General features: G+C 41.9%; 1 long non-coding RNA gene across 1 annotated transcript; it reads left to right on the forward strand.

Annotated features, from left to right (window-relative positions):
• Positions 1–26,708: 26,708 nt before the first annotated feature.
• On the forward strand, positions 26,709–36,591 carry LOC115304049. Its single transcript, XR_003914306.1, has 4 exons — positions 26,709–26,790; positions 36,185–36,267; positions 36,368–36,442; positions 36,529–36,591. It is a non-coding gene; the product is annotated as an uncharacterized LOC115304049 (long non-coding RNA).
• The last annotated feature ends 35,498 nt before the right edge of the window (positions 36,592–72,089 follow it).

The following is a 72,089-nucleotide window of genomic DNA, read 5'->3' on the forward strand; positions in this document are numbered from 1 at the left end:
TGAGATCTGACCTGAGCCGAAGTCGGAGGCTTAACCAACAGAGCCACCCAGGCGCCCCGGTATTTTCAATTTATAGCATAATAGTTAGCCCTTAAAATGTCCTCAGTGGATGTTTGTTGGTTGAGTGAATATATCAACATGCAGGTTAGTGGTGGATACACTAAAATTTTTAGAGTTCTAAAATTTGAGACCATATTTATTGAGAATTTAGTCTCAATTTTTTGTAGGGCTTGCTATTCTGCTCTGGTGAAGTGGTGATTACCCTAACGATTACATGAAGTCACGGTACTGGGTAGAGCAAGACCTGAAGAAGACCTCACCAGGAAGCTAAAATAGTCCTCAAGAAAACCCACAGAGGTAGATCTGCACGTTTGGGTTGTCTATACAAGTTAGAAACTTTGTACAGGCACTAAACAAAACCACAATATTCAACATTATTGGATGGAGATAAATTCACTTTGCCACAAGTAAGCTAATCTATTTTAATAGATTCTATAAGACAGACTTATACTTAATTACAATACTTTTCAATCTCTCCTGTCCTTTCTTTATTAAGCCAAGAATATAAATTTTTAACAAGGATCCAACATCTAATAAATATTTTTAAATTCTCTTTTAAATTCTCGGTATAGTTTATACTTCTTATTTGGCACTTTTCACAATGATCACTCAGTGACATAAAAGGTGTGTGTGTGTGTGTGTCTTCACAAAAGGATGAAACTTGGATGGCAAAACCATCTTCTTATTAATATGATATCACCTTTATCTCCTACATTAATACATTTCTCATATAAGAAGCATAGCAATTTTAACTGAACCAAAATATTTTTTTACATTTATTTATTTTTGAGAGACAGAGTGAGACAGAGCACCAGCAGGGGAAGGGCATAGAGAGAAGGAGACACAGAATCTGAAGCAGGATCCAGGCTCTGAGCATGCATTTAACCCAGAGCCCGACCTCTGGCTTGAACCCATGAACTGTGAGATCATGACCTGAGCTGAAGTCAGATGCTTAACTGCCTGAGCCACCCAGGGGCCCCCAATAATTTTTTTTTTTTGCAGAAAATTACTGCATGATCACTCTAGAAAAGGCAATACTATGGGAATAAAAAACAGATGCCAGGATTTGGTGGAGGGAAGCAGTGATTGACTACACAGCGGATTCATGGGGGCATTTTTAGGGTGATAGAACTGTTCTAATATGATCCTCGGACGGACGATTAATGACTCTGAATTTGTCAAAATCCATAGAACTATACATCACAAAGAGTGAATCTTAATGAATACAATTTTTAAGAATCCACCAAAAATGCTGGGGTTCCCAAGATGGAATGCAGACTTTGACTTTGACAGTCACCTAAGTAAAGTTGGGAACCACTGTTCAGGCCTGGAATTGCAAGGCTAAAGGCAAATGATGCTAAATGCTGACATTGTTTCCCAGTTAGTAAATTTCTTCCTCATGGGGTCGTGAGTTAACAATTCTGAAACAGCTTTACATGTAAACTAAGTAATGATGGACAAACAAGTAAATGGATGGTGCATAGTGGGGGCAAAGTTTTTCCCCCTATTGGAGAGGGAGGCAATAGGGAAGCAACAGGGAAACAAGAGAAGAAATCTTATGGTACTAGATTAGAATCAGGGACACCAGTATAAACTCATATTTAACTTTAAATATACATATTCATATATATTCATATTTAAGCTATGAATATATATGGCATACATTAGTAAGAACTCATATTTAACTTTAAATACATATTTAAATATACATTCAATTTATAAATTTTAATTTATAAAATATGTGTTTAATTCAAATTTTAATATATTTAAAGTTAAATATAAGTTTATACTGTATATGATATATGTGGTATATATATTCACACAGACGGGTATAGAAATAATAATAATTATGTGTATAAACATGGATTAATATATTATATATATTATTTTTATATGATATACATTACATATTATAATAAATATAGTATACAATATACACTAGAAATAATAAATGTATCTCTATATATCCATGTTTTATATTATAAGAGATAAAAGATATAGAAATAATGTGTAGAAACATGAGGTAATATATTTTCATATATTATTTATATATTATATATTATGTATGTACTATAACATATATTTACATGTTATATCATAATTATATATTTTTTGTATATCTGTACATCCAGGCTCTGTTCCAGAGAGAGACTAGAAACAGTGACACCCAGTACAGGATTGCCAGAGAAAAGACGAGATGCCTAATTAATTTTGAATTTCAGATAAACTGAGTATACACACACACACACACACACACACACAAATCTACAACTGAGCAACATATCTGTGGAAGAGTGTGCAAGAAAATTGGAGCTGGATGGCTGGGGACTGAGGGAGGGGGAAGGTTGCTTTTCACCACATACCCTTTTACCATATGCATGTATTTCCTACTCACAAAATAAACAATTCAACAAAAATTCAAGAAGCAAAACCTTATAGGTGACTGAGTAAATAAAGACTTTCTAGAAGTTGGGGGGAAATAACATTTTGAGCTATCACTGCTTTTAGGGAAGCCACGGGAGACTTACACAATTAGTCTGTGAGCCACAGGGCCCTCTGTTCTCACCGCTCCATGAGCAGGTGTCCTCTGCGCTTCTGCAGACGGCAGGTGACCTCGGGCAGCGTGACCTCTCCTTCGCTACCTTCTTCCTGGCCTGGGGGATGGGAGACAGGCGAAGATCTGGATGGGGAAACAGGAGGAGGATGTGCTCCTGGGGATAATGGCCATTTCTCACTTTAATCAAAGTCTCCCCTTGCGTTGGGGAAGTCAGACTTACTTTCAGCTGTTGAAAATCCCTTAATTAAACTCAGCCTGGCTACCTGTGCCAAGCATCTCAGACTAGCGACAAGGCAGCGCCCTCTAAAGGATGTAGAGGAAACTTTTTAATGGAGGGAATAATTAGCCTGTGTAATTCACTGTCACAAAATCTCAGAGACAAGTTACCTTATTATAATTAAAAAAAAAAAAGAAAAGAAAAAGAAAAGGCTAGCTTTCAGCACTATCTGGACAGTGACACAGCAAGCCAGGGTGAAGCTTCCCAGGTCCCTAGAGGCGTATGGTAATTGTCAGAAAGGAATGCTGAGGTCAAGTGGGATTTCCTCTCACTGAGCAAGCACAAAAAAAAAAAAAGAAAGAAAAGAAAAGAAAGAAAGAATAACAAAAAAAACTAACAACAACAAAAACCCAACAATAAAACAGTAGATCAGAAACACTGGGAGGGCAGGGAGGAAGGAGTAGGGGGAGGTGGGAGGGGGATGTCTACTTTCTGCACTGACACATTGATCGTTCTGAGCCAGAGACACTATGAGAGAAAGTAAATAGTGCAACAAAACTTCCCTTTTGGCTCAGCCTTGCCAAAATAAAAGGACCTGCCAAGACTTGGTCAGCAGGCTGGGCTAACAGACCCGGCTTTCTCTGCTGCGCGTGGAGCTGACTGGGGCTGGACGTCCCTGAAAAGGGAAATGGAGAATAACAGCCCCACTGTCCTCCCTCCAGGTCAACAGACACGGAGCGTGGACCAAGCTTTCCCCTACTGCCCAGGACAGGCTTCTGTTCTGAGGGCGGTGCCCTCAGGGTGAGGTGAAAGTTACGGGGCTCACGGGCAGAACGCACAGCTCCTTTACTCCAGGCTTGTTTCCTGAACTGCAGTGAAGGAAGATGTCAGCTTTATCAAGCCATTGGGGGAAAAGTCTCCATAGTCGTTTCCACATCCATGCCCCTCTCCTTTGCTCTCTTAAGGGAGAGAGGAACTTCCTAACGAAGGGCTCAGCTCTCGCTGCCTCCATGCTGGAATGCATCTTGCACTAGTGTGTGGGCGAGAAGAACAACACTTAAAAACAACCCTCACCCCAGGTAGCCCAGGGGATGCACTGTCTGCACCAGCCCTTGAGAACAACAATCAGGTCTTTGATACTCTGGAGGAGGGCTTCAGCCCAAGTGCTGCAGACACCTTTCCTCTCTCTGGTTTGGGTTGGGGAGAATAGAGGTTACCCTTTAGCAATTGTATTGCCATTTGTCAAGGCTTGTACATGATTTTGGTTCTCATGTGCTGGTGACGGACAAGCCTAGGCAGCATCGCGCTATTGCTAAGAAGTGGCTGTGACTGCTACTGGGAAGTCTGAGATTCTTCCTTGCTGAGTGAAAAAGAATAGTGCTTGTGAAAAGGGGTAAGACAAAGAGAACAGCTTGAACAAGGATGGAGAAAACTGTTTCATTGCTTCATGGTGAGTCACCTGTGAGGTCTCTACCTTCCATGTTTTTTATTTTTATAATGTTTATTTATTTTTGAGAGGCAGAGCGACAGAGAGTGAGCAGGGGAGAGGCAGAGAGAGAGGGAGACAGAATCCAAAGCAGGCTTCAGGGCTCGAACCCATGAACTGTGAGATCATGACCTGAGCCAAAGTCGGACGCTTAACCGACTGAGCCACCCAGGTGCCCCACTACCTTTTATGTTAATACTTAGGTAATCAATCATCTTCCCCTTGGTGTATTGGAACTGGCTGGAAACCAAGAGACCTTGGTTTGAATTCTGACTTTGCTGCTTGTATTATTGGTACTGATGACTTCACATCCCTAAGATTTCACTTCATAATTTATAAAGTGTCATGTAAAATGGCTATTGACAAAGATGTGGGGAATAAATAAAGGAATTCAAATTCCTGTCAAACACCACTTTCTCATTAAGTGCTGTTGAATCTGAATGAGATGGTACCTCGGTCTTACCATTATCCTTTTCCAAGTATCTATATTTGCTCTTATCAAAGGCAGTTTCTGAGGTGCTCAGTCAGTTAAGTGACTGACTCTTGATCTCAGCTCAGATCTTGATCTTAGAGTCATGAGTTCAAGCCCCATGTTGGACACTGCGCTTGGCATGAAGCCTACTTAAAAACAAAAAAAGACAGTTTCCTTTTCTCAGTTTATTTATTCTGAGAGGGAGAAAGACAGCTTCTGACTGTTACAGGTTTGCAATGGAAGGGAATGTCCCACAGAGATGGTGAAGTCAGTTTACAAAGGGTTTTGAAATATTCAGCAGGAAAGGTCAGTGGGAGAAGAAAAGGATTATTCAGGGAGGGCGTAGCATGTCACTCCTTATATGGGTGACGTATAAACAGTAAGGAATCAGTTATAGGATAGCATTTGATACTTCTGTCTTCAACAAGTGCTAATAGTTAATTTATTAGCATACAAAAATGACACAAAATCAATCATTTTTCTACCTGCTTATAGCTTGATAGTTTTTAAATTTGTATCCATTTTAATTACTCTCATAGAGACTTTATTTTCAAATTCTAAAAATACTATTTTTCTCCAACATCCTTGAATACCTTTAACATACATGATTAACATCTCCCCTCTCTCAAGACTGTTCATTGTGAACATATGTGGCTAAAAACCTGAGGGACTCCTAAATAAGTTTTACTTCAGATAATACAGAAAATCATACAGGATTTGCAAGTTTTATGTTAAAGTCCCCTGGGATTTCGTAAAGAGGAGAAAAAAACATGTGTCTAGCTTTCACTTTGACCTGACTTCCTCTGATCCCTAGTTTCCTGGCCCAGATGTTAGAGACACAAGAACACCATTGTCTGCCGGGAAAACGTTTTTTCTGCATACTAGCCCTACGGCATGAAACACAGGATCATCTCTCCACCCAGGCTTTCTGGACTTCCTGCTGTGGCTCAACCCCCCATGCTATGGATAGCCCAAGTCCCCATGTGTGGGTTCATGGGTTCCACCTAGTGGTCACTACTCAAATCATCCAAGATGACAACCTTTTCTAGGTCGGTCATAAGTCTCTGATCCAACGTTTTGACATATGGGGAAATCTAGACGGAAAGAAGTGGAGCAAAGTGTTCTTGGCTCATAGCTGGCCGGTTGGGGAACTGGAGCTACATCTACAGCCCAATCCCTCAGCCACATTCACTGTGTTCCTTCTCCCTGTCCCCCTCTCCCCCCATTCTATCCACTGTGCAAAGCACTTCGCCAAGAGGTTGCTCTCCGGGAATATAACCATCTTGACATTCCATTCTGATGCACAAATAAGTATAGGACATATAGAAATGAACATACGAAATGATTATAAGTATAGCAACAGAAAAAATTATATACTTCCATTGTATATATTGTAAAGGATAGGATGCTTTCACATTCAACAGTAAGATTTGTTGAATTAATGAAGGACAGCAGATTTCAGTGTAGGAAGAGTCAATGGAGGGGATGGAAATCCATGATCTTCTCTAACATGAAGGAGAGGGTAAGATGGAGGAAATTCCTAGGATAGGGCATTTCAGGAGTATGGAAATGTGTGACAAAAAAGCATTCTTACAGATGAAGAGGTTGGTTGGAGCCCCTTGGCAGATATCAGGAATTTTCAAAATAATTTTTTCGATTATCTTACTTATTGATAGATTTGTAAAGTGTACAGTGTAAGTTTTTTGACATATATTTACACCAAGAAAGCCATGACCACAGCAGAGATCATGAACATGTCCATCAACCCCCTGAAGTCTCCCAATGCCTCTTTGTCAACCCAACTCTTGCCTCTGGCCCTTCCCTGCTCAATCAGTGATCTGCTTTCTGTCACTGTAGTTGAGTTGCATATTCTAGAATATTAATACATTTAAATTTTTTTATTTTGAAACCATTTCAAAGTCATAGAATAATTGTAAGAACTACACCAAAACCTCTATATATCCTTTATCTAGATTCCTCAGTTGGTAACATTTTACCACATTTGTCTTGTTTTATATACTTGTAGATATTATTGTTATTATTTTTCTGAACCAGTTGAGAGCAGTGCGGACATGATGCCCCATTACCTTTTATTGCTTCAGTGTGTATTTCCTTAAAACAAGGACACTTATATAACCAGAGGGAAACCATCAAAATCAGGAAATGACTATTGCTGTAATATTACCATCTGCCAATATACCCATGGACCCCTTTCAAATTTCAAAAAGCATTTCAATAACATTCTTTATACTTTCGGAACCCAACCCAGGATCACGTGTTGTGTTTAATCATTAAGTCTTTTTTAGTCTCCCTCAATCTGGAACGTTTCCTCATTCTTGCCTGGTGTTTCACACCGCTGACATTTTTTTTAGAGACTGCTGGCTAATTGCTCTGTAGTATGTTCCTCCCTTTGGGTTTGTCTGATAAAACATCATTATTAGATTTCAGTAATGCATTTTTGGCAGGAATTTCGTGGAAGCGATGCTGTGTTGTTTCAGTTGACCAGGAATGACTTAATGTGGGTTTGTTTTGTTACTGATAATGTTACATCTTATCATTTGATTATGATGGTGTTGGCTGTTTGTTCACTAATCAACTAGATTAGTAAGTATTTTGTACTCACTAATTAATAAGCAGGTAAATATTTTGGGAAGCTATTTTGAGACTATGTCCATATCCTCATTGAATGTTCACACACTAGTTTTGGCACCCAAGAATTCTATCTAAATTCGTTATTACTGTGATGGTTGCCAAGTAATGATTTCCTCATTCTATCATCCCTTCTAAATTTATTAACTGGCCTTTTACTATAAGGTAGAGCTTTCTCCATTTCCTCATATTTATTTACTCATGTCATTCATATCAGTATGAACTCATGAATTTTTATTTTTTCAATGGATTATCATCAGCGTCATTATTAATTTTGATGCTGAAACCATCCCAGATTGGGCCAGAAGGAGCCCCGTTGGGCGTGTCCTGTGCCCTTGGGGTATGTCCTCATAGTTCCCTGAGTGCCTTTTTACTTTCTGGCACATGATTTCCAACCTCACCCTGTTCTCTTCCGGTCTTAGCCTTGCAATCAGACATTTCTCCAAGAAGCCAGAAACTGAGATTTGGATGCCGGGATACTCATTGCAACTGGGACGTCTGTCATTGCTTCTAAGCCCTTCTAAGTGCACACAACTAGGAAATATGACACAACTATCCTTTGATATCTATTTCTGAATCATCTATCTCTCTCACCATCTACCTAGACATCATGTTATCTATCTTGAAAAACCATGACTTCCAATCAATACCTCCAATTCCAATCCAATCCTACAGTTTCTTTTTATTATTTATTATTTATTATTATTTATTTTTGAGAAAGGGAAAGGAGGGGAGAGGAGCAGAGAGAGAGAGAGGGAATCCCAAGCAGGCTCTCCTGATGCGGGGCTTGACCTCACAAACCACGAGATCATGCATGACCTGAGCAGAAATCAAGATTTGGTTGCCTCACAGACGGCGCCACCCAGATGCCCCCCAACCCTACAGCTTCTTACACGCGTGTGCCATCTTTCTCCGGCAGTGAGAAGCTGCTCTTTCCATCTACCTATCTGTTTACTTGCGTGAAAGAAGAAGCTGCTCTTTCCTCCATCTATCTACTTACTTGCATGAAACCGATCTCCCAGCTGTCCCAGCCTTGCCCTGCAACTCAACTCTGAAAAAGGGAAGGTGAAACAGGAAATCATTTCTCTCTTCTCCCCTATTCCTTACATGTACATTATGATATTCTCTTTTACATATTACCCCAGTCTGATCTCTCCCCTCAGCTCCACACCTACCGTCTGAGGTCAAGCCTTCGACAGGGGCTGCTGCTTCTGGTCTCACCCCCAGTAATATATCCTGCGGGGAGCAGCCCAGATGGTCTTTCAGAACACAGTGGCTATTCCTCTCCTTTAAACTCTCTAGTGACTCCTCATTGCCCCTGGAGGGGAGTGAAACTCTCCTAACCTGCCGCAACCCAGCCCCTCTCTGCATCTCCTGGTTACATTCGCCTCTCTATGAAACTTTTCTTGACACCTTTTTAAACGGTTAACTACTCCTTTCTGCTAGTTCTGTTCCCTGGATACACATTTCTGATTGCCAGTGTCAGTCTCTGTTTATTTGTTTACATGCCTGTCTCCCGTACCAGGTAACCAATCCGGAGAGCAGGAATAGACTTTGCCAGTGTAGTTCTAGGATCCAGCCTAGTTTCTGCCATGAGCTAGATGCCTAATAAATGATGTGGCAAAGAAGGATGTAGGGGTATGGTGCTGTCTTGGCTTATGGATGCATGACTCCAGTCTCTGCCTCCCTTGCCAAGAGGTAGTCTCCCTTTGGGTCTGTGTCTCTCTCTTTGGAAAAACATCAGTCATATTGGATTTCAGGCCCACCCTGATCCAGTATGACCTCATCATAACTTGAATATTTGTAAAGACCCCATTTCCAAATAAAGTTATAGTCCAGGCTCCAGGTGGACATGAAGTTTGGGAGATACTATTCAACCCAGTACACACACCCTTTAATGGGGAGGCGGCAGAGAGCACTCATTCGCTCAGGGTGCCTCTCCCTTTCACGTCACATGTCAGGTGGTCCCTGGGCCACTGGATCATCATGGCCTTAATCATCACTTCCTAGCTTCTCATACAGAAGGGAACAACTTGGAGCAACAGTTTTTGAGAATCATTTGTCAGTGATTTCATACTATCATAAGCTATGAAAATAATTTTCTTTCACATGAGCACTTAAAGGAGAATAGAAACCTGACTGACATCCAGCAAAGAATGTTTTAGGAGCAGTATAACATGGGGATTAGACGTGGCTTCAGAGAAGGTAGTAATGGTGCGCCCAGATGAGAAGCTCTTTAGGCAACTGGATAAATGAATATTCCTAAAGAATTTGTTTAGAGACCAGGATTGAATGTATTTATAAACTACTCCCCCAGCCAGCATTCTCCTGAGATCTGGAGTTGTAGAATAAATGATGACCTGAAATCAGCATGGATTCCCCCTTGCCCTTGCAGACAATCCAGTGACCAAAAGATGGGTCCAGCTGAGTCCTCTTAGGATGCTTTGTCTCCTGGGGACATTTATACCCCTAAATCCAAAGTCATAGCTTTCAGTAGCTCAAGGCTGCTGCACTCAGAGGCAGAAATCTGGGGTAGCGGGGGCAGGCCATGGGGGGCTCATCACTTAAGTGTCTGACTCTTGGTTTTGGCTCAGGTCATGATCTCATGGTTTGTGGGTTCCAGCTTTGCACTGAGCCCTGGGCTGACAGTGTGGGGCCTGCCTGGGATCCTCCTCCTCTTTCTCTGCCCCTTCCCTGCTCATGCTTGCTCTCGCTCGCTCTCTCTCTCTCTCTCTCTCTCTCTCTCCCCCTCCATCCTTCAAAATAAAGAAATACACTTAAAAAAAAAAAGGCAGAAATCTGTTACTGACTTGTAAGAAGGCTGTAAAGGACCAAGTGGGGGGAAAGTGAGGGGAGGGTAGTGGTCAAGATGTATCAAATTCTGCTGCCCCGTCTCTGCCCAGCCCCTCCCCTGCAACCCGGCAGCTTCCCAGAAGCCTACAGTTCTCTGCCACTTACTGCTACTATGAATACAGGAAATGGGGGTGGGCGCCTTCTGATTTCTGATTGAGAATGTGGAAAGTGATGGTGCATGGGTCAAAAGTAGAGAACTTCCTACACCACATAAGAAGCGGCATTCCCAAGGCATTTGCTGAATGGATTCCGGCGGCAGCAGTAGCTCCAGAGAAAGACAGACACCATATGTTGTCACTCACAGGTCTAACAGGAGAAACGTAACAAGGGACCATGGGAAGGGGAAAGGGGGGTGGAAGAGTTGGGGAGAGGGAGGGAGGCAAATCATGAGAGACCTTTGAATGCTGAGAACAAACTGAGGGCTGAAGAGGGAAGGGGGAAGGGGAAGGGGAGGGTGATGGACATGGAGGGGGGCACTTGTGGGGAAGAGCACTGGGTGTTATATGGAAACCAACTTGGTAATAAACCATTAATAAAAAAAAATAAAAATTGAGCACTTGGAAATAAAAAAAAATCCAAACAAGTGTTAGTCTGTGCAATGTTAACTCCATGGGCCCGTGAATACTTTTCCAAAGAAGGCTGGAGGCAGGTGGCTCCCGGCCAAGGGCACTGAGCTGTGGGGAGAGGAAGGGTAGGAAGCTGTGTTTTGTGTACTGCTTGCTTATCAAGAGTCGTGCTGTTTCCTGTGTTCAGAGAGTAGTGTGGTCTCTGTGGGGCCACTAGGAGGCCTCGGATGGGCTTCTTGCTCATCACTGAGTTCATGCTAGCTTTGTTGATCTCATTATACGTTTCTTATGTTCTGGGCTGTGTGTTTAATACTATGGGGCTCGTCAATAAGAATAGGCTGCCTTTGTCCTGAAAATGCTCACAGTCCCATGTGGTTGGGATCGAAGTGGACTAAGCACTCACTAGACACACTAAGCAGGCACTTGGGCAACTAGAAAAGCAGAAAAACAAAGTTTGGTTAGAAACAATGATACATTTCCTTCCCAAAGCAGAAAATCTTTAATTGTAGGAAGTGCAAATGTTATTGCTTGATTTTTATGAAGTTGGCTCTGTAGTGGGTGGGAAAAATATGTTCACAATTAACTCTCACGGATCTAACGTGATCAATAGCATGAGGGAATGCCAGAGTGCCAATGTACTGAGAGCATCATAAAAGGTCTTAATGGAGGAGATGCTCATTGAAGTGGACTTTGATGGACAGGTAGAAGGGTTGGAGCACGTCGTCTCTAAATACATTAAAACTCTTTATCACTAACCCACTGTGTGGTGGCGGATGGAATGGGGGAGATTGCTCCAGGCAAAGGGACTATTTTGGGAGCAGAGAGGCATGCGGGGACAATTGAGTTTTTCTTTGTGCACACAGCAGGTCAAGGATCTCCGCACCCAGGCGCGTCTCCTCTGGTTGTAGCAGGAAGAGTTTCTTGGACCTCTTTCCTCTTTTCAGTCTTGGGCACTGTTTCCAACAGGAAAGTCTGGAGGGACGGCTTTTCTCTCCAAAGGGCAGTCTGCCCAGGGGCTAAGGCTGGCTTGCCCATCTATCCTTGTCCCTGTTAGGGGAGACAGAAGTCACTGTATGGCTTTCCGGTTTGACGTGCCGCGTGCTCAGCTCGGCTCGGCTGTCCGTGTTCCTAGACTGTTTCTTGGACTTACAGCTGACCTTCAGAGGATGGCATTTGAGCTTGCGGAGTTGAGCTTCCTGTGCGAAGTACAATGAGTTCACGACTGTGTCCAGAGCTACAGACATTCCTATTTGTCTGTGAGCTGCATGACTACTGTTCGTGGCCTCGTTCAGAATGAAGTGGCCACATGAGAACATTTTCAAGGACGTCCACTGGGGCTGCTGGGACGGAGGAGAGCCACTAGTGAAAAGATCCCGTGGCTTCTTCCTGGTGCGGGGCGGACCCCGGCTGAAAGTACGCCCGTGTCCTCCGCACTGCGCCACTGCACCCGTCGTGGTGCAGACCCACACCCCCGACCCAGGTCCCCGTGGGGAGCTGCCCTCCTCTCTCCTGGGGAATCTGTCTCTCCCTCTGTGCTCTTCATGTGACTGAAGCTTTCACGTGCATCTTATTCACAAGGTTATGAATTCGTCTCCTCCTCCATCTCATTCCTTCTGCCTTGTTTCCATTATGGGAGAGAGCCGAGAGTATCCACCGAAGGAAATGTGTTGGAATTTGAAGGGCTCGGTTCTAGGAGCCGTGTGGCCTGCTGACGGCTGTACTGTGCAGTCGCAGAAAAAGAGGGAGGTATGTATAAACATCCTAACAAACTCAACAGAGCCTTTTAAAGGGGAAGATGAAGTGTTACTTTTTAAGGAGTTCAAAGATAGAACATTTGCAGATTTAAAACATATTTACACATGTATCCCTCTTGGGGACTTGGAAACATAGTTTTGCAAAACAACTCTAGCTGCCAGTTAGGACAGGAAGAAAAGTGTTAGATATTAAAAACTGTTAACTCTTCATGGAGCAACAGAAATCAAGTCGTGGGGAGAGGGCGTTTTTACATTTGCATTTACATGATACTGTTTATCTCCATCTCCCCCCCCCCTTTTTAATGTTTTTTTATTTATTTTTGAGAGACAGCACAGCGGGCAGGGGAGGGTGAGGAAGACACAGAATCCGAAGCAGGCTACAGGCTCTGAGTTAACTGTCAGCACAGAGCCCAACATGGGGTTCGAACCCACAAACCATGAGATCATGACCTGAGCCAAAGCCGAACGGTTAACTGACTGAGCCACCCAGGAGTATTAGCATTGATACTCACAGCTGTGTGAGCTGAATAAGGTAATTTCTTTTTTCTGGACCCCATGTCATCTGTGGAATTACAGGATTAACCTCTATATTCTTTGATGCCCCTTCTGCTCTATTGTTTTGTAATTTTCCTCAGTCAGTGGAGAAGGCATATCTTCCCTTTCTGTGGGTTCTACTCCCACATTGTGGGGAAAGGGGAGGGAGCTGAGAGAGGCCTGATATTAATTATCGTTAATTTTTCCTTTCATTTCATTAAGGTCTTTCTCTGTTTTGTCGTCTCTCTCCCATTTTTCCCCTCTCCCTCCCCTAATTTCTCTCCTACCATTCTTCCAGAAAACCAGGAAAGTTTCTACATAACTGACTTTGCAGACCCAGCTTTCCACAGCGAATCCTGAAACCTGGATGTGGGTGGGGAGAAGGGAGAGAAATCCCTAGATCTTTGCTTCGTTTGTTTTATAAGACAGTTTCCATAAGCTCTGTGACTTGTAGGCGATTCATCTCTTGAGGCTGTTGACACTGAGTCCTGTATTTTTTAGCATTAGGTTTGGCTGCGAGTGATACAGAAAACCTAAAGCAGTAGTGGCTTTAAGAACTAGAAGTTTATTTCTCCTTCAGGCAGTAGTTCAGGGTTTTCAGCCCACAGCTGGGGTGGCAGTCACAAGCCACTTAATATCCCAGTCTCCTTTGGCCCCATGACCCACCATCCCTGGATTGCCGCTCTTGACCTTTTGATCCAGGCCAGATAATGTGGATGGAAGGTGAAGGGGCCTGGAAACTGCCACCCTGCACTAATGCTTGCCTCCCCTTGGGTAGACATCAGCCAAATGACCGCACTCAGCTGCAAGGGAGGCTGGGAATTGAAGCTTCCTTTCCTGACGGCCATGTAGCCAGGCAAAAATTGAGGACTCCACCATTTTGGGAAGGGGGGAAATGGGGATTAGGGACAACTAGCCATTTCTGCTCCTAAGTCAATTTGGCTTGTATGTGTTCTCTCAATAGTTAGAAAGCAGAGGAGGAGGGGTGCATTCCAGGAAATCCAATCTCCAGCATCCTTTAATTTCTCTTCCTTCTTTCTTGTCCTAAAAGGCTCCTGGCCACTCCCTCTATAGGCAGTGCCATCACCCAGGAACTCTAAGCCATTCGTGTATTTACTCATCTACACACTCTGTGGAGTGCCTGCTTTGTGGCGGGCACTTGACTAGGTGAGGGGATGAGACAGACGAGGTCCTTTCCCTGAGACGTCTGCAGTCCAGCAGCAGAACGGACCTGTGGGTAACCGTTCTGAACTGTTATGGAAGCACTGATAGGCACCTGAACTGTATACAGGGGTGCAGAAAATACGAGGTATGGGTACAGAAAAGACATAGTTAATTCTACCTTTGAAAACAGATGGAGGAGGGGTAAGGAAATGCTTCAGAAAGAAAGTCTCCATTAAACTGAGAGTTTAAAGTTCAATTCCTTGGATGAAGGGCACAAGGCAGCATCTCTACCTTTTTTCTTGCCTTTTTACTTCCTTTTCCATGACTAATATGCTTCTCTTGTAACCATCTGTACAGAAATAGAACAACTTGGCTCTTGTCCTATTAAAAATATAGCGTCCTTGGCTAAGCTCAGATGACCAACTTGCATATTCAGACACGTGGCAATTCCTGTGACCCTGCCTCTTAAGAAGACTAGACCAAATAATTACCAAAAACCATCAGCTGCAAAAATACCCACACCTTCATCCTAGGTAAAGGTGATAGAACATGGCACAACATAAACCTTGGTGGTGGGGCTTCTACCTTGTAGAACAGGTAAAACAATTGCTTTCATGTGGAGAAATTACTGGACTCTATACAAATGTAGTTGTAAGCAAGATGATGGAATATGGCTTCACATTTACTCAATTGTTGAGTTATACACTGCTCAACTACTAACAATCAGTTTAAAGAGTTTTTTGCTCCTAGTTTTGTTAATGGGAGTAAAGACCAAAACTGAGACATTTATGTGCATAAAACTTAATAGTTAAGAGAATATAATTTATCATCCACAGTACAAAGTTTTGAAAGATCAAAAATATGTTCATTTCACCATAAACATTTAAGACTGCTTCAATTCTTTCAGTTAGACCAGCCAAGTTGAACTTTCCAAGTTCTTAGAAATTCTCCTTCCTCATGAATTTTTGTTGACTGACCAAGTCAACAGAAGATTCTCCATTTTTTTCTGAAGTTTTTAAATATGCATTTTTATATGCATATAAAATATATGTAATATATGAAACTTATCTTAAGCTTCCTTAAGTATTATTTTTACTTTACCATTTCAAATTCCTTGGAGAATTTTTTTCAAGTATAAAATTCCATTTTGTAAGTATGTATTCATTACCTTATCAATCAAGAGAAACTAAATGAAACAGAGGTCTATGCATTTTTCAGTGAAGCCCACACCATCTCTGTTGCCTATTCATCTTTGTTTATGGGTTTTTTTTAAACCACCATTAAAAATGTTAAAAAACTGGGGCTCCTGGGTGGCTCAGTGGGTTAAGTAGCTGACTATTGGTTTCGGCTCTCACGATTTCATGGTTTGTGGGTTCAAGCCTCATGTCAGGCTCAGCACTGCTTGGGATTCTTTCTTTTTTCTCTCTGCACCTCCCTTGCTTGCTTGCTCTCTCTCTCTCTCTCTCTCTCTCTCAGAGTAAATAAATAAAGATTTAAAAATGTAAAAAAAAACCATTCTTATCTTGCGGACCATACGAAAAGAGGCTTCATTTGACCTGTGGGCCTTTTTGCCAACCTCAGAAAAGCCTCGATTTGAACACCTTACATGTTTTCATGGGTGTCTGGTTAGCTCAGTTGGAGTGTGGAACTCTTGATCTTGGGATGGTGGGTTTGAGCCCCATGTTGGGTATGAAGATTACTTAAAAAAATCTTAAAAAGAAAAAAAAGAGAAAATCTTACATACCTACAAATAACTGTAACACAATGCTATTTAAGAGATGTCCAAAGATGTGTGGCTAGGTAGAATTTGCTCCTTTTCCAGCAATGGTATCATTATCCACACAAATCCACACAATACAAAGGGTGTACTGAAGAATCACCCTCAGTACAACCCTCTCTCTCTTCCTTATCCCTTGTAATTAACCTGTCCTCAAGCTCTGTCCATTTTATCTTCTAAATATCTCCCTAACTGGTCTGCTTCTCTCTGCCTCCCTGCCACACTCCTATAAAACCACCAGCATCCAAGACCTGCACTACAAAACTCCTAACTAGCCTCTAACCCCATCCTCGTCTGCTTTGCTACCCTACTAAGGAGATATTACTTCTACTCCCTATTTCTCTTCCCCTTCCTTCTCTTTTTTCCCCCTTCGCACTTCTTTTCATCTTCCTTTCCCATGGCTTCTTGAACAACTCAATCCTAAACCACCTGCCGTGTAGGAGGACATGGGGAGTTCAGTGGCCCAGTATGTGTGTGTCCGAGCCTGTAGGGGGAGGGGTATGACTGTCCAAGTGGGGCAAGAGTGTGTCCTGATGCAGGGTGTCAGAGCCCAAGTAAGCTAAGGATGGCACTGGGGGCAGGCTGGCCTGGAATGGGGTGCAGGACTGGAGCAGGAAGGAGCAGCAGCAAAGATGGAAGATGAAATATAAACACTGGGACTGATCAACTAGGTAAATCTATTGTAAGGATACTGGCTACCATCTGAGAAGGAAATGACAATATAGAGAGAAATCCAAAATTATCCTACTGATCCATGGAGTTTGGAGGTATCAGTAAATTCCTGGTTTTCAGTAGGTAAGTAGATAGTTACAGGTAGAGTTGGAAATGTGATCGTGTGGACGGTTGTGTGTCTAGGTGTATGTGTGTGCTCCTTAGCTCTGTCCACAGCTGAAACAGCCCAGTTGCCACGAGCCCATCTCACGTCCAGATCTTCACTTCTACTTTCATGTAAAAGACACCAGACTCCTCAAAGTATTGGCCGAATCCAGGGCTAGGTGGAGAAAACATCAGATGGGCCTATGACATCTTGTGGTGCCCCCAAATAAGGCAATACTCAAAGCAAGCAATAGCAATAACAAAGCTGCAACAACAGACACTATGGATAAGAGGAGAAAACACATGGAGCCGGCTTAAATGGGCGCCCGTAATTTTAACAAGGTGCCAGGTGCTTCTGATGCAAGTGTGGTCTGTGGACTTCACTTGAAAAACCACAGGTCCAGCCTCTGAGTACTTCTTTCTTCTCTTGTCCCATTTTTCGCCATTTTCTTCCCTTGCATTGGCTACGTTGGCTGACCTGCTTTCAGATGATCAGGAAAGTCAACAGGGAACTGTTTGCAGAGTCTTTTTAATAGAGTAGGATTATGTGAAAAGAAGAGTACAGTGGACTGAAGAGCAGAGAGGGTCAGAAGCAGTTGAAGAGTCTGTTCTTGAAAAGGTGAGGGGGGAGAAAATATGTGCAAATTCGCTGGGAAGGTGTGAGGTGGAAGGGTGGGACCTTCCGGCACTGGGAGCTGGAAAGGCCCACGTGATCAAGAATGGAGCCAGTGGTGGGAATCCCAACACAAGAGACAACATGGGTGGATCATGATGGCATTATGCTAAGGGGGAAATGTCAGACAAAGAATTACTGTACGAGCTCATTTACATTTGGAATGTTAAGAAAAAGAACCCAAACTCATAGAAATAGATTGGTGGTTGCCTGGGGGAGGATTGGTGGGGAAGGGGGATGGGCAAAATGGGCAAAATTGGTCAAAAGGTACAAATTTCCATATATAAAATAAGTAAGTCTGGGATGTAACGTACAGCATGGTTAGGTAATAATACTGTATTGCAATAGAGTAAGGGGATTAAAAAGTACAAGCTTTTGGTGATTAAATAAGTCACAGGGATATAATGTGAAGCAGAGAATACATCAAAAATATTGTCACAACTTTGTGCGGTGACAGATGGTGACTACGCTTGCAGTGATCACTTTGTAACATATATAAATGTTGAATCATTATGTTGTACACCCGAATCTAATATAATATTCCGTGTCAACTACATGTCTCTTAAAAAATATTGTGCTTGACCTCAGCTCAGGTCTTGATCTCAGGGTCATGAGTTCAAGCCCTACATTGAGCTCTGTGCTGGGTGTAAAACCGACTTAAAAAAAAAATCATGCAGCATGTGGATGGCTCAGTCAGTGGGTTAAGCATCCAACTCTTGATTTCAGCTCAGGTCATGATCCTAGGGTTCAGGAGATAGAGCCCTGGGTTGATAGCACAAAGTCTGCTTGGGATTCTTTCTCCCTTTCTCTGCCTCTCTCAAAAATAAATAAATAAACAATAAAAGCTGTAAAAGCAAAAAAAAAAAATAGATGAAAGGGGGGATCTACAATAAAATGAGAACTAGGAAATATATCAATTCATCACAAAGTTTGGGTCTTACTTTTTCTTTAAATTTATTTTTTGTGTTTTTTATTTATTTTTGAGAGACAGAGAGAGACAGTGTGAGCAAGGGAGTGTCAGAGAGAGAGGGACACACAGAATCGGAAGCAGGCTCCAGGTTCTGAACTAGCTGTCAGTGCAGAGCCTGACTCGGGGCTCGAACTCACGAGTCGTGAGATCATGACCTGAACCGAAGCTGGACACTTAACCAACTGAGCCACCCAGGCGCCACTGGGTGCTTAATGAAACTAAACAATTATTAATATTTTAGGTGAGGTAGCAAAGATCAAACAGACTCTATTCTGTCTCATTGATCTGTATGTCTATATTTATTGTCAGTATTATACTGTACCGATTACTATAGCTTCATTTGACTTAACAGCAAACACAAAAAGTTTAAGTCCCTAAATTTTTAAATGAGGTAGAAAGCACAGGAACTATAAAAGAAAAAAAAAAGAGCTAAATTGGACTTCAGCAAAATAAATAAGAACTTCTGTCCTTTGAACACCACTGTTAAGAAGATGAAAAGTTAAGGCACAGATTGGGAGAAAATGTTTGCAAAACACATATCTTAAAAATGAAAAAGGCTACTGTTCAGAATATAGGAATAAGGCTTACCACTTAATAAAAAGACAAACGATCTAGTTTTAGAATGGGGAAAAGATTTGAACAGACCCTGAAATAAAGGTGATGACTAAGTCCATGAAAAGATACGTCATGTATCTAAGTCATGGACTTAGTCACTAAGGAAATGAAAGTTAAAGCCACAATGAGATACCATTACGTCCTCACTAAGTTTAAGAAGAGAGATAATAGCAAGTGCTGTGGGGGGCGGCGCGGACTGGAGCCCATTTGAATTTCTGGTGCGAATACAAAATGGTAGAGGCACTTCGGAAAAATGGTGTTGTAGGTATTTATAAAATTAAACATAAAACTGTCCATATGATCCATCAGCCCCATTCTCAAAGGAAAGAAAACAAGCATACATTCAAGGTTTATATGAAACTGTTTACAACATAATTCGTTCATAAGAGTCACAAACCAGGAACCATCTAAATGTCCGTCAGCTGGTGAGAGTATAGACAAATTGTGGTCCATCCATACACCGGCATACTCTACTGAGTGATCAAAAGAAGCAAACTGCAGATTCCTGCAACAACACAGATAAACTGCAAGAGCATTTTGTCAAGTGAGAGCGGTCGGGCCGCGGAGAGTGAGCACATGATCCCATTCGTGTGACATGTTGGAAGAGGCAAAACTCTACCACCAGGAATCAGAGCATGGGAGCTAGGAGTCAGGAGTAGTGGGTGGAGATTGATTTTTAAGACAAGGAAACTCTTTGGGATGATAAAAATTGTCTATATTTTCATTGTGATGGGGTTTAAACGTATTCAGGTGTCAGTACTCATCAGGCTGTAGCCTTAAAAAGGTAAATGTTATTGTGTGTAAATTATAACTCTATAAACTCACTTTAAAAGATAGTGAATAAAGTGGAACAGAGCACAGATGTTCTATATTCTCCTGTAACTTTCCCAGGAGAGTCAATTTATGTGCTAATTATTTTTCATACAGCTTAAAATTATTCACGTCTGCCTTTCGTGTTTCATTGAGGCCACAGCTATAAATTTGCCTGGTGAGGAAAGGGAAGCAGGAAGGAAAAATGGGAAACATTCTCAGGCTGGATACTTGGGATTAAAACCTAAAAACAGTTTCACGTGAAAGGAGTCTGACTTGTTGAACAACCTTCATCGTGGTGAGATGTATGAGGGCCTCACCCGTTGTTGACTAAGCAAATGAAATGGGAAGGTCCCAGCTGCCCGGGACGGCCACCGTACATGCGGTTTCAGATTCTACAGAGAGGACTAGACCCAAGTCGCTGTAATACATTGTAAATTGTAAAGCAGTGACTTTTTACAGGAGAGGCGTTACCTGTAACCTTCAACTCTCCTTCAAGGCTCCCTCTTCTTTTCATTGTCGATAGGGAAATACACTACCTGAGATCTTGGGGGTGTCATGGGATGTTTCCTCCAACAGAGAGGGCCCCCAACGGAAGAAATGTTCAACACAAAGGAATTCCTAGTTATTAATCATTTGTTACTTCAGACAGGGAGGAATGGCTTGAGCAGGATGCCCACTAATGCCTTGAAGCGGGTTATCCAGCCCTTATCTAAAGGACAGTTTGGGCTTCCATCGGTGAGTGCTTGTTAAATGTTTGAGCTTACAGAAGGTGGGTGAAGAAACACGGATGTCCTAGAACGCGTCTCGTCTGGCTCTTACTATGGGCACTGTGATTTGATAGCTTTCTTTGGAGCTCTGGGGCTGGTTAATGGGTTTGGTTAATTTCGGGTCTGTGCTCATATGTTAATTTAAGTCCTCCACCCTCGGTGTCTGACCTCATACCCTCCTCTGGTGATGGGATCCTCTTCCACAGCTTCACCTACCACCGATACGCTGCTGCCAATGATCAAACTCCTCTGTCCTGAGTCAAGAACCACACCTCTGACCGATGCCTGGCACTTGCAGGGGAAGTCCCACAGACCTGAGCGTAATTGCTGTTATATTCCTTGTCTTGATAGGGAAAAATCTGTTATAAGATGGGTGACAGGACTGATGGGAAACTCCAGTCCCTGCCTGAAGACTCCCTTTCCGGGTCTTCCTTCCCACCGGCTTGCCTCAGAAACAGACTAAGGAAACTGTCCCCTCTGCTGAGGTTCGGAGCTCAGACCCCTGGAGAGTGATCTCTTTTTGAGCCCACCAGTGTAAATAAACCTCCTGCCTTCCGAGACCTCTGAGTGCCACTTGGTTCTTCTGCCGGGTGATCTAGACCAGATTCCGTAACAATCTGATTGGTGGCTCAAAGATCGACCCCATTACAAAAATCAGAAAATTCAGATGCATTTATCTCCCTTTCCTTCCTTTGGCCCTTATATCCAGTCTGACTCCAAACCCTGAAGAGTCTAACTCCCTTCATATTTTAATTTTTTAAATGTTTTATTTATTTTTGAGAAAGAAAGACACAGAATATGAGTGGGGAAGGGGAAGAGAGAGAGAGGGAGACAGAATCAGAAGCAGGCTCCAGACTCTGAGCTGTCAGCACAGAGCCTGATGTGGGCCTCGAGCCCACAAACTGTGAGATCATGACCTGAGCTGAAGTTGACCGCTTAACAGACTGAGCCACCAAGGCGCCCCTAACTCCCTTCATATTTTAAACATTTGCTTACATCCTTACTATACTGCTTTCTTCCTGGCCCCTATTATCTCTAACTCAGCTGACGGCAGCATTCTTCCACCTAATCTACCTGCCTGTGCTGGACGTTTGCTGTGTGTGTGTGTGTGTGTGTGTGTGTGTGTGTGTGTGTGTGTGTCTTTTCAGAATCTAACTCCTTAATTTGTATTGTGGGGATCTTCTGTTTGTCCCCAGATATGCACTCCCCTCCTCCATAGGACCAGAATCTTAACACTATTCAGACACACGGAATCCTGACTTACATGTGCCAGTTTTTCTCACAGCACCATGTGGCTACATCACCGTGTTTTGGAAGGTGGCTTGTGAGGAGAAGTAAGATATGCAACTTCCAAGTTGGGCCCTGAAAAGAAAGGAGCATGTCATCTCGTTTTATCTTCCTTCCTCCTGCAGCTGGAATGGAAAAGCTATGGTGGGTACTTGGGCAGCTGTTTTGAACCACAAACAGAAAGCAGGTGGGTGGGGGCCCCTGGGTGGCTCAATGGATCAGGCCTCGACTTCAGCTCAGGCCATGATCCTATGGTTGGTGAGGTCGAGCCCCATGTCAGGCTCTGGTGCTGACAGCTTGGAGCCTGAAGCAGGACTCTGTGTCTCCCTCTGTCTCTACCCCTCCCCTGCTTGTGCTCCGTCTCTCTCTCTCACAATCAAAAAGAATAAATAAACATTTACAAAAATTTTAAAAATAAAGAAACAAGGAGGTTGGACTGTGGAGTCAAAATACGGAGGGAGATTGGGCCAGCAGTGGCTCCCAGGAGGACACCCAGGGAACAATAATGTCAGTCTTGTTTATCATGCTAATTGTATTCTTTGTTACTGCAGCCAAACAGGTACCCTAACTTCATAGTGTTTGTGAAGTCAAAGTGGCCAGTTGGCCCACATATCTCCCTAGTCCCCAAGGCACCGGCAGATGGTTCTGGGCGTTCAGGCCCCATTAGGCACAGCAGTGGCAACGGTGTCCTGCTGCAGCGGAGTCCTCTTGGTCAAACTGTTCCGACCTTGAGACCGTGGCTGTGCCTTCTCCAAACTGCCTTTGCCCCGCCCCTCTCCAAGCCTGCTCTTCCGGCCCTGGGATAACTTGGAGTACTCCTGATAGCCTTCTGATACCTTCCCCTTCTGATTTCACTGAGCGGCACAGGTTTGTCTGACTGAAAACAACATTCCAAATCGAGGTGCTGATTTCCAAGTTCACCTTCTTCCAGAGAAAGTGCAGGGCTGCCTGTGTGGTATTCGTAAATGGAGGTCGAAACCTGCATTTCCCCTGCTTACTAACCCTCAGGGATTCTTTGGCAATTCTTTGGTCAGACTTCGTTTGGTCAGGATAACCTCCTCAGTATAGCATGTGAAGCCTTGCAGGATGTGGGCCCAGAACCGCTCCCCAGTTTTCTCTCTTTGTGCCTGTCTCTGGGTCCTGTGCATCATGGTTTGGCCATACAAAATCACTGGGGCTGACAAGGTCCACCTCCCAGCCCTTTCTTCTCACACCAGCTTGTCAATGCTCATTCAAGAGGTACCTTGGGGTCCTTCCCCTCCATAAAGCTTTCCGAACTCCCTGGGGCCCCGTCACCCCTGGTCACTTGATCGCAAGTCCGTCCTTTGGGCTGCACACTTCCCCCTTCTTACTGACACTTCTCTCACCGTGGTCTCTTTGTGTTCACCTGTCTCCGTGAATTGCCTTCCCAACTGTGTTATCTATTGTTCTGTATCTATTGTTCTGTTTCTAGTATTTCTTCTATGATTGGTGCATAACATACATATTTCATTTTTATTTTATTAAACTTTTTTTAATTAAATAGTTTATTACCAAGTTGGTTTCCATATAACACCCAGTGCTCTTCCCCACAAGTGCCCCTCTCCATGACCATCATCTCCCTTCCCTTCCCCCCTCGAGGCAAATCATGAGAGACTCTTGAATACTGAAAACAAACTGAGGGCTGAAGACATACATATTTTAAAAGAAAGTGAATCATCTTTCTGGAAACCATTTGAAAAGTTTAAAAATAAGTCGGTAGGTGGCACCTGAGTCTTTCTGTTAAAACGAGCCTTTACATTTGTAATCTTGGGGGTTTTTAAAACCCACATAAGCCAGCAGGTGGCGCTCTCCGACACGAAAGCCTTTGTCACTCAAGGAGTCCGTCCCCCTGGCCTCCTTTTCTTCCTCCCCGGCTCCTTCTAGGAAACCGTCACTTGCGGTTTGTCAAAATACCTGTGCGTGCACATCTGTATTAAACACCCAAATGGTCTACACCCGCACTGATTAGTATCAGTACCATTTTACTACTCACTGCCTTCACCAACGAGTCTTTGCTATCCCTGGAACTCTTGCCCAGGCAGAAACAACTTGCAAAATGAAACTGTTGAACTTTCCAGTTGGCGGGATCAAAGAGCGGCTTACTCCCCAACACTCTTTGATCCCCTTGCCGTCCACTTATCCTGAATTATTATGATATCGTAATGTTTACCAAATCCTAATTAAGCCTCATATTGAAAGACCAACCTTATCCCAAAAGCCATGACGTCTTAAAAATCTTGACTTTGCCCTCTGCCTTGGAGACACTGTTAGAATTTAATCTATGTAGTGATATCCCTCCAGCAAGAGCACTCAACTCAATCTGCCTGCTCTACAGACTGTTTTTATATTAGTCTCTGGGGACAGCCAGCCTTTGGCAATACTATGAACCTGAGCCTACAGGTACGTCCAAGGGCTTTGCTCACTTGAAAGGAGCAACTGAAGAGGCTGAGCCTCAGACCCCACCCCACGCCCAGACAACTGGAATCTACACTGAACAAATGTAAAGGTGATTCTCCTGCACAGTTAAATCTCAGGAGCATTGCTCTTAAAGAATGATCTCCGTCTCTTCGAAAGAATGAATGCAGACTGAAAGTTTAAAATTTAAAGAACTGTTGTGTTTTTCTTCTGCTTTTAGTTGATGTTTAGTTAGTATTAAAACCGCAAAATAGAAGACAGATTTGGATTCCAGTCTGCCTAATCAGGAAATTCTTCAGCGATGTCTTGGGTCTGCTTTGAGAGGATCGATGGGTTTGGGGGGTGTATGAGAAAACATATTTGCTGAATTCATTTAAGTCTTGTTTTTCCAGACCCTCCCTTCCTCTCAGGGCAGACCTGAGATGCAATGTGTGTAGGTAGATCACTATGAGGGGCTGTGGGCTGGCGCATTTAGATACAGTGCTTAATCCTCATGCACGGTGTGCACTCAGTAACATTAGGCCACTGTTGATGTAAGAATATTTTCTTAAAAAATATTAAAATCTGGATTTGTTATTTACATCATACTCCTTTTCATGTGACATGATTACCTTCTTTGAGATGTGAGCCCCATTTGCCTTGGAGATTTTGCTACTATACCAAACAGTTGTAATGGAAAGTATATGGTATTTGAGATTTAAGGCATAGAGTAAAATCACAGGTCTGCCACTTCGTGGCTGTGTGATGTGAGGCTATTCACTTAACCTCTCTGAACCTCAGTTTTCTCATCCTGAAACGGGGAGGATGTTAACTTACATACACAGGCTGATTTAGGGATCAAGAGCCATGAAGTTTGTGCTAGAAGTTCTATAAACCAACCTTGGCACTTTCGGTTGTTTGTTTAAAAATATTTTTAGTGTTTTTTATTTATTTTTGAGAGACAGAGAGAGACAGCGCCAGCAGGGGAGAGTCAGAGAGAGAGGGAGACACAGAATCTGAAGCACAGAGCCTGTCATGGGGCTCAAACCCATGAACCCTGGGAGATCATGACCTGAGCTGAAGGCGGATTCTTAACCGACTGAGCCACCCAGGTGCTGCTGGCTATTTGTTTTAAACGCACCGGCACAGCGCTCACGTGTTACTGTGAGTGCAGTACCAGTGTTAATGAACTGATCAATGCATCACAACATTTCAGCCTTTCTGAAAACCACCAACACACTGTTTTTCTTTTTCGCATTGTTCCTTAATGAACTTGTTTCCCCAACCATGATCCTCATTGTGCTCACACCAGGCTTATCTCCAGATTCCTGGACAAATAAGCAAAGGCGAGCCGTGACCACACTGCCCAGGTCATTAGGGTGCAGAGAGAGAGCACCTGTACTTAGTTGGTGGGTTTCAGAGCCCGTCCCGGGCCTAGGCCATTGTGAAAGCTTTGAAAACATTAGCCAACGGTATATGTGAATGATTTCGTAAACATTACTACTAATAAATTTGGGTGTGACTCTCAGTCCAGAGAAACAACACGACAGGACTGAGTTTCGGTTCTGTTTTGATTCTGTTGTGGGGTAAGCTTGGAACCTCAGAGTCCTGGGGCAGGTTTGAGCACTGACTCAGCCAGTTTAGTTATTTGGCCTTGGGTGACTCATTTAGCTTCTCTGGACCAAGTTTCTTCACGTAAGCACTGGGTTGGAGTCTAGGGTGTCTTTTAGCAATATAGTTCTCACATTCTGTGGAACAGGCCTAGGTGGGTGGCTGGAGCCCAGGGTTGTCCCAAGGACCCACTGGCTGCCCCAGACAACAGAGGATTGCTCTGAGACCCGGAGCATCCATTTACTGGTCAAGTGACCCAGGAAAGGAGCAGGTGGTACTGGAAAAGATCTGGGTCTTACAGGGATGTGGTCAGCCCATAAAATGGCTGCCGTCCCCAAATGCCCCTCTCTGCCCCCTGCCAAGTTCCTCTGTGAATGTCCTTATTTTAATATCTAGACTAGAGGGTCTTCTCCTCTTCTTTTTCCAAATGATCCTTTGCACTCCCACAAGGATTATCTTTGGGAAATGCAAATAAGGTCCATATCACTCCTCTCTTTTAAGTTGCTGATAATCTGTTGTTAATGGGCTGTATTCATTGTGTGACACTTCATGCATTGAGCGGCTGGCCCCGGTTTTACATTTTCTAATTGCCCTTATTGCTCTCTCCACAGCTTACCTTCAGACTGTCCACAGAGCCCTGGGAAGTGTTCTCCCAACTGGCCCTGAGTGCTCCCATGTCCTGGCCGTTTACACATGCTATGAATTCTAATGGAAGCATACTTGCTGACCACCAGGTGAGCTGCTCTTCCTATTTCTTTTCTACCGCAAGGGTCATATCTTTCAATCCCTTCATTGCCTCTGTTTCCCTTAGTTCTCCAGCTAGCAGATGAGCTTCAGCGATGGTAGGCACCTGGATTTACTCTCCTTTGTTTCCTTAAAAGTGCTTAGCACACTTGAATTTGAAAGTGCTCCGTCAATACTTGTTGAATCAACAAATATTCCCACAAATCAAGGCAGGAGGTACCTTCATCTTTTCTTGATGCACCCACTAGACTATCCTTTTGTGAATTATTTTTGAAGTTTCTTCCCAATGTTTATTTTATTTTTATTTTTATTTTTTTATGTTTATTTTTGAGAGAGAGAGTGTGTGCACAAGTGGAAGGAGGGGCAGAAAGGGAGAGGGAGACACAGAATCCAAAGCAGGCCGACAGCTCAGAGCCTGACCCGGGGTTTGAACTAGTGAACTGCGAGATCATGACCTGAGCTGAAGTTGGATGCTCAACCAACTGAGCCACCCAGGCACCCCCGCGCGCGCTGTGTTCATTTTATTTTTAAAATTTTTAATTTTTTTTAAACATTTATTTTTGAGAGAGAGAGAGCGAGAGAGATATAGCATGAGCAGGGGAGGGTCAGAGAGAGAGAGGGAGGTACAGAATCTGAAGCAGGCTCCAGGCTCTGAGCTGGCTGTCAGCACAGAGCCTGACACAGGGCTCGAACCCAGGAACTGGGAGATCATGACCTGAGCCAAAGCTGGACACTTAACCAACTGAGCCATCCAGGCGCCCCTCATTTTAAAATATGTCATTAAAAAATTGGGGTAAAACCAGTAGGTCCAGCGGACATTAAGGATGGGTTTCTCAAGAGGGAAAGTGGAAGCGCGCAGGCTGACTCAGGGGGTAGGTGGAGGGAGTCAGTGTGACCATTGTGCTCTGGACTTCTATTTGAAAAGGTCCTTCAGGAAAACTTCTCGTGTTATCTGAGATTTTATAAATATAAATGAGATTTACACATACATTTGTAAGTATACATTAATGCAATTGAAGATATTCATCATAAGACTTTAAACTTGCATTCCATTGCTTTCGTAATTAAAAAAATTGTCATTCTTTTGTAAGTAGTATATACACAATAACAGTATATTACATTTGCATTTTGGCATTTCTTAATTTTTTTTTCATATCATAGGAGCCTTGAAAATAAGTGACTAGTGGCCTCTCTTGGTTTGTGAGATTCCTAGGTAAAAACAGTAATTGCAAAATAAGTGATCACCACACAACCAGCAGGTTTGTACAAATTTAACATGGCCTATACCCAGTATTGGTCAGGATGTGTAGCATTAAAAACGCTCATAAGCTTGTGGCAAGAATTTTCACTGGTATAATCCCCTTGGAAAAGAAATTTTAATTATTTAGTATAATTGAATATATGCACACCTGTGGCCTAGAAATTCTACTCTAGGGTATAAATCTTAGAGAAACTCTAGTACATTCTCACCAAAATAGTTGAATAAGAAAGTACTTAGCAGGATTGTATGTCCTAGTCCCAAACCAGAAACAATTCCTATACCCATAATACTGTGAAAAACATGACTTTTAAAGACTACACACAAAACCCTTTATTTGACATAGTCTTAGCTGTCAAAATGTTTCATTACACAAGAACACATGAAAAACACAAATTTTATGCACTTGTTATGTGCTTAGATTCTGACATATGCTTTTAAGCTTTATTTGGTCTCACTATAATTCTAAGGGGTATTACCATTTTTAATAGAGAAATATATTCAGGAAGAATAAGTTTTATTTGTTTTCACTGTAATCCTAAAGGGTATTACCAGTTTTTTAACATGAGGAAATAGGGGCACCTGGGTGGCTCAGTCGGTTAAGCATCCGGCTTTGGCTCAGGTCATGATCTCACAGTTCGTGGGTTCGAGCCCCACATCAGGCACTGTGCTGACATCTAGCTCAGATCCTGGAGCCTGCTTCAGATTCTGTGTCTCCCTCTCTCTCTGATCCTTTCCTGCTCACGCTGTCTCTCTGTCTCTCAAAAATAAATAAAAAACATTAAAAAATTTTAACATGAGGAAATATATTCGGAAAGAATAAACAACAAGTTTGAAACACATAATTACCTTCTATTTTAGCTTCTCAGAAAACTTTTCTAGTTTCCTCTGAGCAAAGTTGTATGACCACCACTATCGAGATCACTTTTCCTCCTACACAAATCAACATAGAAATTGTTACTTTTCAGATTTTAAAATATAGTGTTTTCTATTAAAATTCATGGTTCTCAATCAGGGCAATTTTGTTCCAAAGCGACATTTGTCAATGTCTGGCAACATTTTTGGTTGTCACAACTTGGGGAAGAGCTCCTGGCACCTTGTTGGTTGGTGAAGGCCAGAAATGCTACACCCTGTGACCACAGGAGCCCCTATAATGTCGAGCTGAGAAAGCCCAGTTTAGGCTGGAAAAAGTTATTAAAACGTAAGTTATTAAATAGTACAGTTTTCAACATATGTGCTTTCATGTAGTTTTGTTTAGAAGTAAAATACTGCTCTGAGCACTAACATGTTGTTGTTGTCGCTCTCTGCTTTGGTAATTACAACAGGGCACATCTCACTTTAATTCTAGGAAATCCAGTTTTCCAACTACTATACTGCTCAGATCCCCAAGGAAGACAACATGATCCATCAGGCAGGGAGGCTACCTGGCTGCAACCGAAGACGTTTAGAGATAACGGCAGTATCAGCTGCTCTCTTAGTAGTTTCTTTTAAAAACTTTTAAAATCTTTATTTATTTTTGAAGGAGAGAGAAACAGAGTGCAAGCAGGGGAGGAACAGAGAGAGAGGGAGACCCAGAATCCAAAGTAGGTTCTAGGTTCTGAGTTGTCAGCACAGAGCCCGATGTGGGCCTCGAACTCATGAACCGCAAGAACATGACCTGAGCCAAAATCTGACCCTTAACCGACTGAGCCACCCAGGTGCCCCTCCCTTTTTAGTTTCTTTATAGTCAAGAGTTTACACTAACATCCGAGGCAAATGTGGATGAATTAGCGATTATCAAATTTTTCTGCTATATCATCTGTCATCTATAAGAATGACAGTGAGATTATGGCCTAGACACTTTGTAAATTACTCCAAATCATCAAAAATATTTTATTAGAGTTTGTGACATAAAGAAAATACTGGAACCACGACTGGCTGTGGTCAGAGCAGGAGTCATTAGTTAATGACATGTGTTGGGATTAGCATAGTCTTTCTCTCTTAATGGGAAAATAAGACACCAACATGTGGACAATACTTTTGAACTAATACAAAGGTTAGCTTTCTCTCTCTCTCTCACTCTCTCTCCCTGTATCTGCCACACACACAGGGTATGTATATATGTAATTTTTAAAAGTGTCAATTTGTTTCTTTCTCCTGGGCTTAAAATTATTTTTTAAAGATTTCCTTAGTCTACCCATTGTGTCACCAACCTTTATTTGAGTCACCTGAGGAAGTTGTTACAAATATAGATTCCTAGACCCTACTCTCCAGAGTAAGACCCAGACATTCCCATTGTTAGCAATTTACCCCATGGAGGTGAAGCAAGCATTGTTTTCCCGATGAATTACAGGATGGAGCCCAAGCTCCTTTACATGACATTCAAGACCGGAACCCACCCCCTTGTTTTCCAACAATGTTTTAGTCCTGAAGTGTATGCTCCTATAGCACCACGCTCACCACTTTGTTGTAAACCCCCTTGACTCTTCCCCTGCCAGTCTTCTACGTTCATTCCATCCCTTGTTGGCAAATTTCCTTTCTGTGATCTCCTGAAGATCTCCCTTTCCCAGGCCCAGAGTTACTCCATTTTTACATTATGTCTCCATGGGTTTGATTCAGACATGATCCTCACTCATGTTACATTATGTGCCAGTATTTCTTCGTGTGCCTCTCTCTTTCTGGGGTCTTTGAAATCTTGAAGGGAAGAGCTCGAGTAACTTTAATCTTCTTATGGTCATTATTTGGCATACTATGTGGCGTTTCATATATTAGATATTAGATGACCAATATGTGAGGACTGGGGGGATGGATCTGGAGTAAGATGAAGTGATTTGAGAAAAACAAAATATTTCAAAATGGTGGACAGAAGAACCAGAACATGACCACTTTCTCTCTAAATGGGAGAATTTCTGTCTTGTGGCATCAAGGAAGAATAAGGGCTCCTGATACTTTCTGTGGAACGAGTCCCTTTGGAAAAATTAACAAAGGGCCAGAACATCAGCAGACCACCCAAAGGCATATTACTTACCTGAGCTGTTGACAGTAGCAGCCTGGTGGAGCACAGCTTCAGACTCAGAATGTTCTTTGCATCTCTAATTCCCCAATCTTCAACATACAAGCCCAATGCTACCTTTTCCAGTGTAAGTTTTTCAATTCCTGGTTTCTTCCAGGAATTTCTTTCACATGTTCTTCTGGAGTCTCATAGCATTGTTTTCTTCCTTTTTATTTTTTTTTTCCCTTTGTTTCATTACATACCCTGCTTCCTAAACAAGATTATAAAATCAAGTCCCAGGGCCCTTTGCTCTTCCCTTCTTTCTATTTTTCCCCCCATTTTTCCTCTCAAATGAGGGTGAGAGAGGGTAGGAGGAGAAACTACTTTTTCATCTTAATTTTGCACATAATAAATGTTAGTAAACATCTGTTGGGTATACAAGATTATGAAAGGTATTTTATGTCATATTTACCAGTCTCCAGCCTTAGGAATGACCATTATTGAGTGAAGTTGGGTTGGACCAAATCAAACTATATGGCATTGTTAGTATGAGTGGATTAGTTTTATTGCTGTTTTGACGACAAAAGGTATGAAGTTTTCCCAAGCCAAGGGATGTGTTTCCAGTGAAAGTCAGTGATGAGCCAATGCAAATCTGCATGTGAAATCCTATCAAATGGAGTGGATTCTATCTAGGACTTTTCTGAATAATGATATTGCTGGCATAAGTTTAGCATTGTTGCTTATGCAGCAAAGTCTTTTCCAGTCTTTCTGGAACATGGTTTCTTCCAGTTCATTCCTATTTCCTCCTACTTTTGTTTCTGCTTAAAAAAATTTTTTTTAATGTTTTTTTATTTATTTTTGAGAGAGAGAGAGAGATGCAGCATGAGCAAGGGAGGGTCAGAGAGAGAGGGAGACACAGAATCTGAAACAGGCTCCAGGCTCTGAGCTGTCATCACAGAGCCCGACGTGGGGCTCGAACCCACAAACCGTGAGATCATGACCTGAGCTGAAGCTGGACGCTTGACCGACTGAGCCACCCAGGCGCCCCTGTTTCTGCTTTTTATTACTTCCTTGGTAAGGCTCTTTCACAACCTTCCTTGACTGTCAGCCTCATCCCACCCTTCCTGAGCCCATTTAGCTTTCTTCTCCATCTTCACTGATCCTTCTTCAGAGAAGTGTTTCTTGTGTACATGAGTCAATAACTGCATGCATATCTACTTCCTTTTGTCTGTTATTCTGGATCTGAGTTTTTTGTGTTGACAAGTACCTGCCTCCTTCATCCATGAAGATTGTCTCACTTTTCTTTGTGACCTCCATGATATGCAGCCCAGGATTGGCTGTCCTGAGAGCCAATGGAAGGGCAGAACTCATCTGGGTAGGTGGTGCTCAGTACATATGAATACACAGCTTTGGTGCTAGGCATTGTCAGGCTGATTCTCCTGAGACTTGATTGCCTTGATGCTTCTCATTTGTAGACATATTTGAGTTGGGCCCCTTGCCCAGCAGAAGGTATATTTATATTTCAGGTAACTAGGAACAGTGGGGCCAATAAAAATTGAGGAGGTATCTTTTCCACCAGATTAGAACAATAACATCCATGGATCTCCATGAGTATATATTCTATCAAAATCTGTCTTCCTAAGCACTGAAGGCCAAGACACACCTGAGGAGGAATTTTGTCTTTCTGTGCTCCTCAGTCCGGAGGTGATATAGATACAGAGCCATGGACAAGAGCTAGTGCAAACACTATACGGAAAAGGGCTTCAGACCATTCATCCTGGATCTCTCAGGATGACAAGATTTCTGAGGTCATTTCAAGTCTAATATTGAGTGATTCTAAGTCATCCTCTTACTGTGAGATTCATTATTGATGGGTGTCCTTTGTTCTGGCAGAAGAAGCAGTATGATATGTAAAGAGATTCCAAAGTTGCCCCTAAATGGCAGACACTGTGGAATCGTGTTCCCAGTTCAGCCGTTCACCCACTGCACGACCTCAAACATGTAGTTGAACTTTTCGTTTTGTTCGTTCATTGTGGTCAGAAACTGGGGATCCCATAATACCTGCCTCAGAGTTGCTGTATAGGTTAAAACCAGTTGTACTTTTATAAATTACATATACACATTTCTGGCCGTTGGAATAGTGATCGGCACAAGTAGATGTTAGCAGTTATTCCAGCAGATTTGATCCCCTAATTATGTTTTGTGAAAACCAAGCTTACTGTGAGCGGGTGTTGCTCCATGTGAAAGGAACAACATGGAACATGGTCTCATGTTGAAGCATTTTGTTGCTGCTTTGCAATTATGATCTTTATTTTTCACTCATAAGCCATGACAAAGTACCAGCATCCACAAAAGCCAGCCATGTGTCCCTTAGGTTCTGTGTCTCTTCTGCCACAAACACACACAGTCCCCTTCTCTCTTCCTTGCCTCGCCTTCCTTCTTCACATTTGTATTATCTAATATATGAAGTGATTTTTGCTTCTTTAACCTGACAGTGATTACCTCTCCAATGTTATGCTTCATTAGGGCCAGGAGCTTTGTTTTAGACTCTGTTTGGTCCCTAGCACCAAGAACAGTGCTTGGTATCTTACAGGTACCCAATAAGTATCTGTTGAATGAAATAAAGTCTAATATGTGTATTTACCTCATGACAATTTCTCCCTGGTTGCTCTTAATTTTGCTTGTACTCCATTGGGAGAAGACTAGGCAACGATGCATATGGAAAATGAACCAAGCCTTTTCCATGTCACCTCAGGGCCTTTGCATTTACTGTTCCTACTGCCTGGACCAGTTTTTCTCCAGGTAATGTATGTTGCTGTCTCTTACTGTGTTCAAAGACTTTCTCAGAGAGCCCTTCTCTGAGGCCCTATCTGAGCTAGCATATCCACCAACTTCCAGATCTGCCTTTCAGCACTATCTGTAACCCTTCTTTGATGATTTTTTCCCCATACTACTAATCTCATCTAATTTACTTATTTTTACTTGTTTACTTATTGATGTCTCTTTTCCTTTACCATGATGACAGAGACTTAAGCTTATTTTATTTTCTACTACTACTTAAAATAATGCCTGATAATCAATACACATTTGTTAAATAATTAATATACATGTAAGAACATAAAAAAGGATGGTAGCACTTATGTTTTATTTAAAAATAACTTATCCCTAAAAAATTAAAAAATAATTTATCCCTTATTATAAAGGTGAATCATGATCATTCAATTATTATTAAAATAAATCAGAAACAGCCAAAGTCTTATATAAGTAGAGTCCCATGATAAGTAGTTTGACATTTATTTTCTCTTTTTTAAAAGTTTATTTATTTATTTTGATTTTTTTAACATTTATTTATTTTTGAGAGACAGAGAGAAACAGAGCATGAGCAGGGGAGGGGTAGAGAGAATCTGAAGCAGGCTCCAGGCTCTGAGCTGTCAGCACAGAGCCTGACATGGGGCTTGAACCTACAAACTGTGAGATCATGACCTGAGCTGAAGTTGGACACTTAACGACTGATCCACCCAGGTGCCCTTATTTATTTATTTTGAGAGAGAGAGTGCGAGCAGGGGAGGGGCAGAGAGAGAGGGAGGGAGAGAGAATCCCAGGCAGGTTCCAAACTGTCAGCATGAACCCGATGCAGGGCCCAAACTCACAAAACCGTGAGATCATAACTTGAACTGAAGCTAAGAGTTGGCCGCTTAACTGACTGAGTCACCCAGGCGCCCCAACAGAGTTTTCTTCATAGCCTTTCATATTTACCTATTTGTCCTGTTTTTTTTTTCCCTTTTTATTCAGTTATAGTCAAGTTGTATGTATAGTTTTCCATTTTGCTTTTTCCCCTTTATAGATTATTGTATTATAGGCCTTACCCACATTGCTTTTAAAATCAGGATGATGTAGAGGCACCTGGGTGGTTGTGTCTGACTTTGGCTCAGGTCACGATCTTGCTGTTGGCAGTGCAGAACATGCTTTGGATCTTCTGTCTAACCCCCCCATCCCTGTCCTGTAAACAAACAAACAAATAAATAAAATCAAGATGGCATATTGCCAAGGCAATTGCAAAGCACAATTCAGAAATACTTTATTTTCTCTAATTTTCTCTGCCATTCACTCCCTCATGAATATAAAAATTTTTTTCAGTCCCTAAACTACGTGGCAGAGATGAGGTAGATAGATAGTTCTAGAAAAGGGGCTGAGAAAGAAGAATTTCCTTCTTTTTCTTCTACCAGGAAATTTTCCCTACAACATCCACCCCCTTCACAGGGCAACACGTGTCCTTGAAATTTCAGGCTTCATGGCTTCTGGAAATTCAGCACTGTCAGCACAGAGCGAGAGGCGAAGCTCAAACTCATGACCTGTGAGACCATGACCTGAGCCTGAATTAAGAGTCGGTTGCATAACCAATGATCCACCTAGGCTCCCCAAGAAAAACTAATTTTATTTTATTTTATTTTTTAATATTTATTGTTTGAGAGATAGAGACAGTACAAGCAGAGGAGGGTCAGAGAGAGAGGGAGACACAGAATCCGAAGCAGGCTCCAGGCTCTGAGCTAGCTGTCAGCACAGAGCCTGACGCGGGGCTCGAACCCACGAATTGTGAGATCATGACCTGAGCTGAAGCCGGACGCTTAATCGACTGAGCCACCCAAGCGCCCCGAAAAGCTAATTTTGAAACCAGAACATGGGGCGCCTGAGTGTCTGTCAGTTGGGCGATTAACTTTGGGCGACTGACTTTGGTTCATGTCGTGATCTCAGGGTTCGTGAGTTTGAGCCCCATGTTGGGCTCTGGGCTGACAGCTTAGAGCCTGGAGCCTGCTACAGATTCTGTGTCTCCCTCTCTTTCTACTCCTCCCCCATTCATGCTCAGTCTCTCAAAAATGAATAAACGTTAAAAATTTTTTTAAACCAAAACAGGACCTAATGGCTAATTGGATTCTGCCTGCACTCAGGTACTTCCAGAGTATATTTGCACCTGCTGAGTATTTTTCAGGTTTTCCTGTACCTGGGGGGCTTTTTTTCTTTCAAGTTCTATTATTATTTTCGTTTTATTTATTTTGATTATTTCAAGGAAGAGGACATGGTCGTAATGATTTGGATTGGTCTCTGAGGATTTGTACTTGCCTTTTCTTGCAAATTCTTCCACTCAGTTACCTTTCAGGTCATCTCTGCTTAATTCCCAGCCAGTAGGAACTCCATGCATTTTTATTTGAAAATGACAGCTGCATTTCATGTGATTTCAAGGTACTTCCAATTTATAATGATCTTTCTTTTATCTCCTCTCCCTCTCTTTTTTTTTTTCATTCTTGACTTGCTCTGAAATCTTTGATTTGGTCCCTTATAGACAATGAGTCCCACTCATTCAGCCCCTGGTGACGTCCTCGTGAATTTTAGTGAATCAAACAATTCTCATTCTACCGTAAGGAGACTGGAAAGTGGGGGAAGGGCCTGGGCCTGAGGTTTGCTTGACGTTGGCACAACTGTATTTTTCTGCTTTCTTCCCAGTACCTTTCCCACCAGAGACTGAAAACCACCCGCCATGAGGAGGGTGACCTTGGCCCATTTGATGCCTGCTTCCTCTGCCCCAAGGGAGTCCAGCTCCAGTCCCGGATCGCTCTCTGGATCCTGCAAATTCTGCTTTCTCTCTGTTCCTGCTGCCTGTCCTCAGCTTATCACACTTCAACATTTTAGTGATGTTTTGATATCTCTAAGCTGTTTGAATTATGTTTACAGGAAGCCACAGGGACTACCTAATTTCCTGGCTTAGTCACTCACCTGATCCTTAAGGACATCTTCCTGAATCTCACTTAGCCTGGGTCTGGCTGAGCTGTGGTCTGTTTCCCACTTTATTAATCATTTCTTGCATACAAGAAATGTTTGTTGAGTATCTGTGATGTATTAGACACAGATTCTGGTTACACAAAGCCTGCTATGTTGGGTAAGTTTACAAAGAAAATGTCTTGAAAGAAGAATGTGGGTGACTCAGAAAATATTCCCCTTAAACCTGTCATCCAAATAGCAGTAGGAGAGGCTGTGAGGATCTGTTTGCTTTCTAAGTGAGAGCAAGCTCAAGCTTTTGAATAATGATGATGATGATGATGATGATGATGATGATGATGATAATAATAGGATAATGGCATTGAGTTTTGCCTATGGATAGAACAAGATCATAACAAAAGTTTTATTATTTGTGTTAGTTAAGTCCCAAACGCCTCAGTTATTTCTAAATTTTCCCCCCCTGAGGAAATTTTCATTCCCAACAAGGGAAACCAGATTGGGCAAGTAATAGGGAAAAGGCATCTGTTTCATCATAGAGAAAAATGAGAGAAATCTCTCATACAAGCAATGCTGGATACCATAGCCACTAGCAGTAGATAACTGTATAAATTAAAATGATAAACCTTAAGTTAAGTCAAAAATTCAAATGCTCAGGGGTGTCTGAGGGGCTCAGTTGGTTGAGGTCATGATCTCAGGTCATGATCTCATAGTTCATGGCTCAGGCCATGATCTCATAGTTTGTGGGTTTGAGTCCCATGTCAGCTCAGAGCCTGGAGCCTGCTTCAGATTCTGTTATCTCCCTCCCTATCTGCCCCTCCCCCACTTGAGCTCTGTGTCTCTCAAAAATAAATAAATGTTAAAAAAAATTAAAAAACAAATTCAAGTGCTCATTAGCCACCAGTGACTAGTGGCTATGGAACTGGGCAACAGAGATAGAGAGTATTTCCATCCTCATAGAGATGACTGAGAACCACAGGTGAGCCGTCTCCTCCCGTCACCATAAAGGGAACGAGAGAGAGACTCATCACAGCTTTAGCCACTGAAATGCTCAGTCTCTTGTTTGTGTCTGCCCAGTTGCCCTTTATTTGTTATCTTCTGCATGGAGCGATGGAGGCATGTTAGCGGAGATTTTGATGACATTTTGGAACAGATTTCAGGTGGGAATTTCCTGAAGATTCATTTGAACCATGTAGTGAAGAATCCAGAAAAGAACCCACAGGGAAAAGGCAAAGGGAAGCAGTCCGAAGAACCACCTGAGATTCAACGCAGTTGGGAAGGCATTCCTGGTTATAACTGGGAGTATGACCAGCAGCTTGCTTGGGCATCCCATGGACAAGGAATGGAAACTATGAACAAGAGGCCAACTGGCAAGTCAAGTCCTCTTTTGAATACTGTGGTAGGAGTCTGGGGCTTTCCCACCAATTCCAGTTACAATTTTGCCTTTAAAACTTCCTGAATTTATGGCCCTTAGTGGGGTTGGAGCACACCATTGTTCCCCTGAGGCTTCTTCTCTGGTGATACTCTGCTCCAGATCAAGGCTTTTCTTGATTAGAGGGAAGTTGGAAAGTTTGAGCTTTATCTGCTTTTTCTTACAATCCCAGGATCTGGGTAAAGGTTACTGTGTCGACATTATGAAAACAAGACACTGTGCTCTGGGGGACTGTGGAGGTGACTAGCACTCATCAAAGAGGGATGAAGTTATCGGGCTCCAGAATCTGCTTTCATTCTCTTGGACCATGTAGTCATATGGAACGTCAGTGCCGCAGGGGGCAAATGGACTCTTATCTGTTCTAATCTCATAAATATTCTGACTCAGTTTCTTCCCGTTGTTATCAGGCTTTGAGAACCTAGGCTGCTCCAGGTCTATGGTTAGGCTCTGGGAAAGACAAAGGGGATTTAGACTGGCTTTCTTCTCTAGGTTCTTATGGTCTAACATTCTGTGGACACCCCCCCAATTCCGCAAGCTTCTGTGGTAGAGTATTTCTGGAATGCCATGACTGGTTTTTTTAATGAGAGTCTCCTTAGTAATGGATCCAGCTGCTCTGTCTCCTTTCAAGTGAAATGATTGTATCTCGCTAAATGTATTATTCCAGGGACACCCTGCCTTGGGAAGGAATCAGCCAATTCTTTAGTTAGAAAAGATTTAATTTAAATAGATTTAATTTTTTTCATAGCAGTTTGAGGTTAACAGTAATATTGAGCAAACAATATAGGTATTGGGATTTCCCATATACCCCCTCGTCTCACACATGCTTAGCCTCTCCCATTATCAATACTTTCCCCCTGCCCCAACCCCCACCAACTAGAGTGTACATTTCTTACAACCGATGAGACTACATTGACACATCATTGTCTGAAGTGCAGTTTCCATTAGGGTTCACTCTTAGTGTTGTATATTCTGTGGTTTGGACAAATGTATAATGACAAATGTCTCAAATTATAGGGTCATACAGAGTATTTACACTGCCTTAAAAATTCTCTGTGTTATGCCTCTTCACCTCTTTCTTCCCCCTAAACCCTGTGTAAATGTATTTCTCTTTGTCCACAATAACTCTTGAGTATCAGACTTTCTGATTATATTTTTTGTTTTACTCCCTCCTCCTCCCTTTTCACATAAATGGCACTGGGAAATCAGCCACTAGAAATGAGAGGGACAACATATATCCTTTGATTCTATCCCTGAAATTTCCATTTGCTCCCCACCCCCACCCTATAGCTCATATGTCTGCAACTTCAGCACAAATAAAGATTCCAGATCAACCGATTGTCCCATTCTTCAGGGCAATGGTAGATGTCTTCCCGATACCACATTCTTAGACACCCCTTGCCTCAGGGCGTCTCTGAATCCAGTTTCTATTATGCATTTACATGTGAAAATAAGAATTTTCTTGTAATGCCTTTGGCGCCTCAAAGAGAACAGAAGAACTCCTCTGATAAAAACTGATAATGTCCCTTAATGGACAGAATATTGGGGAATTCTAATTTATAGTCAGACTTTAACGCTAACTCTTCTATCTGTGTTTGGTGGAAGATGACACCGATTATAGTATCAGTTATTTATTGATTACTTACTAAGTACTCATTACTTAATAGGTATAGGCGTTATACTAATCTCACCAAAATATGAGGCGGTGATAATTCCCTATCTGGAGTTGTTAGGGGACAGGCAAAAAGAAAATCTTTTTAGCCTTCTGTGTTTTCTTTTTTTTTTTTCCTTTAAGTTAATTTACTTATTTTGAGAGAGAGAGAGAGAGAGCGAGCGAGCACAAGGAGGGGGGTAGAGAGAGGTCACCCCACGTATATTGTCAACATGGAGCCCAACACGGGGCTCAAACTCATGAACTGTGAGATCATGACCCGAGCCAAAATCAAGAGTTAGGCACTTAACCAACTGAGCCACCCAGCTGCCTTTTGAGTCTTCTGGTTCTTAAAAAAATAATCATCTCGAAGAAATCCAATGCCAAAGAGACACATTTTGAGGTGGCAGATTCTTTTTAATTTTTTTATAGTTTATTTATTTTTGAGACAGAGACAGAGCATGAGTGGGGGAGGGGCAGAAAGAGAGGGAGACAAAGAATCTGAAACAGGCTCCAGGCTTTGAGCCATCAGCACAGAACCCAACTCGAGGCTCAAACTCACAAACCATGAGGTCATGACCTGAGCTGAAGTCAGCCACTTAACTGACTGAGCCACCCAGGAGCCCCACTGAAGTGGCAGATTTTGCTTCCCTACTATATTGATCTTAGTAACTTGGAAATGAAAGAGACTTTTCCTTGTCTTTCCCACAGTATTAAATAATTTAGAAAATGTGCTTCTATGTTTTTCCTCAAAAGTGATAGTGGAAAAATGCCAAGCATGAGACATTTTGGGTTTCAAACAGAAAGGATGAGGATTTGGGTGCCTCCTAGTATTTTTAGAGAAACTTATTCTTGAAGAGTTGATTTAGAAGTCATTGTTCATTCAGTCTAGTGCAATTGGATGTGGAAAGAATCCTACAGGCCTTGGCCCTTCCTCATGGCATTGCCCTAAGTAGCTGTGACCCAACGAGTCACTTACCATCTTGTATTTCTATTTCTCTGGCTAGTGCTCAAAATGTATCTATTTATGGAGCCAGCAATGTGGTGGGCACTCACTCACAGAATAATATGAATAATATGCACTCTGACAATCTCTCAGTATTGGTATTGGGGTAAAATCGGATTTGAAAGCTCTTTAAAACATTTAAAACCCTCATGTATTTCAGAACAAAAGGCTGCAAATCAATGAAGGGAATTCTTGCCTCCTTTAAGACTAGACTTTTAATAACAAAGTGTTTCACTAAGTAAATAACAAAGTGAAGTAAGACCAAATTGGAGGTTGTCATCACAGCAAGCCTGATTTGGTACAAAGAAATGGAAACACAGGGGAAACAAACTGATGTGTTCATGACTGACTTGATGTTCCTTTTACTGTCTATGGTCTTGGCATCATATCAAATGTCTCCTTACTGACACAGACCTTAAAAATTCTTCTTTCCTCTCCTTCCATCTTTATCAGGCAACAAGAAGAGCTATACAAGGTGCTGGGATGTGAATTAGTTGGGACCACTTGAAACATATAGTGTCGGCACCTCAAACAGGGGAGACGTCTCAGGGTCCTGCAGGGCTCTTTCCTTGTATCTTCTCTGCCATCCCTACAGTGTTGCACTCATCCGGATGGCTCAAGATGATTTACCACCATAGCAGAAAGGGAGAATGCGGGGGACCAGCCCACGCACCAGAGTCTAAGGGTCCCTGAGTAGGGGGATTAGTGTCAGCGCAATATCTATAGGAAAGGAGACAGATAAAGTGAATGGTGGCAAGTTTGCACTTTCCTGTGATGCTTAGGATGTTTATATACCATAGGTGATTACATCATTTTTCTAACGATTACATTGTTTGTTACTTCCAGAAAAAAATTATTATTTCCATGGTAGCAAAAACAGAAAATCAAAACAGAAACGAGGTACAATACAGAAGATCAAAAAACATAATTCATCACTCAAAATACATCAGCAGGGGTTTGTTTTATGTATATAGTAATATTATTAACCGAAGCTTATGACAAGGCTATTTTTTCTTAAAGGTGAACATGATGATTTATGGGTAGAGTGCCCCTGACCAGGAAGGGAGTTTCAATCTGAAAATTTGCCCACTCACTGAAACTAATTAAAGGTCATAGAAAACTAACTCCAGTCTCTAATCCATCATGATCAAGAGGTCATGTGCACATTCTCTAAAACAAAGGAAAGCAGGACCCAACAAGCCATATGACACTGTACGCTCAGTCTCCCAGGAGAGCGACTCAATCCTGATCCTCAACTGAGGGACCTCACTTGCACCAGGGTCACACTCTCCAGACAAGCTGGAGATATGCGCATTCCTCTTGGTGACTTACAGCGAGATCTCAACAGGTCTTTTGGCAGAATGGGCCCCTACAGGAGAAGGTGAAAGTGAAGGTATTCCTCTTCCATATTAGGACAAAACTTAGAAGTTGTACATATTGAGAAATGCAGTCTTCATATTAAGCTGTAATCTGGGAGCGAAGGGGTATCAGGGACAACAAGAAATCTTCGTGTGGAGCACAACTATGAACAGTTCCTGGTCTTTTCCTAAAGGTTGCTTACATTGGTGGAAGAAAACGGAGGTCTAAATAAGGAATTAAATATATTTGTTTGCAACCCTGTGCTGTCATTTATCCCAACAGGTTTGCCATCTAATACTGTCATTCTCTTATTCCCTTTTGTCTCTGATAGGTTTGGTGGGCTCAGGCAAAGGAACATTAAGATGGCCGACAGACTGCCATCCCAGGACTTTCCCTCCAATCAACACCAAGATGGCCAACAGACCATCCTGCTGAACAATACCAAGATGGCGGACAGACCACCATTTTGGAACTTTCCGCCTGCTGCCGGCTTCCCTGAAAACATGTCATCTGCTCTGACCTCATCTCTTCCTCTTATAAGAAGGTATTCTGCCCCTGGACACACCCCCAGAACTAGTGCCCTATATGAGGCCCTGCTCTTTGTCCTCCTGGTGCCACTTCCCTGGCCCATCCTGTCGGACCAGGGAACCTTGCCCGAGAGCGCTCCCAATAAAGGCCTTTTATATTTGTTTCTGACCTCGGTTTTCTGCATTGTCCTGCGACTTCCTTGGCTCTTTCCCTCTGAGCTGTGGAACCTTGCCCGAGCGCTCGTTAATGCTCTGATCTCTTTTCCTGGTCTCTTGTGACTTTCTCACTCCTGCTGACTTAAACCTTATAGTCCTCTTTTCCTCTGCTTAAAAAATGCTCTTGTCGACTTTTAAAAAACAATTCAACCGAGTGATTTTTTAAAGATCTTATTGGCTTTGTTCAATAATTCACAAGTCAGGCAGCATGCAATCTAAGCAGATAGAAAGGAGCTCCAAGAAGCTGTACAGAATGAAAGTCTTTTACAGATGGAAGTGAGAAAGAACAAGGATATTATTCTGGGCAAGAGAGTGGGTTGGTTATTGTAAAATACTTTTTTTAATGTTTATTCTTGAGAGAGAGAAACACAGCATGAGTGAGGGAGGGACAGAGAGACACAGAATCCAAAGCAGGGTCCGGGTTCCCAGCTGTGATCACAGAGCCCAATACGTGGCTTAAACTCATGAACTGTGAGATTGTGACCTGAGCTAAAGTCAGACACTTAACCGACTGAGCCATCCAGGCGGCCCCATAAGGTTATTTTTCTTTAGTGATGGGTAGGGTCTATCCGGCAGATTACCTAATTAGTGCTGATCAGGTGATATCTGGTTGATTAGTTTAAGATTCTGTTTCTTGGAGAAGCCAAAGCTGTAACTGAGTTGAGTTTGGTTTCCTGATGAGGTGCTCAGCATAAGCAACTTCACTTTGGGCCCATTGTCTTGTTTTTGACGCTCTTCACCTAAAAACTGGAATAACTCCCCCATTTCTCAAACTCTTCACATTCTCTTGATCTTTTTGCCCCTCTGCTTACTTCCCTATTTTTCTTGACCTCTCTTGGCTATATCTAATACTGCTGATTATCTCCTTGAAATTCTCTCCCTCCCTGTCTTCTGTGTCCAGGTAACATTCTAGTTTTCTACCTCATTTCCTTTGTTGACTTTTCATCCTCCTAAATGAAAGAATTTTTCTGGACCAAGTTTCTGCCTGGCCTTGCTGTCTTTCTACATCTCTTGAAATTGTATCCACTGTTTGGTCCCAGTCATTATTTCAAAGCAAATGAATCCCATCTCCATGTATAAAGCAAAATTATAATCAGAATCCAACATCTCAGACTCATATTTTCTACTTGTCTGTGGTATGTTTCTATCAAGATTCTCTTAAAGCACCTAAGTTTTCACTAGCCAAGCTTATAGTACCCACTGCCTTCTGCAAACCCCCTCGTGTGCATCATTGAAATACCTCATGGTTTACAACCTGGAGTCATCTTTTCCTCTCCTCGGACTTTACACATCACACATGAAAACATACATTACTTCCATCACTATGATCTCACTATTCAGTGTCTTATCTGTGCTATTGGGGTGCTCCTTTTCTTTTCTTTATATTTCTTTTCACTGCCTATCTTCATACAATGACTTGGATCAACTTAATCTAGTAAAAAGCCTTCAGTAACAGGTTACTATTGATCAATGAGTCAAATCTCTTTATCTACCATTCCAAGGTAGTCAGTTCCATTTTTATATGGTAATATCCATTTAAGACAAATTATATTTACTTGGAATTTTCCCTCTTCCAGATAACTTTCTCTATTTTACCCACCAATTTATCCTGATGAAATATTAACCATCTTTTCTTGCAATTAAAATGCAACATCCTTTATGAAAGTGCCCCTGAAATACCTTTAGAGTCAGTAACAACAGCTTATCTGTGGTTGTGTCACTAGTGTCTAGCATAGTTACTGACTCATTGGGTTGCTCAACAATGGTTGACGTAAGGGACAATCAGTTAAATGGAATCTTTATTTCCTCTGGATCACTAGAATACCTTGTACTTCTCTTATGTTACATTTATTTGTATCTACAGCTTTGACCACTTGGAACAGTAAGGAATTTTGCATAGCATTGACAATCCATAAATATGCATTAAAAGAATGAACTCCAGGAAGCATTAGAGTAGGGAGGAGATTGGGTTGTTAACCAGAAAGTTCACATAAACAGTTAGAGCTGGTATTAATAATTAATTTCCCCTGAGATTATATTCTATAACTTTTATAACATCCTTCCCCACTAGATTGTGTGATTCTTAGAGGCAGGGTCCATTTGATTCTGTATCCTCAGTACATTTTCTAGCATTTAATATTAACCCAATTCAATGTTGCTTCAACAGAATTGTTTGGGCAATGATAGTGATGGTGGAGTGATGGTGGTATGATTTTCTAAGGAAGGTGTGGAGGGACAGGCTGGGTGGTCAATGGGACAGTTGCATTATCAGGAGAAGCTGCCATTCAGGCTTTTCCCATGGGAAAAATAATATGTTCATAAGAAATCTTAGTATGCTTTCAAATTTTTGTTTAATGCTTTTATTTATTTTTGAGAGAGGGAGGGGGAGAGGGAACTAACAGGGGAGGGGCAGAGAGAGAGAGGGAGTGAGAGAATCCCAAGCAAGCTCCACATGGTTGGTGCACAGGCTGATGCAGGGCTTGAACCCACAAACTGTGAAATCATGACCTGAACTGAAACAGAGTTGGACGCTTAACCGACCAAGCCACCCAGGAGCCCCTCTTAATATGCTTTTTTAAAGGAAAAGATAGGGGGCAATATTGCTGGAGGAAATTCCAGTGATGGAAAGACAAAAGAAATTTTGTGTATAAAAGATTTTGTGACTATTTCAGATTGCCTCAAGGATTCATCAAATCGAATAATGGATTTTTTCATTCTTTACACTTTAATCTCCTTTCAGCTTTACTTAAATGAGTGTTTGGGTGGCTAAGGGGAGTCTCATTTATGCAGAAAACAGTAGTGAATAAAATTCCATAGTGCATTTGTATTAAATCTCTTGGACAGGTCAGTGGAAGACATTTGAATATTTTTCTGATGTTTCCCTATGTATCTCAAAATGTGATAGGGAAGAGGAGTCTGGGTGGCTCAGTGGGTTAAGTATCTGACACTTGATTTGGGCCCAGGTCATGATATCATAGTTCATGAGTTCAAGCCCTGCATCAGACTCCTCACTGATAGTGCAAAGTCAGCTTGGGATTCTCTCTCTCCCTCTCTCTCTGCCATTCCCCTACTCGAACTCTCTCTTTCTCTCTCAGAATAAATAAACTTTTAAAAAAAGGCAAGAGAAATAAAAACGATTGTGTCACTTTCTCAACAGCATGTGGTGATGAATATTCCATTCAAAGCCTGCAAAATCAAAATAGTTTGCTCATTCAGAAAAAAAAACAAGGAAAAAGAAAAAAATAGATAGGTGAGGAAAGTAGATGAAATTTCCTGGTTCAAATCTTACATGGATGGAATTCTGCTCAGCTTCAATATGTTTTTTTAAATGTATGCATTCAGATGCCTGGGTGGCTCAGTCAGTTAAGCATATGACTTCGGCTCAGGTCATGATCTCACAGTTCTGAGTCTGAGCCCTGCTTGGGGCTCTGTGCTGACAGCTCAGAGACTGGAGCCGGCTTCAGATTCTGTGTCTCCCTCTCCTCTGCCCCTCCCCCACTTGCACTGTGTCTGTCTCTCTCCCTCAAAAATAAATAAACATAAAAAAATTAAAATGTATGCACTAATGTGATTCAACGATAATGGGCAGAGAACCTGCCTTGGTGTTGTCAGGGAATACAATATCATGACATTATGGAAGTTTAGTCCCTGATCTCTGTAACTTTCAGTATAGTTGAGTTAGAGAACTAAGGAAGGAACTGACCCCAAACTATCAGAGTAGTTTACCTTTGACACCGAGATAAGGAGTAGAGATGAATCTGTGCGGAGCAAAAGCAGGAATTGACTGATCCATTCTGTCTATGTTGAATCCTGCCTCTACCTGTTACTGGTTTTGTAACTTTAGGCAAGTTATTTAAATTCTTTGTGCCCCAGTTTCTTCATCTCTAAATTGGATGCAGTGATAATAATTTACATGCCTTTTAGGATTGTTATGAGGATTAAAATGACAAATATTTGTGATGTGCTTACAATTTATAAAATGTTTAGCGTTGTGCCTTGCACACAGTAATTGTCATTAAGGCATTAGTAGCTGTCACAATATTTACACGTTTCTAATTGTGGTTAAAAAAAAACAACTCGTAAGATTTGCCTTAACTGTCTTTAAGTGTTCTTTACAGTTCAATAGTGTATAGTATATTCAAAAGTATATTCACGTTGGTGTGCAACACATCTCTGGAAGTGTCTCTTGTTGCAAAATTGAAACTCTATATCCACTGAACACCAACTGTCATTTCTGCCTCTTTCCAGTCCCTGGCAACCACCATTCTACTTTGTTTTACCGTTCTCCATGAGCTTGAACTCAGATAACTTATGCAAGTGGAATCACGTATTATTGATCTTTGGTGGCTGGCTTGTTCCACATAGCACAGTGTCTTCAAGGTTCATCCATACAACCTTGTTCATAGCATGCAATTCCTTTTTTAAGGCTGAATAATATTTCACTATGTGTATATACCACAGTTTTTAAGATGTTTATTTATTTTTGAGAGAGAGACAGAGTGCAAGCAGGGAGAGAGGGAGACACTGAATCTGAAGCAGGCTCCAGGCTCTGAGCCATCAGCACAGAACCCAAAGCAGGGCTCAAACCCATAAACCTGGAGATTATGACCTGAGCTGAAGTCAGATGCTTAACTGACTGAGCCACCCAGGTGCCCCTATACCACATTTTTTATCTACTCACTTGTTGATGGACATTTGGGTTGCTTCCACTTCTTTGCTATTATGAATGTCGCTGCTATGAATAGTTGTGAAAATATCTCTTGGAGATCTTGCTTTGAATTCTGTTGGATATATTCCCAGGAATGAGATTGCTAGCTCATATGGTAGGACTACTTTTAATTTTTTGAGGAACCTCTATACTGTTTTCCCTAATGGCTGTACCACTTTATGTTCCCACATCATATGGGAGTTCCAATTTCTCCATATCCTGTGAATTTTCTATTTTTTTAATGTTTATTTCTTTATTTTGAGAAAGAGCATGCACAACAGCAGGGGAGGGCCAGAAAGAGAGAGAGAGAGAGAGAATCCTAAGCCAGCTCCCCGAAGACAGTGTAGAGCCCAACACGGGGGGCTCAGACTCACAAACTGTGAGGTCATGACCTGAGCCAAAATCAAGAGTTGGATGCTTAACTGACTGAGCCACCCAGGCACCCCTGTGGGTTTGTTTTGTTTTAATAGCATTCATCCTAATGGGTGTGGAGTGGTATCTTGTTGTTTTAGCTATTTTATTTCTTACCAATTCATTGATGGAATCTCCTCCCTACTTCCCAATGACTTAAAAAGGTCTGATCTTGAGCCAAAATATTTAACAGACAAAAATCATTGTCCCCAGTCTCAGAATTTCCCGTGAGGATGTGTACTAGTACTAAAGAAAACATGGGCCCTAAAGCTACATTCAAACCCAGTGAAACCCATTTTTGGTGTACTATAACTCATTTATCACCAGGCAAGAAAGAATTATCATTCTCTTCATTCTCCTTTATTTATTTATAACATGGGGGTTTTGACTCTGGAAATTCATGTCCTTGAGGAATGAAAAGCCTGGAAGGCCAACTCTTGTGAGCATATACATATCTCCCCCACACCCAGTCAGCCACCCAGTCCCTTTAATTGCACCTGTGTAATATCTTTAATATCTGTGTTGTTTTCCTGCGTAAGGCCGCTAGCCTGCTCAACCCACATCAGCTCTTGCCTGTACAGAGCCAGGGCTGACCGCTTTTTGTCTGTGCAGGTTTGTTTGGTTAGTCTTACCACGACAGTCCTTGATTAAATGACCTCAATGACTCTCTTTTGTTGGTAGAATAATGACTCAACTCTTTAGCTTTCAAAGCTCTCTTGGATCTGGTCCCAAATATCATTTCAGATGTTCACAACCTCCTCTCCCACCCTCTCCTTTCCCCTAAGTCTCTCACTATATTTCCTGTTGATAACTTCTCTGTAATGGCGATAGTTAATCTTATAGCTTTAATTCATCCTTCAAAATCCATTCCAAGCTATAATGATGGTGGCTACCAATCACTGATCATTTACTATATGCCAGTTATCAGTTTATACAAAGTCCTTCATTTAACTTTCACAAAGGCCGTATGAATGATTACTACCATCATCTGCATTTCACAGATAGGGAACTCAGAAGGGTAGAGTAACTTGGAAAAGCCCAAGTTCTACAAGTACCTGGAGTCATGTCCAGATGATCTGAGGCCAGTACCCAAGTTTTTAGCTACTATTCTACTGCTGGAATGATGTCTTCCCAACTTCCCCATGTTAGAATTCAATACAAATGAATAGTCATTTATTTGGCAAATGCCATGCATAGAGCACTATAACAGATGCTAGAGGCCTGGGCAATGCAAAGTCGATGAAGATGGTTCCAGTCATCTTACTGATATGTTCTTCCTTTATGTTCCCAAATTTATTATAGTTGACATGACATGACACCTTAACACATTGCTATTCCTGTACATTTTTGTCTCCTTCGGTACACTATTACTTCCTTTTGCCTATCTTTTTCCTTTTGTTTATTTTCTACAAAAGACAAATAGACAAAGACAATAGCAAAGACAAACTCAAAGATAAGTTTATTGAATTCAAACGAATACCACTCTTACTTCAACTTGTTCCATCTTCCCCATGGAACTTTCCAGGGCAATGCCCCATCCTGTTCCTACTGTAAAACAATGTTATCAACTCACTGGGGATCTGAGCCTTTTTCGTTTCAGCACCTAATAGTAATAGCTAATTTTTTATTATATACTTTCCTTATTCTAATCATTGAACATGAATATTAATTTAATCCTTACAAAATCCAATGAAGTAAAACTACATTAACTCCATTTAATAAAAGAGAAAACTGAAGTCCTGTGAATTGGTGACTTGGCCGTGGTTGCCTACTTATTACTGGCAGAGCAAGGATTGCTACTAGGGCTGTTGGATCCCAGAGTCTGCAACTTTGACCTCTTGCCTATGTTTAGTCACTGTACTTCACAGGCCCTCTGTAAACATTGAACTAAATAAACATTGTTTTGAGTTCCCGGTGCTGCTTTAGATTTCTTAGTATCTTGCTGTAAGCTGCCTGTATAATACATGTATGTCAACACACTCCACTACTATAACTTTAAAGAAGGAATCAATTTTGGGGCTTCTTTTGAATTGTTCCAGGTACTGAGTGTAATTTGCTGGGTCACTGAGTAGATGTTAGGAAATGTTTCGTCTGATCCTGGAAGACAGGGCTAGTCTTTATCCATATCTAATCTCTGAAGTTAGATGGCCCATTCTGAGCTGCCTGTTCTCCAGGACAGAAACTTAAGTCTTAGTCTCTGGAAACTGCTTCTTAAGGAGAGAATGACAGTTGGCATGTGAGAATGAATGAAGCACCTTGTCCTGGGTCAAATGCCTGGCTCCTTGCTCACAGGTGCTTCAAGATCTGTGTCTGTTGAAGGTAAGAATTAGGGAGGGACAGAGATACATCCATTGGACATCACTCCTAGCTCAATCCACTTGTCAGAAACTGATCTCACTCTGGAAAAAATCAATGCAAAGGCTTTTGAGGTCCTTTAATGCTGTCAGGAAGCTTTCCATACTTCCTGCCAGGCCTACCTTTCAGCATTTAATTTAGCATTTAGTATACAAATCAAATTAATACACTGTCTTTCCAGAAAAGACAGTGATAGACCCCCACCCCCGCCCCCGGCTCTAATTAGGTCAAATCTGTAATAATTTAATTCTAGTGTTCTCTTTTTAGAAGACCATAGACAAATAAGATAGAGTCTACTGACCAAAAGTTATCTAGTCGTTACTATATTAATCAACATTTTCCCCACCTTCAATGTGCCAGATAGTGTGCTAGGTGCTGGAGAAATTTGACAGAATAAGATAGGCAAAAACTGCCACTTTTTTCAGGATGGCGAAGAAATTGGAACATAAAATGATAGCTACTTCTGACATCTGAAGAGGAAAGAAGGGCCCAATTTTATAGATATGGCCCCCAAAATAAAACTGAGGTCAACAGGTTGAAATAACAACAGTGTTGGTATTGCAAGGAATTTTTAGCCAAGTATGAACTATTCTTTTCAAAGGAGTGAGTTCCCCATCACTAGCGCTCTCAGGCTACTTGACGGGTGTGTTATATAAGGAAAAAAATTCTCTTATATTAGAAAAAGACACTGGATGTCTGGTTGAGCTGGATACAATTCAAGACACCTTCAAATCATGAGATTACATGATTCCAGAACATTTGATAACATATGTAAAGTCAAGAAAACCAAATAATTTAATAATACATAACAGAATTATAACCCCATATTAATTAAAAAGACCCCATAACTGTACAGTTTTATTAGATCTCACCAGAAACCTGCTTCCTCCTTGGGACGCATAGTATCAATTACCTAATAATACTCCGGTGAGGAACAGTGATGCCTCTTCAGGACGTGTCAAGTTGTTCCCATTTTTCAAAATAGAGGTCATCGGCTGCTTTTCACTGCCTCTGGGGGAAAACCCGGGCACATAAGAGTGGAACCGTGACGTTTGGAGGAATATCTGAGGCAGTATCTGTGTTTCTCGGTGGTTGAGCTGCAAAACAAATCAGCTCTTGTAGCTGCTGCGAATAAAACTTCTCCTTCTTCCACTGACCTGTGACCTCACCGGATTCTCATCTCATGGGAGTCTTATTGTTTGCTGGTGTTCTTTGCCTGCAAGTTCTTTAAAAAAATTTTTTTTAACATTTATTCATTTTGAGAGAGTGACCTAACAAGAGTGAGGGAGGGGGAGAGAGAGAGGGAAACAGTATGAGAACAAGGATCCAGGCTCCGAGAGCGCAGAGCCGGACGCAGGGACTGCAAAGTCATGACCTGAGCTGAAGCTGGACTCAACCGACCGAGCCACCCGGGATCCCCATGCCTGCAAGTTTCTTAAGAGCTTCTTGCTTCCCAAGTTCCTGACTATTGTGTTTAGGTTATACTTCATTGCACAGGGCTTGCTAAAGAAAGGTAGTTTATAGAAGAATAAAATGGTGTTTAATGCATGTGTATGTTCCTCCCCAGGCCTTTAAGGTGAAGCCTGTGCAGGGCCACACAGGACAAAGCTGGCCATGGAGACTCAGGGCGACACCTGGGCGGGGAATGGGGAGGACAAACAGTAGTGTGAATGAGATGATAGGCCCTATCAACAGATGGCCCACAGGTTTGTTTCCTGATTCTAGAACACTTACTGTGTGACCTGTCATTAGTTCCCTAACCTCTCTGTGCCCTGGTTTCTCTGTTTAGGAAAGGAGAATAATAAAATTGACTTGGGTTTGGTATAGGACAAAATAGCATATGCCTGTGAGACACAATTAAGCACTTAGTAAATGTGACCTGCTATTTATTCCTATTACTGAGAGTTTTCTCTCAACGGTACTGAGAGAAACCCTGTGGTTTCTGAGAAGCAGGAATCAACTGTGATCTTTTTCTTTTAAAGGTTTATTTGTTTTTGAGACAGAGAGAAACAGAGCATGACTGGGTGAGGGGCAGAGAGAGAGAGGGAGACACAGAATCCAAAGCAGGCTTCAGGCTCTGAGCTGTCAGCACAGAGCCTGACGTGGGGCTCGAACCCACAAACCGCGAGATCATGACCGGAGCTGAACCTGGACACTTAACTGACTGAGCCACCCAAGCGCCCCTCAGAAAGGCTTCATGGGAGTTTGGTCATGGGATGGGAGTTGTGCATCTACAATGAAGAATCTCCTTTTCAGGAAAGGGTCCTGACATGTAAGGGAGTGCCCAGGCTGATTGATGTGAGCCCCCCAGGGTCTTGCCTGTCCTCTGTCTAATTTGCATCTACTGTGAGGGTTCTAGTGTGTGCTTCTGCCAAGACCCCCTGGCCACTTACTACTGGCCCCTAGAGGACAGGGGAAGTCACTAGCAGGAAATAGGTCCACTCAGCCAAGAAGTGTATTCCATGTTAATGACTTCCCTCGGAGTCTCAATATTTGGAAGTGAATCTGGCGTTGCTTCGTCTCTCAGCCTCTCCTTTCCTCACCAGAAAAATGGGGATAGTAATATCTCACACGCAAGATCGTGGTGAGAATTAAATAAGATAGTAGCACATGTGAAAACTTACGAGCTTAGACATTTCTGTCATTAGGGAGTAGTAATACTTACTCTCTGAGAATTCACTTTAAGGGCCCCAGTCGGGTGAGAAGACTTCGCAATAGGGCTCTCCTTTAGAATCAGAGTAGCCAGCAGACTCTGACTGATGTTCTTAGTCCCACACTCTGATACAAAATAGCTTTTCAGGGCAGTAGGGGGCTAGGCTCCAGCCTGGATGACAGATTTGCAACCTCCCAAGGCCAGAAGGGGGTATAGTCTGGGACCTGGAGGAGCTAGACATTCCCCCCTGCCTCTCTGAGAAGCAGCTGGTTGGCCCTAATGGAAAGGTGCAGCCTAATTTCTCCAAAGTCCTTATCAGAGTTTTCCATACCTCTGCTCAGCCCTGCCCCCATCCCCTCCCCGCCTTTGCTCCAGGGGCATTCTCATCATCGTGTGGGTGAGGTTGCTTTTTCTTTTTTCTTCCCCCTTTTTTAAACAACCACTTGGAAATGACGCCTTGAGGGACGTGAGGTTGAGGGTTGCATAAAAGCTCACGGGAACTCTGTCCTGCACCCTCAGAGCCTGCTTCCTCCATCCTTACCTCCACCAGCCTCTTGGCACTCCCCGCCGGCACCATGTTTGGGAAGGCCCTGATCCTCACAGCCTGGTTTACCTTGGCTGTCGCTTTCCCCGCAGTACCCCAGGGTAAGTGGACCACTGGGAGGTCTGTTGGAGAGTGGAACGAAGATTCTTTTATGGGGGGGGGGTGTGGGGGGGTGGTCTTTCTGCAGAAACAGAGCAACAGAGAGAGACCAGCCGTGAATGTTGTAAAGTGAAACGGGTGAAATTCTATCAGCTTGGTGTTAAGGTGGGGGTGGGCAGGATGGGTGAGCTCGGACGCCTTGGACACAGGGAGTGCTAAGCTAAAATGTGGATTAGGTGCTCGAATTGACCTCATGAAGCTAGTCAGTTTGGGCTAGATGGGCTCAGGGCGGGTGATAGGAAAACTACTGAGGGTTTTCTGTGGTCCTATTCGCTCTTGGATGCTAAAGAGGCTTTATTCTATTTAGTGCAGGTTGAAAAGTCCTAGGTTGTATCCTCATTTTATAGTAGAGTACAGTTCAAAGTGCTTCAGCGGTTAATTCAGTCACATGCAGTGGAAATCGGTGGGTCTGAAATGGAAATGTGTGAATCACACAGAGAAAGGAAAGACATAGATGTCTTCCTGAACCAGACAGAAAGGAAGCTTTCCCCCAAACGCTTTCCTTTCTAGTTCTTTCTGAATTCAATTTGATTTCTCAAGAGAAAGGGTGTTCATTCATTTGCGTTAAAATAATACTTTCAGGGCCACTGGGTGGCCAAGTCAGTGAAGCGTCCACTCTTGATTTCGACTTAGGTCGTGATCTCATGATTCGTGAGTTTAGGCCCTGCTTCGGGCACTGTGCTGACAGTATGGAGCCTGCTTTGGATTCTCTGTCTCCCTTTCTCTCTGCTCCTCCCCCACTCATGCTCTCTCTCGCTCTCTCTCTCTTTCAAAAAGAAGTAAACATTAAAAATTTTTAAAAAATAACTACTTTCCCCCATCTTCTTCTTCCCAGCGCTCCCTCTGGTAAACGTTTCAATGGCTCAGAGGCTGTGTTTGGGGTTCTTTACTGCATATGCATGAATGATACAGCATAGTGACTAAATTAGAGGGCTAACGATTTTGGCCTCATTGGCAACGTGTCCATAATCTGGTCGCCTAGGCTAGGCAGCCACAGTGACTGGGTATCTTTCACTGAAGCTCAAGAAGACCCTGGTTGTATTCTCATCAGGTCTACATGGTCACGATGCTCTTAGTGTGAGCAAATCCCCAAATGTCTGGATTGTGCCTTCTATGGGAAAGACTGGAAAGTTAGGTCCTAGATTTCACCCAGTATGTGAGAAAATGGTAGGAGTAGCCCACTTTAGAGTCAATTCCGTTCTGGCTTATGAGCCTTGGAAATAGCTGTTTTCCTAGCTCCTTGCCTGCTTTTGTTTTTTCTTTTTAGTTTTCAGGAACTCGGAAGGATTATATCTAAGGAAGGATATCATTGGAGTTTTTATTCTGTTTCTGTCTGACTAATTTGCTTATTAGAGGCACAGTATTGAATTTTTCTTCCTAAACTGACCCTCTCAAAAGAATGGTGGTGTAAGGGGACTCTGAGCATACTGCTGGGTGACAGTCTTCTACCCTTTCTAGCACTTGGCAGGAGAGAAACTTGTGGTGAGACCATATTTGACTCAATATACCCTTTTATGTTCCAGGGTTTTCCCAGAAAAAGCTCTAGCTTGAAATAGTGTAGAGATGGTAAAAATATTCTTCCTAGAAAGTACTTAAATAATAATAATTCTCTCCTTCTTCTTCTTCTCCTTTCCCTCCTTCTTCTCCTTCTTTTGGCTCCTCTAGAATTCATTCCTGAACTAGACTTGGTCACGGAACTTGACTTGATTAATGCCCTTGGATTGACTATTGAAGTAGAGTCATCTACTGACCCGAAGTCCACTGCCACCGTGGAGTCCTCCACCGCCACAAGGTCGACTTCGACTGCTGCCCTGGAGTCTACCACTGACCCAGAATACTCCACTGACCTGGAGTACTCCACCGAAATGGAGTTGTTCACTCACCTGGAATCCTCTGCCATCCCAGAATCAACCACTGACCAAGTCTCCACTGGTGTAGAATCGACCAGAGATCTGCCTCTTGAGAGCACACCAGCTTTCGGTAGGTGAAGGTTTGGGCTTCAGAGGAGGCCTGGGCAGGAGATGGTGAGCTCCCACTGCATCCTGAGAGAAAGCATGCTCTCCTCCAGTGTACTTGCTTTCCCAGTGGAAGGTGATGGTCATACCCGTCTTCCATTTTGCTGTCCTAGAATTATCCACTGAGGTGGAATCAAACACTCAGAGCTTTGAGCAAGCAACTGCTGACTCTACAGATAAGGGTTTCTGACGTCACTCCCTCCCTTTCCTTGTTTATAGGTCATTGCATAGAAGTGTCCTGGGGTAACTTACACATTTGGGGATATTTTTGCTCCTTTGTTTTCTGTGGTAGAGTAAGTTTTGCCAAAAGTTCTCTGAAACTTGACGAAAATTGAAACATTTCCCCTGGATGTCAGAAACTGGAATTGCTTGAATGCCAACAAAGCTCCATCCCAGAGGTCTGCTCAGGCCTGACCGGGCCCAGCCTTCAGGGCTTCTCAAAGAGGAGGGGCTCCTTGGTGTCTCCAATGGACAGAAGAATGTGGTGGCCAAAAAGGGGGTAACAATTTCTTTTTTTTTTTTGCCTGTTCATTACAATTCAGTTTACATAGAGAACTTTTTGAGAGAAGGTTATGGTAAATGTAAATCATATTTGAATATAGACTGAAGAAAAGAGAAAAGGGATTTATTTAAAAGCTTTATGAGTTAAGCGGTGGTCCTATCTTTGTCCATCCGTCTTTCAAGTCTCCACCTTCTTTCACTTTTCTGTCTTCCACTTAGCCAAGGGGCCATAAGATTTTGATGCCTTCTACCCTCACTAAACAAACCCCAATACTTTAAGGGATGCCTGGGATTTTTGCTAAGAAAGACTCTTGGATCTTACCTACAAAAGCAAATTTCTATACAATCTGATCCTTATGCTGCAAATAATAGCTAACATTTATCAAGATCATCTATATTCCCACACTGATCTGAGTGTACTGGGGTATCTCAGGTAGTAGTAGGAGGTATCTAGAAATTGTATGTGAGTGGAAAGACCTATTTGGATAAAGGGTTATTTCCCTGTCTTTAAAATCTTCCTCTTTTGCTAATTGTCTTCCTCAAAGAATGGACATCATTTGCAACTTGAAGCTCTACTTCAATATTGTGTTCTCATTACCCAAACTATAATTGGTTTGATTAAAGAGTTAATCTGTGTTAAGGATGTCTCCCCCTGCCCCCTCCCATGGGACATTAGGAAAATTGTCATGTTCGACTACAAGATCCATCTGGTCATTTCTGCTAATACATCGGACCTCATACCTGCTTATCAAGACATACTGTCTGACTATGGAATTTACCACTAAAATGAGGCTCTTTGCTTTTTTTCCCTTCACCATAATATATGTATTTATTCATTTAGCTTTTTTTCAGTTTTATTGAGATGTTATTGAAATTTAAGTTTATGGTGTACAACATAGTGATTTGATATAAATGTATATTGAGAAGCTTTGTTTTTTAACAGAGAAAATCAATGGAGGTTTTCACCTTTTAAAATAAGAAACTAACTCTTTTATTTCTAGAAGATGTCACTGCCACTCATTCAGAAGAGCCCATGACTAGAGGTAAGGCCAAACAGCCTTGTCTTTTTTGCCTATTCTCGGTTTTTGAGGGATTTTTTTCTTGAAAGGCTTTCCAGGACAGACTCAGGAAGTAGGACTCCGGTAGGTACTCTGCCTCTGTCTACACCCTTCTCACTCATGTTTGCTCAGCTTCTGGGGGAGAAGAGGAAACACGGTTCTTACATGTGAAGTTATGGCAGGTTCGTGTCCTGCTCTCAGGGACTTGTAAGTGTGAGTGGAGACCCCCCCCTTTAACCAGATCGTCCTCATGGGGCGCATCTGTGGTCCCTTTCTAACAGTAGATTTCAGGCATGGCAGAGGGCCTGGGCAGTTGGGAAGGAAGGTGTGGGTGCCACAGACTTAGCAGAGCCCTCCGTTTACCCTTGTGCTTAAATGCTGGACACACTACGAGTGATCCTTATTGAAGTGAATCAAACTGTCTCTTTACTTAGTTGCAGATGAGCTCAGCACGTCTGTGGGAAGCACCGAGTCCGCCTCAGTACCTTTTTGTAAGTTTCTTCTCTCTTACCCTGATCCCTTACCAAGGGTTTGATACCATTTTCAGTGCTGGCTTTCATACGCTGGGAAAGGAGTCCAAGCTGACAACTTCCCAGATGCTGAGAGCAGTTATTAAAGCTCACATGGAGCTCAAAGGCAACGTCTTTCCTCTCTGATGTTTATCTTGACAATCTGGCTGTTCAGCAACCAAACAGGTATAGGATAAACAAGTCTTCTTCCTCGAGTTTCCCAAGATTCCCTTTTCCTGTCTATCTTGGATGTGGATTCCAATTCAGTATATGGAGGTGGCTTTTTTTTTTTTTTTTAAGAGAAGAGCCTTTAAAAGGCCTTCAGATTTTTAATGCACAGAATATATAATTTAGTTAAAAAACTGTAAAGCCTCACAGTTCTGAATCAGGAGGTCCCAGTTTTACAAAGTGGACTCACTTTTTGCTTTTTTGGAAGCCTCTAAAATGGTTTCTTCATGAAATAAAATGGCTATCTGGGCAGTGTGTAAATATCTGACTTGAGACACAAGGAGAGGGAGGGAGGGAGAAGAAGGAGTTTACACCTTAAAGAAATGAAGTCACATGTCCAAGGGCTGAGGGAAAGACGGGTCTGATCTGCTGAACACTAGTTTTTCTTGGTAACTCTTTTTTTGTTTTAATTTAGAAAATGAAGGAGATTTTTCCATTCGTCGTGACCATCACCCTTCTAACCACAACTTTCTGAGAAGATGCTGAGCTTCTGAACAAGGCTTCCATCTCATTATTGAAGACTGAACATTGGAAAGGCCTCATAGGACAGACAGAGTGACAGGAGTTATACCCACGAAGGAGGGATGTCTTTTAACCATATCCCGTTTCACAGGGGTTCAATAAATGTTTATTGGAATTGCATTTTGAGGGGGGTTTTCTATTTTACAAAAGAACGGATTGCTTAGTTGCCTTGTGTGAGTACTAATAGTCATTTTACTCCTCTCTGGTAGATACTTTATTAGCAAGCTCTAACTCTTGATGGCCCCAAGAAAGGATGAAATCAACCATGGAAAGTATATTCATTTTCCTGTTCCTGCTGTAACAAATTACTCCAAATTTAGTGGCCTAAAACAACACAGCCCTATTTTACAGTTTTGTAGCTCAGGAGACTGAAGGGATCTCACTGGGTTAAAAACGTGTTGCGAAGTGGGGGCCTGGGTGGCTCAGTCGGTTAAATGACTGACTTCGGCTCAGGTCATGATTTTGTGGTCTATGCGTTCACCTCGAGCCCTGCATTGGGCTCTGTGCTGACAGCTCGGAACCCAGAGCCTGCATCAGATTCTGTGTCTCCCTCTCTCTCTCTCTGCCCCTCCCCTGCTCACGCTCTGTCTCTCTCCCTCTCTCAAAAATAAATAAACATTAAAAACAATTTTTGTTTAAATGTGTCGGTGGGGCTGAGCTCCTTTCTGGGGGCTAATGGAAGGATCTATTTTCTTGCCTGCTTTGCTTGGCCCTTTCACCTTGAAAGCCAGCAGTGGCTGGTTGGTTCTCATTAAATCAAGTCCCTGATGACTGCCTGCCTCTTCCACATTTAAGGACGCTAAGAATACATTGGGCCCCACCGGATAATCCAGGATAGTCTCCATTTCAAGGTCAATGGACTGGCAACCTTAATTCCCCTTGTCATGTAATTTATCATATCCACTGATTCTGGGAATTAGTCAGTGAGCATCGTTGTGATGCTATTATTTTTCATACCACAGACAGGACAAGACATTTCACTCTAGAACTGGTTTGGTTCATTGCAGGATGGAGATAAATACCCCCTCTTTTTTTTTTTTTTTTAATTTACACTAGATTTTTACAAGAAGATATACCTGAGCTTATGTCGAATTAGTTGGCATGGCACATACTCTGCAGTATGCAATAGTGTAAATGACAAACTAAAATGGCAGAAATGTAGAGTGGTATGCAGACTTGAAAGTGGGGAGGTATGGATTTTATGTGTGTATCGACCATTTGAGAACCCCAGCTTCCTTTTGTAAAACTAGTCAATTACACCAGATTGATTGAAAATTATCTTTGTCTTAATATATTTCAACAAATGTTTGGGAATATTAACTTAAAGAATTAGTAGCTTCCTAGCTTGTCTCAGGAAAAATTATTCAATGCTTTCCAGTGATTTTTACACAATATGCAGTAAGTCCCTCCCTCTTACGATGAGTCTGTAACAGCACACGTCAGATTTTAGGACTCATTATCCTGGCTCTGTCAGGCCTCTTAACTCAGGTCTTTTTTTCTAAACAGGAAAGGAGTTCCAAGGTCTCTGTTGATCTCTTTCAAAACAATAAATCTATTTCTGTTTGGCAAGTCGCTATTTTTCCAATTTTTCTTCCTATTTTCTCCTTAGTTTCAAGTAGATTTCAGCATGGACAAAAGTCCGTAAAAATGATGGACCATAGGAATGGTTTGTGCAATTGAGCCAGGAAAATGTGTTAGTGGACTCAAAATACGCACTCATTAGTATCTACATAGAATAGAAAAAGAAGGTTTCATTTCAAATTTCAACTGATTAAAGGTAGCTGCCTAGAAAATAATGAGGTGAGTACGAAATCTGGGGATTGGTTGAAGGGGAAATTTGTAACGTCCTGGTAGAAATGGCATTGAAGCTATAGGTTCAGATGAGGTCATTTAAGAATAGTGTATATATTGGAGGAGTAGGGGACCTGACAGCCTTGTGGAAACTTGACATACAGAGCAAGCAAGTGACAAGGAGCCCTACACAATTATCATCTCATAATAGCACCTGCCCCTGAAGGCTTGCGTGTATGAGGCATGGACTGAGCTGAGAACTTTACATAAGTTATTTCCACCATGCAAATATGTATGATACCATTAATTATACACAATTACACCCCCAAAATAATATTTGTTCAATTTATAGACATATAAATATTGGACAAATTTTGATAATAGTAAAAGCTATTTGGTTTCTGTAACCCAGAAACACCCCAATTTTCAAATATTTGGTTTGCCTTAAGCTTTTAAAATTTATTGTAATTAATGATATATTAGGGCTTAAATCTGCCATTTTACGTTTTGGTTTTGGTTTATCGTGTCTTTTTAAAAGCATTTTTGGGGCGCCTGGGTGGCTCATTCGTTTAGGCATCCAGCTTCAGCTCAGGTCATGATCTAATGCTTTGTGAGTTCAAGCCCGGCATCCGGCTCTGTGCAGACAGCTAGCTCAGAGCCTGGAGCCTGCTTCAGATTCTGTGTCTCCCTCTCTCTCTGACCCTTCCCTGCTCACACTCTATCTCTCTGTCTCTCAAAAATAAATTAAAAAAACATTTAAAAAATTAAGAAGAAATTAAAAAAAAATAAAAATATTTTCTATGTCTTGCTTTCCTGTGAATTGCTAAAGCATTTTTTAAAATTCCATGTTGGTTTCTCTATAGTATTTTTGAGTGTATCTTTTTGTATAGATTTCTTTAGTGGTTGCTGCCGGTGTTACATTACGTGCACATAACTTATTACAGTCTAATAGGGTCAACATTTTACCACTTTGAAGTATGGCAATCTTACCCCCTTCCTTGTCTCCTTTTACCTTTCTCTGTTTATAATATAATTGCCTTAAATATTTCTCTGCTTACATGTAGAACCATATCATGTAGTATTATCATTTTTGTTTCAACTGTCAAACATATTCAGAAAGCTCAAGAGAAGAGGAAAGATGTATTTTTTTTTTTACTAATATGTTCCCTTTCCACGTTTTTCTTTCTTCTTGATGTTCCAGTGTTCCTTATTTTATCATTTCCTTTCTGGTTGGAGAACTTCCTTTCGCTAGTCTTTTAAGGTAAGTCTACTGGTGGCAAATTCCCTTGTTTACCTTCTCCAGTATCTTTATTTCCCTTTCATTCCTGAAAGATAAATTCACCATATATTGAAATCAGAACTGGCAGTTTTTTTCTGCTCAGCAGTTAAAACATATGCCACTTCTTTCTGGCTTTCATGTTTTCTTGATTATGTTTTCTGCTATCATTTGTATTATGTTTCTCTTATAGATAAGTTCTTTTTCTTGCCTCTTTCAAGATTATGTTCTTTGTCTCTATTTTCAGATATTTAACTGTGTATCTTGGTATAGATTTCTTTGGGTTTTTCTTGGTTGGAGTCTGCTTGCCTTTTGGAATCTTCAGGTGTATGCTTTTGGCCACATTTGAGAAGTTTTCAGTCATTACTTCTTGGAATTCTCTCCTAGGCATGCCCCATTTCTCTTCTCTTCCTGGGACTCAGATGAAAAGCATATTAGACCTTTGTTACAATACTATGGGACCCTGAGCCTGTTAGTTTTTAAGAATTTTTTTTCTGTTTATTTTCTATTTTTCAGACTAGGTAACCTCTATTTTTCTATCTTCCAGTTCATGGATATTTTCCCCCCTCTGCCGTTGAGCTCATTCATTAAGCTTTGAAAATTTGGTTTTTGTAATTTCCAATTTCAATTTCCTAAAATTTCCTTTTGGTTTAGTTATGGATTTCAGTTGTTTCACTGAGACATCCTGTTTCTTTGCAGAGATTAAAAATTTTTTTTCATTTGTTCTAAGCATGTTTGTAATTGCCCCTTGAAGCATTTTTATAATGTCTGCTTGTCGTCTACTGGTCGTTTTTTATTTGTTTGTTTGTTTTATTTACTTTTGAGAGGGAGAGAGCATGAACAGGAGAGGGGCAGAGAAAAAGAGAATCCCAAGTAGGCTCCATGTTGTCAGCACAGAAGTCCAGTGTTGGGCTCTAATTCACAAACTGTGAGATCATGACCTGAGATGAAATCAAGAGTTGGTGCTTAACTAATTGAGCCACCCAAGCTCCCCTCTACTAGTTGTCTTTTTATTCAGGTTGAGACTTTCCTGATTTTTAGTGATTTTTTGTTGAAACAGGATATTTTAGATATTGTGAGATTAGATCTAATTCAAAATTTATTATTATTATTTTTTAATGTTTTTAATTTATTTTTGAGAAACAGAGAGAGACAGCGTGAGCAGGGGAGGGTCAGAGAGAGAGGAAAACACAGAATCCGAAGCAGGCTCCAGGCTCTGAGCTGTCAGCACAGAGTCTGACGTGAGGCTCAAACCCACGAACTGTGAGATCATGACCTGAGCCAAAGCCGGATGCTCAACTGACTGAGCCTTCCAGGCACCCCTTTAAAAATTTTTTTAAAAATGTTTTTTATTTATCTGGATCTTATTTAAAACTTGTGTCTCAGCTGGCTTCCTTCCTCTGACACCACTCCAAGCAGGAGAAAAAGGTATAGGGGGTGAAGGACACTACATTACCGCAGGTTGGGGCAGAATTATAGGTGCCCTCCTCAAACTGTTGACACCAAGCAGGGGATGGACTTTTCATTACTGCGGCCTAAGAGATGGAATTCTGGTTCCTCATGAGAGCCCATCGGCCCTATTAAGCCTCTGTTGATACCACGCTTTCTGGGAGGAGTAGAAGGGTCTTGTTACTACTTCTCAAGTCGTCTCCACGGACATCACCTCAGTGTGGAAAGAATTGTTGCTTCCTTACTGTTGGATGTGGGAGAAAGTCCAGGCTCCTTATCTAGTCTCCACTGGCATCATGGGATGGGGAAAATGAGGGGTGCAAACTGCTAGCTGAGGGGAAGTTCCAGTTCCTGCTCCGCCTTCTCTGACACTAGTCTGGTGGAGCGTTGAGGCACTGGTGACAGCCTGGTAAAGGTGGAAGTCTAAGTTCTCCACTTGGGGTCAATTTTTTTTCCTGTAATGTTTGATTGGAGTCGAGTAATTATTATTTAAATGTTTTCTGCCTTGCCAGGCTGTTTCTTGATCTTTAAGCTAGGAGAAAATAGGCTTTTGTTTGGGGCTTTTTCATCAGTGCCCATTGGCATTTCTTGTGGCTGTTTTTTTCAGCGACAAGTGTGAAATTTATAAAGCAAAGAAAGAAAATCTAGCGAAGTCACCACTGTGTTGTTTCTCGGATCCCTAACCCCTCTGCCTTGTTCTCTCCAACTTGCAGTAGTCCAGGATTTTTAGTTGTACTTAGGGGGAGGAATATACTCTATCTTTCTGGAGGTAGAACTTGGTTTATTTTAGACATAAATAAGGAAGGAGCAGGCACTTTTTTTACTTGAAACTGTGCTTTGGTTTTCATATTGAACACCTGAGGGAAGATTACTTGGGGGTGCCACTACTCCATGTATAGGTAGAGAACAGGCTGAGTCTTTTATACGTCAATGTGTAGAATCACTGACATTTAAATGAAGAGACAGACATTAGGTATCATTGATGTTCAGGAGATGTCAGATGATATATCACGATGGAGTCATTCATTTTCAGGTTTTTTTAGATGGCTTTTCTGCTTCTTTTTGAATGCTTCTAGAGCTGAAGAGAGCAGCTGCTTTTCACATCTTTTTTTGGATAATTCATTATCAGAAAATTGTCACAATGGAGGAAAAAGTAAATGACTCTTTTTGAATAAAAGAATAGATGAATGAGTCTGCATTTGTTGACCTTTTTTGCCGTACACCATGCTGGGTAAGTTTACATACATTATGCATTTAACTCTTACAAATAACCCTGTTACATAATCTGTGACAGCTGAGGTTAAAATTATAACACTATGCCAATTCTATAGCCAAAGTATGGAGAGAGCCCAAATGTCTATCGACAGATGAATGGATAAAGAAGATGTGGTATATATATACACACAATGGAGTGTTACTTGGTAATCAGAAAGAATGAAATCTTGCCATTTGCAACTATGTGGATGGAACTGGAGGGTATTATGCTAAGCGAAATTAGTCAGTCATAGAAAGAGAAATATCGTATGACTTCACTCACATGAAGAATTTAAGATATAAAACAGATGAGCATAAGGGAAGGGAAACAAAAATAAAATAAAAACAGAGGAAGACAAACCATAAGTGACTCTTAATTTTTTTTAATGCTTTTTTTTTAAAATTTATTTTTGAGAGACAGAGAAACTGTGAGCAGGGGAGGGTCAGAGAGAGAGGGAGACACAGAATCCGAAGCAGGCTCCAGGCTCTGAACTAGCTGTCAGCACAGAGCTCGATGCGGGGCTTGAACCCACAAACTGTGAGATCATGACCTGCGCCAAAGCTGGAAGCTTAACTGACTGAGCCACCCAGGTGCCCTCATAAGTGACTCTTAAATACGAAGAACAGACAGAGGGTAGCTGGCAGGGTGTTGAGTTGGGGGATGGGCTAAATAGGAGATGGGCATGAAAGAGGTCACTTGTTGGGATGAGCACTGGGTGTTATACATAAGTGATGAATCACTAAATTCTATTCCTGAAATCATTATTGCACTATATATTAACTAACTTGGATTTAAACTAAAAATATATATAAATATAAAAAATCATAAACTATATTTGGCATACAATGTTATACTAACTTCAAGTGTACAACATAGTGATTTGACAATTCTATACATTACTCAATGCTCACCATAATAAATGTAGTTATTCTCTGCTAAAAAAATTTAAAAATGTGTGCTTTCCACTTAAAAAATGCTTTTACAATGCAACAACAACAACAAAGCGTTACAGGACATTTCAGGACAATCATAAGGAAAATTATGAACTACAACATATAGAGACTGAAGATAGAATGGTTAATGGTATAACAGAAAGAAAGATAATACTCAAGTACCACTGGAAGCCTGCTTGGGGGAACATGGTACCAAACAGACAGATGCCAGTTGTCGTCCCAAAACACTGGCCAGGCTCAGGGGTTAGAGGCACAGGTGCTCTGAAGATGAGGTTGATGGACAGGTGATGATGGTGGTAAAACAGGCAGCCAGAAAGAGATTCATAGCCTCCCTTCTCCCAGCAGGAGAGATTCGATATTTTCTCTAGAAAACTGAACCAGAGAAGTGCTAGACCTGGAACCGCTGTCACTGAAGGAGACACGAGGGAGACGCCACTCTAGAAGCAGGGCAGTGGCGTGAAATGCATGGGCAGATGGCCCATCGCTTACCCTGGCCAGCTCCAAAGGGCCCGCAGTGAGGATTATGCCCGCCAGGCAGGAGGCAGGCAGATTCTTCTAGAGACTCAGAGCGGTCTCAGAAATAGGCTCTGGGGATAGATCTTCAAGAAGATAGGTCTCAGGCCACCTGATCATCCTCTGTGAGGCATGTCATCCTACAAAAGCCTTGCAAGGGACATGGTTTTCTGATGACCTCAGTTTGAATTTTTATGTATAAAAAGAAAGCAGGGCATCACCAGGCATTTGAAGAAAACCTCCATCAAATAACGTGTAAGAAATAGTCAAATGGGAATTCAGAAGAAACATAGAAACCATGAAGAGAAGAAGAAACCTTTACACAACTACCATTAATATATGCTGAGGGATAAGAATAGATACTGCATCCTGGTAACAAGAATAGGATACTATTGAATAAAAAGTCAACCAGGGGCGACTGGTTGGCTCAGTGGGAAGAGCATGCAACTCTTTTTTTTTTTTTTGAAGTTTATTTATTTTTGAGAGAGACAGAGTGCGCACAAGCAGGGGAGGGACAGAGAAGGGGACAGAGGATCTGAAGCTGGTCTGTGCTGACAGCAGAGCGCCCCATGTGGGCCTCGAACTCAGGAGCCCTAAGATCATGACCTGAGCTGAAGTCAGCTGTTAAACTGACTGAGCCACCCAGGTGACCTAACAGGTTGTGCAACTTCTTGATCTTGGGGTCATGACCCCTAAAAACTTGTAAAAAAAGGATCAACCAGAACACATAGAAATACCGGCAATTGTGAATCTAGTTGATAAGTTCAATAGGAGATAAAATTAAGAAACTCCCTTATAAAAAACCAAAGGGAAAGAGATGGTCAGTAAGGGAGAAAAGAAATGAGAAAATTCAATTAACAAAAATTTCAAAGAAATTAGAAAACAGAGGCCAGTGCAGCAATGTAAATGGAGATCTATATACTCTATCTCTAAATACGCACAAGTTATAAACTGAACTAGATAGAACCTAGGTTCAGGTTACATACCCACCCACGTCTGCTGCCCTTTCCTTGGAGACTGCCCCTTTGACCAAGCTTAGAGCCCAAGTGAGCCCTGTGTTTCTCGACACCACCCTCGCCCTTGCAAAGTGAGGGGCAGGCGGAGGCAGGGTGTTGGTAGGAATAGCAAGAGGGAAGCTGGTTTGGTGGGGAAATGACTTGGTTAAGCTTGTGTGGAACCTGCTAGGCAAGGTTTCCTCCCTCAGGGGCAGAGAGAAAGAGGGAGACACAGAATCTGAAGACAGGCTCCAGGCTCTGAGCTGTCAGCACAGAACCAGACACGGGGCTGGAATCAAGGGACCCTGAGATCATGGACCTGAGCTGACACTTATCTGGCTGAGCCACCCAGGTATCCCTATTCTTGTTTTTTAAAACTTTACTTGTTGAGTAGTGCCTCGTTGGCTCAGTCAGTTAAGCATCCAACTCTTGGTTTCAGCTCATGGTTTGTGGGTTTGAACCCCACATTTGGCTCTTTTCTGGGCATGGAGCCTGCTTGGGATTCTCTCTCTTTCACTCTCTCTCTCCTTCTCTTTCTGCCCCTCCCCCCTCAAAATAAATAAACACTTAAAACAAAACAAAAATTGGGGCACCTGGTGGCTCAGTCGGTTGGTTAAGCGTCCGACTTCAGTTCAGGTCATGATCTCACAGTCCATGGGTTCAAGCCCTGTGTCAGGCTCTGTGCTGACAGCTCAGAGCCTGGAGCCTGCTTCAGATTCTGTGTCTCCCTCTCTCTCTGCCCCTCCCCCGCTCACTCTCTCTCTCAAAATAAAATAAAGACATTAAAAAGATTAAAACGAAACAAAAATTTACTTGCTGCACTTTTAAAATAGTTTCTAATGAGAGTAAAGAGAAAAACCCCTGCCCTTGGTTTTGTGTTTGTGCGGGGGCCCTTTCTAAATTGCAGGGCCTGGGATCAGGGGCCCATCTTGGGATATTGAGACCCTAGTACTATAAATGAAAAAAAGAACAATCCACATCAGCATATATCTAATTCAATTTTAGAGTTAAAAAGTTGGTGCTGAAGATTTCAGTGCGAAAACCAGTCATTTACAATGAACTGAGAATCAGCATAATAACAGAACAAGAGTGGATGTCAGAAAACAGTGGAACAATGTCATAAATATTCTGTGTAAGCACAATTTTCTTCCTAGAATGAGGGTAGATGAAAGTCATTCTCAGACACAAAAGATCTCGAAATGTTTGCCTCTCATGCCTTCCTTTGCGAGAAGATACAGCATGATGTGCTTTACCAAATAAAGAGGGAAAAAAAAAACAAGAAAGAAGAGGGCATTAACTCAAGATATCCATCATCCTATGTAAAAGAGAGAAAGGAATATTTCCAGGACAAAAGCAAGCTTTTTGACAGGTATGAGGGTGAGGAAAACTGCATTGAGAGGGACGCTGCAGATCTAAGTAGAGGTTGCAGGTTGGCTTAGGTATTTAAAAAACAGACACACAAATAAATGAAGAAAAAGGTAATTATTAAATATAGGAAAAACAAAAAGTTCTGCAATGAAGGAAATATAAGTATAAGTGATGGGTGATGTTAGATGCAGAGTCGGCGTTGGTGATGATAGGATTTAACAATAAACAAAGGCAAAAGTACTTTTTTGTACTAAAAGAAGTCACCACCAAAGAATCTTCAGCCCCTGGATCTGGACACTCCAGGGCCTACTAGGAGAGAGTAAGCCCTTTGCTGTCATTCACCCCACCTCTGTCCTCCTCAGAAGCAGTTTGGGGAGAGTGAGGCTGTTATCAGAGGTCACATGGGGAGTGAAGGGTTGGAGTTGGGAGCAAGCTTTCCTTCTCCTTCTCTCTTGATGCTTTTCTCTCCGTGAAACTACCTAAGGAATCTGCAAGAGAATTACCTTGGTTTGTAGGCCCTATTCATTCTGGAAGCATGATTGTAATCCAAAGCACGTGTATATCAAAGTGAAATTCAAGAACCATTGGCTCAGTTGTGATCATGTGACATTCGGCTTCACGTACTACTCATATTGCAAGACATCGTTCATTTATCAAGTGAAAATTTATTAGAAAGGTTTGCTCATCTTACAGAACTCTCACAGAACAAGTTACTCCTGATCCAAGGTTTTACTGTACTTGTAAAGGCCTCATTATAGAGCTGTTTAATGTGGCATCTGGCTTCTCCCTAGGCCACTGATGACAGAGAAAGAGAGAGAGATTGAAGAAGAAAAGAGACTGACCAAGATGAAGCCACAGTGTCTTTTATAACTCATTCTCACAAGTGACACAATTTCTGCCACATTCTAGTTTTAAAAATTAACTTTACTGAAACAAGAACAAAACCAAGAACAGTTCATTTCCCCCCCCCCCCCACTCTCCAACCCCTGCTTTGGCAACAACTCACCTGTTCTCTGTATCTATGAGCTTGTTTTGTTTTGTTTTTTTAAGTTTATTTATTTTGAGAGAGAGAGAGAGAGAGAGAGAGAGAGAGAGAGAGAGAATCCCAAGCAGGCTTTGTACTATCAGGGTAGAGCCCAATGCAGGGCTTGAACTCTCAAACCTCAAGATTGTGACCTGAGCTGAAACCAAGAGTTGGACACTCAACTGACTGAGCCACCTAGGCACCCCTATAGCTTGGTTTTTTAACAATTAAACTTTTATTTAAGATTCCATATATAAGAGAGACCATATGGCATTTGTTTTTTTCTTTCTATTCACAGAGCATAACTCTGCAAGTTCATTCATGTTGTCCCCAATTTTTTTTTATGGTTGAGTATTTCTTGTCTTTCTTTGTCTGTGTAATTTACGGTTGTTATTTCTTATCTTTTTGGTAATTTGCATCTAACAGGTGTGAGGTGATATCTCATTATGGTTTTGATCTGAGTTTCCCTGATGATTAAGAATGTAGAGTATCTTTTCATGTACCTGTTGGCCATCTGCATATCTTTGGAAAAGTGTCTATTCAGATCTTCTGCCCAGTTTTAAGTTGGATTGTTTTTTGTTTTTTGTTTTTGTTTTGCTATTGGGTTGTATGAATTCTTTATATATTTTGGGTATTAGCTCCTTATCAGATACATTATTTGCAAAGATTTTCTTTTTTAAAGTTTGGGGGTACCTAAATGGCTCAGTTGGTTAAGCATCCGACTTCAGCTCAGGTCATGATCTCATGGTTCATGAGTTTGAGCCCCACATCTGCTGTCAGCACAGAGCCCACTTTAGATCCTCTATCCCCCTCTCTCTGTGTCCCTCCCCCACTTGCTCTCTCCCCACCTCCCCAAATAAATAAACATTAAAAAAGATAAAGTTTGATGTAGTCCCACTTGTTTATTTTTTGCTTTTGTTGCTTTGGCTACAGGTGTCAGATTCCAAAAATCATCACCAAGACAGATACCAAGAAGCTTCGTGCCTGTGTGATGTCTGCCATATTCTCTTGCTCACCTACACCAATCCTGAAATAATGTGGTAGGGATGCTGGTCATCTCATGGTGATAACTATTTTGATTTTTTAAAAAATCATGGTTTTTAGATATAACACCAACAATACAATCCATAAAAGAAGTAATTAAGAAGCTGGGCTTCATTAAAATTAAAACTTTTGCTCTGCAAAAGAGAATATCAAGAGAATTAGGAGACAAGTCATCAACTGGGAGAAATTATTTGCAAAAAAATATCTGATGAAGAATTGTTCTCCAAAATGGATGTAGAACCCTTAAAAATGAACAATAAGAAAAGAATATGTGAAGGTGAGGGGCAAAGTTGTCTTGAATATCAACCACAAACTCAAAATAAGTAAGGCTCTTTTTGTCCTGCCAGGATCCCTTAAACTCTATTGCTAATTTAGGTTAAGTGATGTGGCATTTTGATGTCATATTCTAGTATACTTCTGCACTCCTTTACGTATATTAACATGCTTCCTGAAAGGGGGTGTCCAGGAAGGAACATTTGGGTGCAATCTTGCACATCTTGCTCACAGCACACTGAAACATTAAATGTGGGTGGGAGAAAAGTGAGAACATGGGGCTTTGCTATCTCTATGTTTCTCTGTAGAGAAAGAGAAATTTCACATCCTGTTCTCTGTCTCTGAGACAGCTCTGTTGTATATTATCTCCTTTGTCTGCACTGCGTCCCCTAGCAAGGCCACCTCCAGCCGCCGTCTACCTTGATCACTGTAATATTTTCATGACTGAACTTCCCTGTCCCCATCTCACCATCCTCCAGTGTGTTCTTCACAGCACAGTCAGAGAGACCTCTCTAGAAATGCACATGGTATCCTGTCATTCCTCTGGTGACATTCTTTACTGTGTTTCAATTATGCTTTAAATTAAGCATTTGACCTCGGCATCAATGACGACATGACTGGTCTTATCCTTGTCTTCAGAACTCAGCAACCTCATCTTTGTTTTTCATTTCCCTCCCTTCCCACCCTGTCCCAGTTCCCCACAGTCATCTCCCAAGCCTGCAACAATGTTGCAACAATGAGCTTAGTGCAGGGCCAGTAAGGCCACTGAGAAGAGAACCAACAGCATCTTAGAGGAAGTTCTGGAGTGGTTCCCAACTCTGTGCTGGGACAGCGTCCTTTATAAAAATGAGCAGAACAATGGCATCTGTGTGTTCCAGACTGGATGGACCTCACTGGATAGACTGGGTCGTAGTTTGCTCACTTCAAGTCAACTGCATCGTTTCTTTGGGGCTCAGGCCAACAGGATGAGGTGGGTTGGATGTTGTTAGTGTCTCATTTCTAAAAGGTGCGTGTGACTTGGGCAATGTTTTTGAAGGATTAGTGTCCAAGAAATCAGCACAGATATTACACAGATATGAGAATTGTTCTGTCGTTATTTGATTTTCAGTCTGTTTGGTGGGACTCCTCTCTTCTTCCAAGTGTTCTTGCAAGCACGTGTGTGTGTGTGTGTGTGTGTGTGTGTGTGTGTGTATGTGTGTGTGTGTCAGCAGTGATCCTTTAGGCAAAAGTGAAGATGGTTGATATCTTTTGTTATTATTATGGCCCAGACACATCATTCATGATGTGTGTGTGCCTATGTCTGTAATATATAGCTAAACTTTTTGATGATATGGAGACCATTTCTGTTTAACTTTAAAATGCATGAGGAGGGGCACCTGGGTGGCTCATTCGGTTAAGTGTCTGACTTCTGCTCAGGTCATGATCTCACAGTCTATGGGTTTGAGCCCCATGTTGGGCTCTGCGCTGACAGCTCAGAACCTGGCGTTTGCTTCAGATTC

Source organism: Suricata suricatta, chromosome 10 (genome assembly GCF_006229205.1).
Source record: "Suricata suricatta isolate VVHF042 chromosome 10, meerkat_22Aug2017_6uvM2_HiC, whole genome shotgun sequence".
Lineage (NCBI taxonomy): Eukaryota > Metazoa > Chordata > Mammalia > Carnivora > Herpestidae > Suricata > Suricata suricatta.